We start from the raw sequence: 57,703 nt of genomic DNA on the forward strand, positions 1-57,703 counted from the left end.
AATCTAGTCGTGGACTTGATAGGAGGATTTCATCGAAGAAAGTTCGTAGGGAATCAACAAGAGCTAATCCGTTAATACCGGATCAGTTGGTGTCCAGTGATTTATTCACCAAAGGTATAACGATTCTAACATCCTATGTATATTTTTGTTAAAATCATACGAGCGTCCAAACATATTTTGATTGTCAAAATAAACAAAAAAAATTTAAAACTTCCGCTGCGTTTGGGCGTGTAGAAAACCCAAATCCAACAAATTACTGATAGCCCGAATCCATCCACTTCAAAACAAAAATCAATTAATGTACTTTATATCAAGTGATCAGATTTTAAATTTTAATATTCATTTGATTTTATAAGAGAAATAAAATTGATTGAGAAAACATAAATAAAAAATGTATTTTTTGTTTGAAACGTCTTTAGATCTACCCATATTCATTTGTTTCTCTGTTTGCAATCCGGTCTTAATTGGCTAAATTCTTCTTGTACATCAAGGTCTTGTACATCAAGGTCGTATCAAAGTCATCACTATCGGTGCAAACTTGCTGTGAGGCTCAGGACCGAAGAGGGCGATGGGTAATCGTCGGCGCCATGAGTTGCACGGACAATGAGTGACTTTTGGCAGATTTCTAGGCGAAGAGACCATGAATTGTGTAGATTTTCACTACTTGGACTTGTCTTCGCATTAAGTTTTCAGTCATATATGTGCTGAAAACATTTTCTGAATTATGGCTCTTTCTAGTTTGGGTAATCCGAGCATCTTCTTTCTGACAATCTTCCCTCGTGAGCCATATTGCAGAATTTCCGGCGAGTTTATTTACTCCCCGGTAGCTCGTTATTCCACATAAGATTTTTTTTCTTTGCAAACATATCTTCTGGAAAGCTTGTAGTTTTTCTTGTTGTGGTATTTAACATAAAAGATCCATTTACATTATTTTGATAAAAATTTAAAAGAAAACATGACTTTGTCTGTCACTATGAGACAGGCCCACGATTCCAATGTTCGTCGAGTGGAGATGTCGTCTTCAATGAGTGATGAAACAAGATGAGTGTCATTATCCTAAGGATCCTTGATGAACTTCTGAATGTTCATGTCTGGTCTTCTCAATTTGAAGTGAAAGGCTTCGTGTGAAGCTTTCCCGGTTGGTTCTGCTGCTGAACTAAAAAAGTAAAGCTCCATAATATCTCCTCTTGATAAATAATCATTATTTGTATATGTTTCATGAACAGCTTCTTGAATCCATTTTGGTAGTGCTGAGATTTCTGGGAAACTAGGTCATAAATTGAGGCAAGAGCTCCAAATTCATACCATGCTTCTACCTCCTTGGAATAAGAATTTGGTTTTATCCATATCCTATGATACTTTCCTGCTATATCAACTCAGATTGTGGTTGGGTTGATACCTATGCTTGTTTTCAATTTCTCTCAGTTAGATTGATATACCTAAAATGAAGAAACTATGGTCTTCTTGATTCTAGTCTAGGGCTCTGATTCCTTTCTAGAATCAGTTTGTCTTGAATCTGAATATATATTTTTTGTATTAAAGGAAACTCAATTCTTTCTAGACATATTTCTTGGGAAAAATTTTCAAATATTTTTGGTATTTCAATAAACACATTTATGATAAATGATTTTGTGCTATGTGTATTGGATAGAACATATGAAATTTGATAGGCAATATAATATGATCTATTACCATCTTTTATCAACTTATTTTATTTGAAATTATGATGTAGTATTAAAGCTCGACTGAAAACTCGATCTGTCATATCGTAGGCAATTCTTGGGTAAATTACTCATACAATTTTTTCTGCGCATAGATTCCATGAGATTGTTTCCGGTATTGAATCTTGAAGATTACCCATTCGTTTATCACATATAGTAATGCCAATAGGTGAATCTAAAAGTAGCTTTTACGTTAATTTGCATTGCTCTGATATGAATCCAGGATATGGCTCATGCTACTTCTATCTTGAGTTTTTGTAGTTCCTCTTTAATTTCTTTAGAAGAATTAATTGCATCTTCATCCGGTTTTCCGTAAATTCTATTGGGATTGTCATTCTTTTATTGAGACTTTATAGATTAGAGGATGTTTTCTATTTCTTAGGCCAAGATTTCCTAAGAATTTTTCTACTCGTCATGTAGAGAATCTTTGATATCTCTCTAGGCTAGGGTTTTTTCTCATGATCTTTTGGACCATGTTATGAAATATTGTTGTCTGACTAAAGAAACCAGACAAGTCTTCACGTATTTTTTGTCGAAACATCTCATCTTCAGCCAGATTCTGATAATGTTCCTTTAGATACTTGAACTATATCTTGGTAATAAACCATTTTTTCAATATCCGGAGTTGGTTCGAAGCATTTTTTTTCCTTTTATGTCATTTTCTGGACAATTGGTTGAAATATGATATCTTGCTCCACATGTCCATCAATTACAATCTTTAAAACTTTTACTAGCTCGGGTTGCAGCTCTTCTGAAAGTTTTCTTTGTTTGTATATGCCACGTGCTTCGAGATGAGTTCGATGTTTGGGATGACATCCTACTTTTTGACGGTCCACTTCTTTGTCCTAATTTGTAAGATATGGTTTTTTGTCTGGATTATATTGTTTTTAATTTCCAATAATTATTTCCATATCTGACATAAGGATGAGATCTAAAGATCTTCTTTTTCTTTCTTTGTGACTTACTTCTAATAATTGCTGGAAGATCGTTTTCTTTACAACATAAATGAGTACATTAATTAATACCCCATAGTCGTTTGTAATTATTTTGTAATGCCGCCATATGACACTATTCTGCAAATTTTTCTTTGAGAAAAGAGGACTTCCATGCCAAAGTATCAGGATTGCTAGGGACATATTCCCTAATTAGCAATTTCATCGAGAGACTTGGCGTTTTGGCGAAGAAAAGTTATATTGCTATATTTTCTTCTACCCTGAAATTTCATCTATATTTAACAAATAACATAATATATTCATCATCTAAAACATTTTCATGTAATTTAGGTGAAACGTCCTGCCCTTTTTATTGCTTTAAAAGTACTAGAAAATTTTTTTTTCCTAAATAATTCGGCCATCTCCAGTCACACATTAAAATATTTTCATAAAATATTTTGCCCTTTTTAAAATAAACAACCAACTAACATTTTTCTAAATCTAAAAATGACATTTGAAAAGTATAGCCCATACTATAACCTCTCAAAAACCACTCATACTCATGATAAAAGTCATAAAATCTTTTAACATAAATCATAACATATATGCGGAAACTAGCGTCGGTCCTCGGGTCATGTGCACCTTCAGTCCAGTCGGATCAATCATCAAGACCTCCATTAGCATTATCATGATAACCTGCATCCATCACACCTAGTGAGTCTAAAGACTCAACACACCATAATCTTTATAACGAGTAATACGTAATACAGTCAACATATAACGGTGAAAAATATTTATACTTAAAATATCGTTTTCATGAAGATGCATAAACATAAACATTTTCGTAAACATTTTCATGATGCATAAAACTTAAACATAAACATTTTCATAACATGCAAACATGAATTTCCTTTTCCTCAACATGACATGACATAAAACCTTAAACATAATCATGAACATTTCATTCTTTTTTCTTTGTTGAATTCAGATCGTTAATTGTGACTTTCCTGACATGACATGACATGACGATGGATCCATCTACATAAAACCACAGTACTGGGCGGCGGGGACATCAGCGACACTCTCACCGGTCAACTGAGCCTTGGCCTAACATGATCGAATAGAAATACGATCGTCGGGGCTCCCTCTGGGGCCTTTTCCCATAAATGGGCTTCCTCTGGGGCCTTCTCCCTTCACGATATTCCCATTCTTACCTCAAACCTCATAACCTCATATTCGTAATAATGGAAACACGATCGTCGGGCTCCCACTGGGACCATCACCCTCACGACATCGCCATCATTAACGAATTAGTCACAATCACTTCACTTCCTTCAACGTTTTACATTCTCATCACTTTATAAAATCGTGCATAACATATATTTTTTATTTTTGAAACCAAGCATGCAACATGTCTTTTAAATGTCAACCTTAAATCATAAAAATCCCATAGACATCTAAAAATCATAATTTAATCATGAACTTTTCATAAACATTTAAAATGACATTTTAACCTCAAAACATTTACAATAACATTTTGACATATTAAATCATAAACATATAAAATTCCCTAAACATTTAAAATATCATTTTAACATATAAAATCCCATAAACATTTAAAATATCATTTTAACATAAAAAAATTTCCATAAACATCCATAACTATAGAAAATAATCATATTATCACATAAAACAGCATTCAGGGCACTGCCATGACGTTTACTAATTTCTAAGTGTAAAATGACCGTTTTACCCCTGGACGTATAATTTTCCGTTTTTGACTTTTTCTTAACTTCTTTGACTCTAACATGTCCCAAATAATTATTTAAGCCTACATGAATTTTCTTATATTTTTACTTAGCTTAAATCGAGGACTTTTGATTTAATTTTTAAATATGACGTATTAACGCGCTTTAATCCCGAATTAAACCAAACCTTAATATAAAATTCCCAAATTAAAAACTTAGACTTCTAATAATTATTTAAGCTTAACTCTAATTTTTCATAATTTTATAAGGCCTAAAACTAGACGTTTCAATTAACTCGTTAATTAGCGTTTCGTGCGGCGATTAAATTCTGAATAAATCCAAAACTCAATATTTTGATCCCAAATTTTAAACACAGCATTTTTAATATTTATTCTACCCTTCCAAATCATGATCCACCCCCGTGGACCCATGGATTCATTTTTAGCCTTTTAATTTTCGTTTTTGACACCCTACCGAACGCACCGAGCCATCTCCTAATTTACATGAGCCACGCCCAAGCCACCTTGAACCAAAACCTAACCAACTCACCTAGGGACCCTACTGAAAAAGCCCAGCCCGTAAAACCACCCATGGCCCGCTCAAAAACCTCCTAGAACTTGACCCAAAAACCTGCATGTTTTGTGTGTGAGTCTCCTAGGATATCTAGGACTCCTAGCCCAACTAGGACACTCCCAGCCCCTAACCACTTGACCTCCCTTGACCCTTACTGTCCCTAGACCAGTCCCAGACCCGAGCCACCCCAGCCCGAGCCTCTAAGCCACGCAGAAACCCACCTGTTTGTGAAACCAGTAGCCACGCATGGAATTGTCCCTCACGCCTAAGACTCCTAGTTAGCTTAGGTCACCTCCAGCCGAGCCACCCCCGAGCCCAGCCGACCCTGACCACCCATGGACCACGCCCAGCCCTGCCCAGACCAGCCCAAGCCCTGGACCCAAGCAGCGAACCTCCTCGATCAGAAACAGCCTGCGCGTCCCTCCCCTGCGCTCCCACGCTTTTTGTTCTGCCCTCGCTGGCCCAAGTCACTCCCTTGAACCCAGCCCTTCCTAAACCTCACTGGACCATCCTAAGCCATCGTCCAGACCACCTATCTCATCCCCCAACCGAGCCCCTCCCTTGAAAATCTCGGCTGATCACCCTCACCTTACGGGAAGAGTCCTATGCAGCGTGGACTCTTCCCTAGCCTGGTACACGAGTCCTAGCCATGCTAGGACTCTTCCTATGACCTAGCTACGTCCCAAGCTAGCCCTCCTTAAGACCTGGTCGAGCCACCTGCCCCCATGCATAACAAACGAGCCACTTGAATTGGATAAACCAACCAACCCACGTTCCTTCTTTCTCTGTTTCATCCTACGGTTTCATCTTCTGTTATTGTGTGTGTGCAGCATATTGTGCATGATTCTAGGCCCTTAAACGCGGATAAAACCAACCCATATTACTTCCTAATCATGGCAGCCCCTTGGATACATGAATTTCATGATTTTTGGATCAACAACATGCTTTGAAAATTCACCTTTGGTGCACAAACGAATTTATTTGAAAGTTTTACTTGTATTTCATGCAAAACATAATAAAATAAATACTATGGTGTGATAGATGAGTAAAAGAAGAATTATGGCGTGCCTTTGCATATTTACGCACGAAAAACCGTTGACCGAAAAACTATGAGGAGGAGGGCTTAGGCTTGTGATCCCTCGAAAGCTTCGAATTTCCTCCCAAGCTTTGTTGGTGTGAGTTGTCGTGCATAAGGGAGAGGTTTTCAGAAAAAGTGGCGTGAAGTAGGATGGTTTAGGGTGGGGTTTAACACTTTAAATAGCTAATTAATCACTAATTAGACTTAGGCCCATTAACTATGATAATTAAGCCCATTAAGCCTATTAGTGCTTAAATTAAAATATTAAAAATAATTTTGTTTAATAAAATTTGTGAATTTATTAGTCGGGTCGCCAAAACGTTCGAGTTTTTGTTAAAAATCCAACACCGATAAAAATTACGCCCTAGCGTATAAAATCACATCGAAACCCATTATTTTCAAAAATATGAAAAACCATCAACCTTATTTTAAATAATTAAAATAATTATAAAAACATTTACATTTACAGCCCTCGGTCCCCGTTCCTCGATCGTCACTTGAACATTCCTTAAAAATACCATTTTAATGCAACATGTAGAAAAATATATTTTAAACATGTAAATATGCACAACATAATTAATTAATGCAATTAAACATTTTAGTCAAAATACAAAGAATTTAATAATTTATATGCATGTGGTTCGCGTGATCCCTTTAAATTTTCGGGGCATTACAATAGGATTATACAAAGCTTCAATATATTTATTTTTTTCTTCGTGTCTTGACTATTAAAATAGTCTATCCCTATAAAGTGCACTTTAAATATGATATTCATTCTCCGAGTTAGGGTGAGCATTCGATCGGTTCGGTAGGTGACCGAACCGAATTAACCATAACCGAACCGAAATATTTAGCCATAACCAAACCGACCGAATTAATTTTCATAACCGATGAAAACCGAACCGAATTAAAATCGGTTAATTCGATTGGCCGATTAGTTTAAAAAAAATTGTGATTTAACTTTAACTATATATGTAATTTTTCTTAAACACTACAATCTATAAAAATGCATAAAAACATAAAATCACACACATCACAAATGAATAAGTTTTGTTTGAACACGATTAATACATATTATATCGATTTTAAAATTTAAAATTAAAAAATATATAAAAATTGATAAATAATAAAAATTTATTAAATAATAATATTTATTATATCGGTAAATTCAGTTAACCGATTTCAAAATTTTGAAAACCGTAACCGAACCGAATTAACCGATATAACCGAATTTTTTAATTTGAAAACCGAATTTCCGAAATAACCGAACCGAATTTTCGAATTGGCTCAGTTCGGTCGGTTAATTCGGTTTAACCGAAATCTTGCTCACCCCTACTCCCAGCTATCTGACTAAGAGATTCTTCGGCTATGCCTGAATCTTTGGTTTATGCCGAAGTCATGTGCCAGATGTTTAACCGATCATGTTAGACTCATTTCTAAAAGTTTAATGAATCTATCTTTATTGAGATCAACTCTGCTTGCTGTGATAATCAAAGGTGATGTCCAATCATCTGTGAAATCTTCTATGTTTTTGAAATCTAGTACATCAAAGTTAAGCATAACCACATAAAGATTTATTTGTTATAAAACAGATTTTTTATAAGGTGTTTGATGTAAGAGAATTTGATTTTTTCTTGACCTTGTTCCCACTGGGTGTGCTTCTTTGGCTACTTGGAAATATGTTTGAGGTCATCTCATATTTGTATCACGAGATCACACACTTTCCTTGATGGTTCATGAGAAGATGTACAAGTTATCGGGGAAGTTTTGCCCCATGTTATATTCATCTCAAGATCTATGACCTTGAGATTTACAAAAGACTCTGCAAGATCTTGAAGATCCTCTAGACCAATCATTTACATTGTTTTCATGCTTTTTTGAAAAAAATTTAATCAGATTGATCATTTTTTCTTCGTTGGTTAAAGATTTCGGCATTATCTTGTTTTCTCTATTTAATGTAATAAAAATTCAGTACCAAGTAATGGTGGTAACCTTCCTTCCGATATCCTTTTACTAGAATTTGGTTGTTATTTTAGAGTTTGGATTCTTGTTTGAATATGCTTTAATATTCCAAGAATTTCCTCAATTTTATGTGGTACATCATATAACTGACTGTCATAGTTTTGTACCATCTTTTGTATTTTTCTAAGATCTCCAAAGAGTATAGAGAATTCGTGACTATTTATAAGAACATATTACTTGAATCCTTAGTTTACCTTATGATTTTTATGTGTTTCTCTTTGCACATGATATCTAACATTGATCAGCTTTTCTTGCAAATATTCCAAAATATTAAAATAATTATTGTAAATATTTAATTTCGAACATATGTTTGAATCGACAATTTTTTAGAAAATCTATTCCTCAAATATTTTTAATTACATAGTAATAAATAACATTGTATGTTTGGAATATTTTATATCGGCTCTAATATCACTTACGACCCAATTATAATATAAGGATATTTTTAATTATTTTGTCAAAATTAGAGAGTTGAAACTAAAATTTAAATCTTAAAAATAAACCCGAAGTTAAAAATTTGAATCGCTGATTTTTCATATAGTATGTCTCTTGTGAAACAGTCTCACAAATCTTTATCTGTGAGACGGGTCAACCCTACCGATATTCACAATAAAAAATAATACTCTTAGCATAAAAAATAATATTTTTTCGTAGATGACCCAAATAAGAGATTTGTATCACAAAATAAGATCCGTGAGACATAAATTTTTGCCTTTTTCATAACGTACTCTTAATCAAACATGATTTATAGTGTTATTTCGATTTAATTGAAATTTTATTTGGGCAATGATGTTTTCGGGCTACTGTCTTCATGGATCGAGCCGTCTCGGCCCGATCTCATCTTATAAATAGTCGAATGTCTCCAGTGGAACAAATCAGAAACAGAGGTTACTATGGAAATTGATCAGGACGCCCAAGCATTGAAGCGGAAAAGAATCTCTATCCCGAAGAAGAAAATCTGTGAACCGCTGGTCAACCAGCCAAATATGGTGGCGCAAAACCTGCCGCCTCCCGTCCTATTGCCTGAACCCGCTCCACATGCAAACATAGAGGCGACGGCGAAAATATCAGTTTCTGAGTTTGATTATTCGGTCGAGAATCACTTTAAAGCAGTCGACTCAATCGTCAAACTGTGCGGGCAATCCGGAACAGTGGATTCCGATCAGTCTGAAATCGAGAGGTTCTCCAATTCCATCACTTTCTTAAGGTAGTTTTTTTTAACGCTCAGATGGGGAGATGTTTTGGTCTTGAAGCGTGCAAAGTTATGTGTGAAATATTCGTTGCAGAGAGTGGAGGGATTTTAATTACTCTTCCCGAGTTGTGCGGTTTGCTTTCCAGCATAATTCTGAGAAAAAAGACATTGTAGGCGAGGTTACATTACCCCAATTTTCAGCTGCAAGTGTTCCGAAGGTATTCTGCAGAAGAAAATTTCACACCTACCTCTATCCTGCACGAATTATCTACGCACACGTGCAGAATAGGCCCTCCCAAATAAAGTTTTTTTTTCTGAATTTGGGTTTTGCTTGTATGCAGCTTCAAAATCCGCAGATTCAGAGCAAAATTACTGATACAAAATCTAGGTGGGCTGAATAATTAGATTTTTGGTATGTACATATAAGATTTCTGTTGCTACTCATCAGTGATACCTTACCTTGTTGCAGCAAAGACTTTGTAATGCATGTTGGGGGTGCTGTCTGGGCATTGGATTGGTGTCCTAGAGTTGATAATAATTCGGAGAATGACATTGAGCCTGAGGTAATTGATATGATGCCTGCATCCAAGTAGGAATCTCTATTCCTTTAACGAGGGGTGCCACTTGGAAAAGGAATTATGCCGAATAACTGCACTGGAAATTGCTTTGTACGAATAGGTGAATACATTTAGAAATCTTTGGTAGTGTACATAACTCACAGAAAATGATTTTGTGCAGTAAGTGTAACCAAAGGAAAAAGAACAGAAATAATAATAACTTGTCCAGATTGCTGATTTGAAATGTTTCTTCTAGGTTGGAGGTGAAAGAATTGTCTTTACTAATAGTATTGGAGAGCATTGTTCCGCATGCATGATGGCAATTTACTGTGATAACCATTTGTTTTGATTTATTGAATGTATCTATTTTCTTGAAATAATATGGTACATATTCTTTCCCTTGTTATCTATCCTATTATTGTATAAAGGCTAAGTTTCTTGCAATTGGTTTGTTTCTGCAATCAAGATCAAGTATTTCTCAAATCTTACTTTACATCCAGTCATCCACGTTTTGCTTCAGTTTTAGGTACTAAAAGATCATGTATCTTCTTAATTTCTTGTGTGTAGTACCTTCTATGCATGTTATACTGCCATATTAACTCTATGTTCACCTTTGAAAATTGATCTAGCAGTTCGTTGCTATTGCTGCTCATCCTCCCGAATCTTCATATCACAAGATTGGCTCCCCCTTAACTGGCAGAGGTGTCATTCAAATTTGGTGTGTGTTAGCCTTTTGTGAGGAGAAAGATGTACCATCTCAGTGTAATAAAAAGCCAAGACCAACCCAGAAAAAGGTGACGGTCATGGCTAATGAGGCAACTAAAATGCATAGGCCAAGAGGAAGGCCAAGGAAGAAGCCTATTATTGACCCTTTAGAAGAGGCAGACACCGAAAATCAATATGTGGAACCTCTTGCAGTTGAATACCCTGAGGGTTCTTCTAGTTTCCACCCGTCAGATAAGACTTCTGTAAGTACCAGCAAAAGTTTTGAAGGCCCTGGGAGAACACAAAAAGAATGTAACCAGACAAAACATGCAAATGCGTTAACATTGATTTCTGTAGGAGGCAGAGGAAATCAAGCAAAGGCACAAAATCAAACCCAGGTTCACAATAATGATTTGCGCATTCTCAGACAAGATGAACACCAAGAACCTTCCCTTTTAAATCCATCATCATCTGCAAGTTATCACATGAATTCCTCCTTGAGGCCCCACAATAAGATAAATTGTTTAGGTTCTTGTGATACTTCTAGATACTTTGTTCCCAAGGACATTGCATTGCCTAGAATGATGCTGTGTTTAGCTCATAATGGGAAAGTTGCATGGGATGTAAAGTGGCGGCCATATAATGGTTGCGACCCTCAATCCATGAAGAGAATGGGTTATCTTGCTGTCTTGCTGGGAAATGGTGCACTAGAAGTGTAAGATCCTCTTAAGCTATCCACTCTTTGGTTGGCTGAACTTTCCACAGGCTCTGGAATTTGAATCCTATTTAACATTTTTTGGTTTCTTTATACATGTACGATATCCTAGAGGAATAATAAGTTATTTGTGACTTGAGCTTCTCATTGAATTGGGTAGAGGTCAATCTGTGTTGAGATTCTATATTGCGCACTATCTGTGTCGGAAGATATGATATTATGTTCATAATATTTTATAATATTGTGTGTATCAGTAGAAATTTATTATCGATTGATTTGGTTTCCTAGAATTGTTCTCTTGTGTTGTATTATAATCGTACATTGTGTTCTTTCTTTCATATAGAATAAAATCACCATTCTTATATTCTCTAATAATCTGTTACATTGCTTATTTGAAATCTCTGAAGAAATGAAATATGGTGGATAGGTGACGTTAATATAGAGTTTTAAAAATTGTCTGTTGGATTATGAGTTCTTGGATGATTGTCTCCAAAAATATGAGGCTTAAAGCTGAATGCAGCTATGTTTGAAGGCTCTAGTAGTAATTCTTAAATATTCAATCAACTCACTTCAACAAATATTTTTTCTCATAATCATCTGGGTTACAAGAATGTCTTCATGTTTAGCATCAATTGCCCATAATTTGTTATTACTTTATTCTCGTGGTTTTTAAACATTTTCTTCCTTTGGGCTTCCTTTCTTTTTAAGTTCCATCTTTTACTTACCTCAGGTGCAATGTCCAGTCAAATACCTTTACAACATTTTTTTAATAAGAGAAGTTAATAACTTCATGGCCCCCGACTCATTTTAATAGGACTGCACCATGAGGTAGAACTTAGAAGCAACACAACCTGCAACTTTACAAATATCTAAAATTCATGATGTGTGACAAGGACCCTTGTACACCAGTATTTGCTCGCAAAATCTGATGATTATACTGGCACAAGCTTTTTTCTTTATCTGAGATATGCCCAACCTGAGTATGATTGCATTAATTGTGATAGTTCTTTGTTCAGCACATTGAATATGAAATATGCCCAACCCGATTATGATTGCGTAAATTGCAATAGCTCTTTATTCAGCACATTTCCCTGCATTCAGTCATCCTCCATCTGGTATTTCTCTTCATTGAGTTTCTCAGCGTGCCATGTGTCAAATGCAGGTGGGAGGTTCCCCTTCCTCAGACTGTAAAACTCGTATATCCTGATTGCCAAGAGTGTGTCGATCCTCGGTTCATTAAATTGCAACCAGTATTCAGATGTTCAATTTTGAAATGCGGTGATAGACAAAGGTAATTTGGAACTAGAGATATTTATTCTCTGCACACTCTTCTCTATGACATGGCAATAACTGGTTTTATGCAATACTATATTCCAATTCCAAACTTTTGGCTGAATCATACTCTAAGGAAATATATGCTTACATTTTATGTGATGTTTGCCTTTCGATGCTTTTAGTGCATTGAACTATCAGAGACTTGAGACCTTTTTTTTATACACTCAATATTTTTTCTCCCTATGACCTCAAATTTTGAAGTGTGGTAGAGAGGGAGAGCTTGGGGTGAAGTTGACTTAAGTCTTAAGCTGGATTAGGGAATAAAATTTACATTATTTTTTTGCATGAAGGCTGAAGCAGTGTCGTGCTTTGACCAAACAGACTCAGAAGGGATTCTTGAATGATCAATTACCTTTTACACTTCAAGTTGTAACTCTATGTGGTGAAACATAAGGGTGTGGAACTAGTGCACATTTTCTTTTCTTTTTCAGTTGGCATTGGTTGCTTGATGAATCGGCACCAAGGACAGTATAGTTCAAATTGATTTTGGGGTTCATAAATCCATGGCTTATTTTACAGTCAACAGTTAAAGAACTGTGTTTTGTTTGCTTTTCATGACAAGATTAAATAACTTTTTTCCCTTGGTAGCATGCTGATATTACTTTATTCACCTTATAATCAGATTCTGCAATTTCATGCCTAACTTATGGTTTGCCACCTTTTGTATCACAGCATTCCACTAACACTCGAATGGTCTGTATCTGATAGGATTTTGGTTGGATGTCATGATGGAGCGGTAACTTTTTCTTTCTGTTTTTCCCTTCTTGTACTTGTCGAGCACATACTTGCTGTTCACAAAGAACAGTTTTTTAGCTTAATTTTCTCGCCCATGACAATTAGAAGACTCATGAAAGTGAAAACTCTTTGATTTGCTACTTATTTGACACAATTCCTTTAAATGCTTCCTTATTAAATATTAAATGGCTGTTGCACTGCTTTTTAACTCATAAGTTATTACGTTTTCCACTCAGGCTCGTTTTAAAATTGTAACCCATTTTCCACTTCTCAGGTTGCATTATGGCAGTTTTCGGTTACTGATCCATCAACAGGTGGTGACATTAAGGGCTCCATGTTGACCTTAATATAATATTTTCTTGCTGTTTGGATATTAAAAGCATATATTTCTGTGAAATATTTTTTTCTATGATAGTTTGGCAATGAAAATGACAGCTTTCTATGGCATTTCGTTTCTTTTCTCTGCAGAAACCAGGCCTTTGCTTTCCTTCAGCGCAGATACAGGTCCTATTAGAGCCCTGGCATGGGCACCAAATCAAAGGTCAGTGATACAGTAACGATCTCTGTCATATTTATTTCCACCCATAAAATAAATGTTATTCTAGTCTTCTCACCCAAAGTTGGCTGGTTTTCTGATTGGACATTACCACATGTCTAGTTTCTGATTATTTTTTCTTTAGTTGCACATATTTTTTCTTTTATATTTAAAATGTTTTCTTATATTTGGATGGCTACTGTAACTTATTATATATGTGCATAAATTTCACTCACCTAATGAGGCTCTTGGTTGAAAGTTGCCTGCGCGCCTGCGCTTTTGGGAATGAGCTTGTCTGTGTGCTTTAGCACCACTGAGACCGATTTCATACAACAGTGATGTGCCGATAATGTGTGCTCTGGGAAGCCTTCCGTTGAGAGAAGTAAATTCATATATTCATTTCTATATGCATATGAGAAAATCAAAAGTGAACTCGATGGCCGTGTAACTGTATAAAAGTGCAAAATTCATCGTAAAGATACCTGGTGTTCTTAAAGCATGGGTGAAAGTCTTGTTGAGTTTGTTTATTCTCCACCAATTAATGACAACAAAATGTCGAGGCATAGTTGCAATTGGAGTTTCTGTCTATCAAATTCTCTTCATCTTTGGCTGAAATTTTGGTTGATCATTTCTGTTTAATCAAACTATTCTAATGCTTGCAGTGATGTCGAGAGCGCAAATGTAATCGTCACTGGTGGACATAGAAGCTTTAAATTTTGGGATATAAGGTAGGTAGGCACGTGATTTTTGTCTAGTTTGAAACTTCGAAAAAAATGTAAACTATGGTTTCAGGCTGAAATCCACGTTCAAAGTTGGGCGAACTTTTGGTTGAGAGTTGAAACAAATACAATTTTCTTTTGACATTTAAAGCTAACCTGGAAAATGGTTGTGAGTTTGTGAAATTAATTGTTGGTTTAGGTAAGTGCACTAACCATATGACTTACTGTATAAGGAAACAGTGTAACAAAATTCAAAGCAGAGTATTTAAGTTTTGCCACAAAATGATGAAAAGTATGTTTCAACAATCAACCCGATGGCAGTGCAGACCTTGATGCTCATAATGCTAGTTTTTGCTCAATATATCCTGTTTCTTCCAGGGATCCGTTTCGTCCCTCGTGGGAACATCCAATTCAAGGGTTAGCTTATAGTTTGAGTTGGCTGCAAGAACCACGGTATATCCTAATTATTCTTGTAAATATATTTTTTCACCCTTTTTCTCATCTCATAGTTGTCATTTTTGGGTTATAGATGTGTTTTTGGATCCATTGATGATGGAACGTTGTGGATGGTCAACTTAGTGAAAACGGCATCTGATTTTCCAATTGCTGGAAAGTCTCATGCGGCCACGAAATGGGGGACCCACAATTTTGACTGTTCCTCATTCTCCATATGGAGTGTTCACGCTTCTCAACTGACAGGTTCCTTGTGATAAAAGATATTTTTTTTCTTTTTCCATCGATCTTATTATAGTTTAAATCCAGTCCATGATCTATGATGGCTACTTTATGTACAAACTTCATTTAGGTTTGTTCAAATTGTTGTATTGTACTTGAATCTATGGGAAACTACCTATTATTTTGCATGTGTTATTTTCTGATTCCATCTCCACCTCATGACACATTCACTAATACATATTTTTCTCTTGAAGCATTTGCCATTATGGTATCATTTCTTTGAATTAGAACTTCTGATCTACTACCGCGCTGTTGTCGCCAATCTACATTATTTAGACCATAGCCTCTGATTCTCTTTTAACTTTTAGGCATGGTGGCATATTGTGGTGAGGATGGAACAGCTTTTTGCTTCCAGGTGAATAGTTGGGTGAATTTATACGTATCCGTTATTTTAATGTTCATTTCCAGCAATATTAATAACTGCAAACCTTATGTTATAAAACTCATATAATCTACTAAAGATCTAGCTTATGAATAACTGCCTATTTTGCATGCCCTAAATTTTACATTTAGTTTCATTATTTTAATGTTCATTTCCTAAAGCCGATCTTTTTAAAAAGTTCTAGCTCGCAACCTTTCAGAACTCTAGAATTTCCTTGTCTGTCTTGGGTGGTTCATTTGAAAATTCAACTTCTCAACGTGACAACATCTACATTATTCCCTCTCCCAAGTTCTTACTAATGAAATCTTATCTTGTTTGCTCAGCCGACATCTAGATCAGTGAATGATCCTTCTCGAAATCGTATTCATCATCATCTCTGTGGATCACTGCTGGAAGAGGGATCTGATCTAATTGTAGTCAGCCTGTTGACTAATTCTCCATTCATAAAACGATGTCCAAGCATGAAACGTGGGTCTACAGCTGCAAGATATCAAGAGACAAAAACGAATGAACCGGTGCCTAAAGGTGTTTATCATGCACTTTTCATCACTTGATTTATATGTTTTTCGCATTTTGTCCCACAGTTGACGGTGGCATTGAACCAAGAAGTATCAGACAAAATCTGAGAAAGTGCAATGTTCCGTGCCACGGCCTTTTTGAAATCTCCTGTTGCAGATGGTAACACTTCCATGTATTGAGTGGAGTGACACACTGATATGTGTTATTCACCAGTATATAGGGAAAAACGTTTGACATCCAAACTTGATATATAGGTGGTGCTGTTTCTTTATGGCGTGTGCTTGATTAACTTGTCTCTTTGCAGAAACATGTGGCGGCAGCGATGCAGCGCATGAACTTGGATGTGATGACTCATCCTTAACAATCAAGAAACAAAGCAGCAAGAATACGCCGGAAGATGATCAAGAAGTTAAAAGTAAAGAAAAAAGCGTGAATGAAATCCAAGTTCTCCCTCCCAAGATAGTGTCAATGCACCGGGTCAGATGGAATGCGAACAAAAAGTGTAAGAAGTGGCTGTGCTACGGCGGAGCTGCTGGCTTGGTACGCTGTCAGGAGGTTGATATTTCTGGTTTTGAATAATGTATATGCCTGAGATGCCAATGTTTTATTAATATAATTTTTTCGATGATATGGTTGTCATTTTTTTTAAAAGTTGGTGGAAAATGAGGGTATTAATTTTTGTATGTATGAGCCAAGAAAATGAAGCATTAGTTTGGATGTTGAGCAGTTTCATCTCCTAATTTATATTTACATCTATCAATATATAAAAACTCAGTTTTTGCAAAGTTCTGCCAAAATAAAATAGCTAAAAATAAATAAAATATGTAATTCGTTTATGGCAAAAACTTATGTGAGACGGTATCACGAGTCGTATTTTATAAGACAGATCTCTTATTTGGGTTATCCATAAAAAATATTACTTTTTATATTAAGAGTGTTATTTTTTATTGTGAATATCAGAATGATTGATCTGTCTCACAGATAAATATTCGTGAGATCGTCTCAGTAGAGATCTATTCTTCGTTTATTAAATATTTCTTGCAAAATAATTTATTGATTGAATATGAGGCTATACAATTGACATTTAATTACCTTAAATGATCAGAATCGTTTGTCCCAAATTGCATGCTGTATTCGGATTACAATTAGTGACATATTTCTAACAAATAAATGGTAGCCGTATACATTAAGTTTCTTGGGCTACTTTTTAAAAATTAAAATGAGGCAGCCCAAGATATTTTAGCACAAATATATTAAATTACAGTCAGTAATTTATATCTATATCTATATATCTATCTATATATACATATAAAAGTGTGGATAATAGAGAAATTTTTCATTGTGAACGGACATTATTACCCTTCATATGTTTACTTATTTCATTATTAGATAACATATGTGTTAATTTCACATTAGTCTATTAATTAATAATTAATACTAATTAACCACATTTTATGGTTATGATTTTGTACTTTTGACTTTTTTCTCCACGTTCTTAAATGTTTGAGCTAATTTAAAAAAAAAACATACTATTAAATTTACTTAATATTAATATCAATTATTTTTTTCATTTTAATAATTTTCTTGGATTTTCATTTAAATTCTAAATTAAATTAATTACGTTATTTATTGTTCTATTTCACTATCATTTGAATACATTCAATGAATTATTAAAAATAAATTTTAATATAATTAGATTTTTAAAAAAACTTCAAAAAATTATATGTACGAAGGACTCATGATAAAGTATCCGAGTGCTTTGAATGAAGAGTCATTCAAATAAATTCTAAATTAAATATCTATATACCTATAAAAGTTTGGATAATAGAAAAGTTTTCTCAATGTGAACGGACATTATTACCTTTCATATGTTTACTAATTTTCATTATTATGTAACATATGTGATAATTTCACATTTCATGTATCAATTAATAATCTATATCTATATTATACCTATAAAATTGTGGATAAATGGCATTGTTTTTCAATTGTGCAATGACAAAATTAACCTGCTATACACACGTCAAGAATATAATGTAACTCCTATATTAATTTTATCAAATAACTTATCTTTATATTGCATTTAAATGTTTTATCCTTTTAATTTTCTCTCTACATTTTTTTTCAATGATTTTACTGTAATTTTGTAACTATATTTTTAGTGTAATTTCTAATTAAGTAATAAATTATAGTATCACAAAACGATATATGAAAAATTTATAACTATATAACTCATCTATATACTACATTTAAATGTTTTATCCTTTTAATTTTCTCTCTACATTTTTTTCCAATGATTTTATTGTAATTTTGTAATTATATTTTTAATGCAATTTTAAATTAACTAATAAATTATAGTATCACAAAAAGATATATGAAAAATTTATAACTATATGTGCAATAGTAGAATAACTAACATATTTTATGAGTTTTTTAACAAAGAATTGAAAGTAAAGAGTTTAATTTTGATTTTAAAAGATAGTACGATTTCAAAAAAATATGAAAAAATCATATATAACGAATATATATGTTATAAGCATAATTAATTTATTAAATTGTATAACTAAAAAATTACATGTATTGCTTCTAAAATCAATCATCAATCAAAATTTTGAATATGTAATTCATGAAAAGAGATTTAATGAGCAATAAAAAGACTTTAAGTTATTTTCTACTGTAAAAAGAATATATGATATAACCTTTATAATAAATATAATTATAATGATAATTGATTAACATTTGTCAAAGTATCAGAATTTTTACATATGATATTTATTATCTTTATTTGAAATCAAACTAATTAATTCAATAGATACAAAAATAATATTTTTTTATGAAAATTTATTTCTTTGGTTATATTTCAAATTTTAATGGTGAAAATCATACCAATAGTTTAAAATCTATATTTAATAATTATTATATGAGTTTATTTGATATTTACCATATAATCTTATTTGAATGTGCATTTTTTTACATATGTTGATTTATTTATTATTTTAAAATTTATTTAACAAGAAATTAATAGTCATCAATGTTAGTATACGAAATATCGATATATAAAATTTATTATCCATGATATAGAATTGTAAAAATAAAAAGAAAAAAATTATTTAGGAGATTAAATTAAATATTAGAGTTATATTTTACTATCAATATTGCTATTTCATTTGTTCTAATATTGTTTTTATGAGTTAGTCCCAGTGATTTTAAATTGATAATTATTTGTCTTTAGTATGCTTCGATTTTGTAGATTATGATTCATATATTGATAAAATCCATAATTTGGTTGATTTTTAGGTTATTATGCTTTATACGTGGTATTTGAATATATAATTTTTTTTAAAAATTTGTTTCAGTTCATTTTGTTCTATATATTATGTTCATTATAATTTATTATATAATATAAAATCAACTGCTTGAATTTTAATTTGGGAAATAATTTTGAAACTAAGTTATATAAGTTTTTATAAATCGTCTAATATGATAAGATATTAAACCCAAATAAATAACAAAATGATTCAAATTATTTTTTAGAAAATCAATTTTTTTTAATTTTTATAATATAATTGATATTACGTGCAACACACGTGCATCATACTAGTACCTATAAAAGTGTGGATACTTGAAATGTTTTCCAATTGTGAAAGGACGTAATTACCCTGCACTTTTTACTTATTTTAATTATCAAGTAACATATGTAGTAATTTCACACTTAGTCTATTAATTAATAATTAATACTAATTAAACTAATTAACCACATTTTATAGTTATGATTTTTTGTATTTGAATTTTTCTCATATCTTTTTTCATTATAATATTTAATTATGTCATAATTCATTTTTTTAAAAAAATATTTCATTCTATATACATATAAATGTGTGGATTTGTTTACTTATTTTCATTATCAAGTAAAATATGTGGTAATTTCACACTTAGTTTATTAATTAATAATTAAATACTAATTAACCACATTTTATGGTTATAGTTTTATGCTTTTGACTTTTTCCCTTATTTATTTTTCATTATAATATTTAATTATATCTTATTTCATTCTATTTCATTTAAAAAAAATTATTTCATCCTATATACATATAAATGTGTGGATGATAGAAAAGTTTTCCAATCGTAAACGACCGTGAGAGAAATAAAATTGAGTTATATCATAATGAAATATTATTTTCTACTATAAAAATAATATATGACATAATCCTTATAATAAATATAAATTATAATGATAATTGATTAACATCTGTTAGACTTAAATTTGTTGTATAGATGCTAGTAAAAGTGGAGATGCTAGTAAAACCAGTAGATGCTGGCTTAGTACAAAACCAGTAGATGTAAAATAGCAGAAAACCAGAAGCACTTGTATCGAGCTAAAGACCAGTAGCAGCACTTGTCAAGTATTGCTTCTTAGCTAAAATCATAACTAGAAGGGATACAAAACTCGAAATATACACTAACAGAATTTTGCGTATCTCAAAGTCTTTAAATATGACCGTTGATCTATTAACGTGATACTAGCATTTATTGCTTCATTAAATGCCATTAAATGTTGTACGAAAACATTTAAGACGGTTTACCATTTTTAGTATGAACTGAGACTGATTGATTTAATGTATTCTGCAGGGTCCATTTTCGGCAATAAAGCTGAACCACTGAAAAGTCAAAAGAGCCGTTCAGATTTTAACGTTGAATAAAGTCTATATATATGGAGACGAAGCACTTTTCAAGAGAGAGAAGTGGAACGAATCTAAATCAAAGAATATCATTTGAGCATCGCTAGAACTTTCAGTCATCCCAAAAGCTCAACACTAAAAAAGCAGCACACGCTTCATTGCATACTCTTGATCATTGAGATCATATTGTGCTAGCTATTTTCGTTATATCTTCTCAAGCTATTCACTTCACTATTTCATTGATAGAAGAATTTGTAACTGGAAAAGAGTCTTTTCCAGAACTTAAGATCATTCAAGAAGTTGAGTTGTAAAACTAAGAGTTTTGATAGGCGAAGGGTAAGTCCTGTTGAAGTGGGTGTGTACAACTGTTGTATTGTATTCACCAAAGTCTTTTAGTGATACCTTCTGGAAACAGAAGAAGGGAAAACGTAAAAGATTCATCTTCGAACTTCCAGAAACAAACCTTGTGCCATCTACTGTTTTTCTGTTTCATTATTTTTCACCTACTAACCAACAGATCGTTTCCGCACATTATCTTGTGATCTGCTGGTCTTTAAACTTGAACAAGAATATGCTAGTATCTTTAACAGGACTCTAGCATATCATTCCGAAAAATCGGTTAAGTTTGCCGTTGAGTTTATTCAACCCCCCTTTCTAAACTCAACCCGATCCTCAACAAGTGGTATTAGAGCAGTGTTCTCAAAAGAAGACTTTGATGATTGGAAAATCAGAATGCAAGCCCATCTTGCAGCTCAAGATGATGAAATGTGATATGTCATCACAGATGGTCCATTAAAGATCTTAAAGCCAAATCCAGCTATTGCTATCACCGAAGGCGCACCTCAGATGCTGGAAAAACCAAGATATGAATGGACAAGTGAGGACAAGAAGAAAGCCAATCTTGACAACATTGCGAAGGACATTCTGTACAAGACACTCGACAAAAATACCTTCAGCAAAATCAAGATGTGTCCTACTGCAAAGGAAATCTGGGAAAAATTGATTCAGATCTGTGAAGGAAACGAAGAAACTAAGGAAAACAAACTTTCTGTAGCCATGCAAAAGTTTGAGAATATGAAGATGAAGGCTGGAGAAACTATGAATGAGTTTGATGAACGCTTCAGCAGCCTTGTCAATGAACTCACAGCTCTTGGGAAAGATTTTGGCAACAGGGAAGTTGCATTAAAGGTAATGAGAGCCCTACCCAGAGAATGGGACGTCAAAACGATGGCAATGAGAGCTTCCAGGGATCTAAACAAGTTGGAACTACATGACTTGTTGTCAGATCTGAAGGCATATGAGTTTGAACTTGAAGTTCGAAGTGGAGAAGAGCCCTTAGCAATTCCACCAACCAAAGCTCTCGCAGCTACTACTGCTACAGTTGTCCCAAGTTCATCATCTGCTACTGCTATAGAGAATACTTCTGAGAGAAGTGCTGAACAGATAAGCAATGACGCAATGTCATTATTTGTTAAGAAGTTTTCCAGATTCATGAAAAAGAATCACAGAACATTTCAAAGTCCCAACCGCAATTTCAAAAAGGAATCACTCTCTGGTGATATGGCATGCTTTAACTGTGGAAAAGTTGGACATTTTATTGCTGATTGTCCAAAACCAAAGAAGGATGACCAGAAGAAGAAGGGTGTCAAACGCAATGATAAAAAGACCAGAAGAGACAGAAAGACAATGATTGCAGAAGAAAGTAAGTCCAAATGGGCAGACTCAAGTTCTGAATCTTCTGATTCTGAAAGCCATTCAAGTGAAAGTGATGAAGATGAGGTCAAATGTTTGATGGCAAATACTGAGTCAACCTCGACATCCGGAGAGGTATTTGACTTTGACTCTGATGAATTTACACGCACAGATTTAGTCAATACATTACACGACATGGTCGAAGAGCATTCTAGACTTTCTCAATCATTTGAAGAAGTTAAAATTGAAAATCAGAACTTAAGAGATCAGAACAATAAGTTAACTTGCTTGCAAGTAAACAGCTGTAATGATCTACAAGTTGAGATGAGTAAATTAAAAACTGAGAATGAAAGAGTAATAGCAGATTACCAGACGATGCTTTCAGAAAATCAGAAGCTATCGCTACTGGTGAATGCTTGGAACAAGTCCTCTATTTCACTCGAAAAGATGCAAGAGTTACAAAAACAATCTGGAGACATGAGTGGTCTCGGATTTTGTAATAATGAAGGCACTTCTGAAACGAATACTAAGCCAAAATTGGATATGTGCAAAGGGAAGTACATTCACTTTGTGAAATCCAGTGTGGTACAGAAACCAGAAGTACCTACTGCTTCAATTGAGAGGAATGTAAATCAGATGAACAACAGGATGCATTATGGTCTGGGTTATGTTAAACCTAAGGAAAGAGTTGACTAGAGTTCTGGATCCAGTAGATGATTCAACTCAGGAAGACAATTTTCTATGAAGGTTAACAGCTACCAGTACTACAATTCTAGACCTGTTCAAAAGAGATACAGGACAGACAATAGAAACAGAAGGGAAGAACAACTTTTTAAGATGCATAATGTGAGAAATAACAGACCCTTCGTTGCACACACCTCCATGGATACCCGAAGTACAAGAATTGTACAAATGTGGGTTCCAAAGGGACTAATAAGGCTTGGACCCAAATAGATTGGGTACCAGATAATAAAATTTGTGTTTGCAGGTACAGGTAAAGAAAATCAAGATCAGTAGCTCAACATGGTATTTGGACAGTGGATGTTCCAGACATATGACTGGACAGAAAAGTCTACTATCAGAAATAGTGAGTTGTGCTGGTCCAGAAATAACCTTTGGGGACAACTCAAAAGGTAGAACCGTGGGTAAGGGTAAGATTATTCATGGTAACATCACTATTAAGGATGTGCTCTTAGTTGAAAATCTTTGTTATAACTTGATCAGTATTAGTCAATTATGTGATAGTGGTTTTTCAGTAGCATTCCAGAAGCACACTTGCACAGTCAAAAATGCTGATGACTTTACTGTTCTAACCGGAGTTAGAAAAGGCAACACCTATAAAATTTAATGGAACATAGATCATATCATTGCTCCTACATGTTTAGTTGCATCTCTAAGTGATAAACACTGGCTGTGGCACAAGAGATTGAATCATCTGAATTTCAAGTCTATCAAGAATCTCAAAAAGCAGAACTTAGTCGACGGATTGCCAGACATAAAATTTGTTAAGAATCATGTATGTTCTGCATGTCAACTTGGTAAGCAAGATCTAGTTTCAAAAATAAAGGCAACAAATCATCCTCAAGATGTTTAGAATTATTGCATATGGACTTATTTGGTTCAATTTCTATCATGAGCTTAAGGGGAATGAAATACACCCTTGTTGTTGTTGATGATTTCTCTAGATTTACTTGGGTAATCTTTCTTGCTGGAAAAGATCAAACCATTAGCCTCCTGATCAAACTTCTGAAAAAGATTCAAAATGAGAAATCACTCTCTGTCATTAGAATCAGAAGTGAACGAGGTTCTGAATTTACTAACAAGGCTCTTGAGATATATCTAGACGAACAGGGCATTCATCATGAATATTCAGCTGCCAGGACGCCTCAACAAAATGGAGTAGCTGAGAGGAGAAACATAACACTTAAAGAAACTGCTAGAACAATGCTAGCAGATGCAGACATCTCTCAGCGCTTCTGGGCAGAAGCTATTAATACTGCTTGCTACACACAAAACAGAACAATGATCAACAAGAGAAACAATCAGAATCCTTACGAAATATGGAAAGGAAGTAAACCGAATGTATCTTACTTTCATGTTTTCGGTTGTAGATGTTTTGTGCACAATAATGGTAAAAACCATTTAGCTGCATTTGATTCAAAATCTGACACTGGTTTATTTCTTGGATATTCAGCAGTTAGTAAGGCATTTAGAATTTTCAATAATAAAACACTCAATGTTGAAGAATCTATTCATGTTGTCTTTGATGAAGACAGCAGTGCTCCCGAGCTTACTAACATATCTAATCTAAGTAACAGGTTAGACAGGGTTCATCTGGAACTAGACAGTGAAGATGATGCAGAAGCAAGTGTTAAGGATATTCAAAATCCAGAACCAGACATTCATATAGCAGAACCAGCAGCTGGCACTCCAGAACCAGCAGCTGACACTTCAGAACCAGCAGCTGACATTCCAGAACCAGCAGCTGACATTCCAGAACCAGCAACTGAACTTCGAGAACCAGCAGCTGATATTCCAAAACAATCTAATGCTTTGTATGAAAATAATCTAAATCCTTTTATTTGGAGAAAATCTCATCCTCCATCTTTGGTGATTGGAAATCCAACAGCTCCGCTAAGGACCAGAAGACAGATGATGAATGAATACATGCATACTGCTTTTATTTCTCAAGATGAACCAAAGAAGATTGAAGAAGCTCTTCTGGATCCCAGTTGGATAGAAACTATGCAAGAAGAGCTGAATCAATTTGAGAGGAATAAAGTTTGGTTTCTAGTACCTAGACCATCTCACCAAGCTGTCATTGGAACCCGGTGGGTATTCAGAAACAAACTAAATGAGGAAGGAACAGTTGTAAGGAACAAAGCAAGACTGGTTGCACAAGGATTCAGACAAGAAGAAGGAATACACTATGATGAAACCTTTGCACCAGTAGCTAGGCTCGAAGCTATTAGAATATTTTTAGCCTTTGCTGCTTTCAAAAATTTCAAAGTATATTAGATGGATGTGAAGAGTGCGTTCCTCAATGGTTTACTACAAGAGGAAGTCTATGTTGAACAGCTTCCAGGTTTTTCTGATCATCTGTTACCGAATCATGTTTTTAAATTACACAAAGCATTGTATGGTCTGAAACAAGCACCTAGGGCTTGGTACGACACACTTTCACAATTTCTTATTAATCATGATTTCACCGTTGGTACCGTAGATAAGACTTTGTTTACCCTAGTCAAAAACAAGCACATATTATTAGTTCAGATTTATGTTGATGATATCATATTTGGGTCAATTAACCCCAAATTATGTGCAAAGTTTGCTAAGTTAATGCAGGAACAGTTCGAGATGAACATGATGGGAAAATTAACATTTTTCTTAGGACTTCAAATCAAGCAACTTGATACTGAAATCTTCATAAATCAAGCTAAGTATACAAAGAAACTACTGAAAAAGTTTGGGATGGAAGCATGTTCTGCTGCTTCCATTCCTATGAGTTCGTCTACCAAACTTGATAAAGATGAAGGGGGAACTCCAGTAGAGGTAACTCAGTATCGAGGTCTTATTGGCTCATTGTTATATCTTACTGCCAGTAGACCCGATATTATGTTTGCTGTTTGTATTAGTGCGAGATTTCAATCTAACCCCAAACAATCTCATTATATTGCTGCTAAACGTATTTTGAAGTACTTGAAAGAAACTCAAAATGTAGGCCTCTGGTATCCCAAGGACTCGTCATTTAATCTTATTGGATTCTCAGATGCTGATTATGCAGGATGTAAACTGGATAGGAAAAGCACAAGTGGTTTTTGTCAATTTCTTGGTGATAGGTTGATCTCCTGGTTTAGCAAAAAGCAGACTTCCATAGCCACGTCTACTGCAGAAGCAGAATATCTTGCTGCTGTAAGCTGTTGTTCTCAAATACTTTGGATACAACAACAACTTAAAGACTATGGAGTTCAAGCCTCTGAATCACCTATATTTTGTGACAATACCAGTGCAATTGCTATATCGCATAATCCAGTACTCCATTCCAGAACTAAGCACATTGATATCAGACATCATTTCATTAGAGATCATGTGCAAAAGAAGAACATTCGTCTGGAATACGTTCCTACTGATCAGCAAGCAGCAGACATATTTACAAAACCTCCGCCTGAGAATAAGTTTTCTTATTTTCGAAATACACTTGGATTGATAGACTTAACTTAATTATTTGTTATCTTCATCTCAGTTATATATATTGTGGCTTAATTTTGTTTGGTTGTTCAGTCTTAGTTTGCAGAAAATAAAAGCTGAGCGAAAGAGACAATCAGTAGACAAAATATAAAATTTCATAAATAATAAAAGCGGGGGCGTACATTCTTTACTTCTTTTTTAACGTACTCCCTCTAGAATGCCAACCAAGTGGTCAGCTCTCCGGTGGAGGTACGTAGAAACTCCTCTGAAAAAGCAATCTTTTTCAGAGTCCTCTGCTCCTTTAGGAGCATGAGGAGGTAGACGCCATCATCAGAGAAGACGTCTTCGCTGTCAGCACTATGGAGACGTCGATAATACTTCTCCATTGCTACCAGCTATTTGGTAGTACACAACAACCCATCTTCAAAGGCGAACTGAAGCTCCTGACCTTAGTCCAGGTGGCAAGTACTTTTTCCAGCACCTTGTCTTCAATCGCTTGCTTCCTTGCAGCGGTCACCTCTTTCATGAACTGCTCGGCCAAATCAAGACTATTCTCTCTTGCCATTTTGTTTAAAAGTGACTGTATGGCTAACCTCTATGCCTGTATTTATAGATGATAAACCAGGTTCCAGAGATCGAGGTAATCATAACTTTAGCGTGAAATGCGAAGCGTTCTGAATCAAGCCATCGACGGTTCACTTACCAAGATGTGACATTTAATAATTACATTAATTTAGGGGGAACTTTATTCCGATTATATGTGATTTTTGTCAGATGCAGAAGGTTATTTGTCTTTTTAACAAAACACGGCATTCTTTATCTTCCAGTAGAAGCTATCATAGAACGACCAACTTCCTTCTGAATTTATCTCATTATCTATCAGTTATTTATTTTATTCAGTTAACATTGAGTTATTTGCAGAAAGGAATAAAGGAACACCAAGTAGTTCAACTGAAATTTTATTAGAAACCATTCCAGTACATTGAACGATGCAGAAGTGAAAAATCTCAAGTCTACAGAACCGTCTTCTGATTGAAACAGACTAAGTTTTTCTTATCCTTTATTATTTTCATTATTATTGTCTAACATTCATTAAAAGCAGTAGATAAAAAAAATATGTCAAAAACAAGAACATTCTTTCATAAAACCAGAAGCATTACATTGAGTTTATCTAATACATTTGTGGATATCAGCAGCTTGAAGTACTTTTCTTGTTGCAAAGTACTTCAGCAGAAACCTATCTAAAGAGTATAAGGATTTCTAAACTGAGGATTTTCTTCCTAATCTTTATAACTTGGAAAATGATGGTCTTCTTCGAAAAGAATCCAGCAAGCTTGGGTCTTGCCAGCACCAATGTATTAGAAAAAGATGTCTTCAAACATCTGCTTACAAAAGACTTCAAGTTGTCTTGGAATTCCTCTGCTGATTCTGACTATGGAGAAGACTCCGAGAGATCATCCACACCTATCATTTGAATTGATTTAGTAAATGAATGACTTAGTTTGTGAATGTGCAGGCATTTATATAGAGTTTCGAGGAAACTAAAGAGACGACAATTCAGATATCATATCCCTGCACTTATTAGTTGCATTTATCGAGGGGGAATAGTATCTGAGTCAGACTAAGATTTTCTTATCCTTTTTAGAAAACAGATAGAATGTCTGTCTTTTTGATAAAACAACAAGTCTACTGGTTTTAGCAGTAGACGTTACCATAAAACGACAAACTCTCTTCTGTTTTTCTTTTAGCAACCGCCTCGGACAGCCCGCCATTTTTTTTAAAAAAAAAATTTGAAATGAGTAGAGTAACTGACACACCTGTTTCTCTCTCTATATCAACCTTAAACATATCGACACGTGTCCCTATGTTTACTGACGGATGTACATTTTGTTTTTAACCGTTCATTTTCTTTCATTGCCCTTTACGAACTCAGATTATTTCCTTGCATCTACTGCTTTCTCGCATCTACTGCAAATATACCTCTAATCTCTTTCAAACTTAGAAATGGCCGCAGCTTATACTTTGAATGCTTATCAGGTGAATTTTGCATATGTTCTCACCATTAAGGATGAGAACCTTGTTAAGATGTTCAAATCATTGGAAAAATCTGGACTTCGCCAATTCTTGGAATCGCCTGCTATTATCTACAAGTCTGCTCTTCTAGATTTCTATGCCAAAGCATAAGTTGTCGAAGGAAAGAACTATACACAGGGAGATGCATCAATCTCCATTGATGCTGCATTTCTCGGTTCCATCTTCTTTCTACCGATTTCTGGACCTTCCGAGCTTTCAGATATCACAAAGGAAGAAATGTCTACTGTTTTAACCATCTTTTCAGCTACTGGTGAAGAGCTCTCACCTTCCTGCTTCAAGAAGCTACTGAAAATTGAGTACCAGGTACTCGCTGATATCATGGCAAAAGCCTTGTTGGTTAAGGCTGGAACATTCGACAAACTGACCAAAGAAAAGGTTCAAGTGATGGTGGCCATCACTTCAGAAAAGAAAGTGGATTGGGGTCGCTTTCTGTTTCGAATTATGAAGGATATGATTCTAAGGAAAGGTACTGGATTTGCTGTGCAAATCAGTAAGATGTTGAAAGATGCTGGCTTTCCTGGCACATTAGAAGAGGATGGCTCTTCGGTCACCATGACTTATGCTGATAATGTGCTTGCCTTAAGGCCAAAGCCAATAGTTGGTGAATTTGTGGCCATAAAGAAGGAGATTGGGGAATCTCAGACTGAGGGGCAGAAGAAAATCAAAAGAAAAAGAGCTGTGGTTTTTCTGATTCTGACAAAACCGAATCTGGAGAATCAGCAGCACCCACTCAACAAGCTTCACTGCCTCCCACCCCATCCAAGAAGAAGCCTCACACCACCATCCGCATCAAGAAAACAGCAGCTCTTGCTGAATTAGAGAATGTTCCTCTTCGACAAGTTTTTCCACCAGTTGTCCCATCCACCAAAGCTAAAGCTGTTGAATCAGGGCCTTCAACTGCTCCAAGTTTCAGACCAACTTCTGGTGTGGTCATTAGAGAATCTGCTACTGGTTCTTCTGCTTTTAAACCAGTAGTCCCTGCTACTTTTGAAAAAGGGAAAGAAAAGATTACTGAGTTGTCTCAGTCACCGGTGGCAACATCAACCATTCAAACAACAATTGATCTTCATCTGGAAGAAATTGATAATTCAACCAGAGAAGACACGAAATTCTTTGATGATTGGCTCAAGGTAAGAGTCTACCATCCAATCACTTTTTTGAAAACTACTGGTGTTTATACTCAAACTGTGGAAAATGAGAAAAAGGTTTTTGCTGCTGCCAACACACAAAATGTGATAGAAGCCATCAATCGCCGAAGCTACATTCTGGATAAAATCAAACAGCAGAAGATAGACACTATTCTAACAACGTTGAAGTCAAATTTTGACTCTACTGGTCCTACTGCTTTTCATGATCAGAATGTCATTCAAATTTTGTCGGAGCAGCTGACAATTCTGTCTGAGCAAATTGTTACTAAGGAAAAGGCTTTTTCTCAGCCTCCAAAATTCAGTGTCACCACTGTCCCCACCATTTTGAAGACTCAGTCAGTTGAGGAACCGGCCAAAGCTTCTTCTGAAGTCAAGGTCTCTAATACTCCTAGCACCTCAAGAAGTTCCTACTCAATCATCCTCTCTGATTTATGTTCATGATCTGGCATCGGTTGATGAGGTGATCGAATCGATTGTGCAGACTCAAGCAGCACAGGATGACACAATGCCCGTTACTTCTACCTCTGCTGATCATCCTCCAGTCCAATCCATTTCAGAATCTGCAACTGCTACTACCACTGCTACTGTTACGGCTACTGCTTCTTCATCTCTTCTAGAGCTTGAGCATTTTTCAGAAGCTCATCAAACTGAAATGGCAACTTTGTTGCATACTTCACCGTCTACTGTTGAGCCACAAGCCATACCTGAACCTGCTGCTGATTTGCAGCAACCAGAAGAAAGGCCAACAGATCAATCTACTGCTTCAGAAGGACCTTCTGTTGAACCAGAACCAGCTGTTATCACTCAAGCAGAAGTTGCACACTCTACTGCTCTTATTATTCCTTCTCTGCAGTCTCCTGAGCGCATCGCCAGAATGAGAAAAAGGTTTTTGCTGCTGCCAACACACAAAATGTGATAGAAGCCATCAATCGCCGAAGCTACATTCTGGATAAAATCAAACAGCAGAAGATAGACACTATTCTAACAACGTTGAAGTCAAATTTTGACTCTACTGGTCCTACTGCTTTTCATGATCAGAATTTCATTCAAATTTTGTCGGAGCAGCTGACAATTCTATCTGAGCAAATTGTTACTAAGGAAAAGGCTTTTTCTCAGCCTCCAAAATTCAGTGTCACCACTGTCCCCACCATTTTGAAGACTCAGTCAGTTGAGGAACCGGCCAAAGCTTCTTCTGAAGTCAAGGTCTCTAGTACTCCTGCACCTCAAGAAGTTCCTACTCAATCATCCTCTCTGATTTCTGTTCATGATCTGGCATCGGTTGATGAGGTGATCGAATCGATTGTGCAGACTCAAGCAGCACAGGGTGACACAATGCCCGGTACTTCTACCTCTGCTGATCATCCTCCAGTCCAATCCATTTCAGAATCTGCAACTGCTACTGCCACTGCTACTGTTACGGCTACTGCTTCTTCATCTCTTCTAGAGCTTGAGCAATTTTCAGAAGCTCATCAAGCTGAAATGGCAACTTTTTTGCATACTTCACCGTCTACTGTTGAGCCACAAGCCATACCTGAACCTGCTGCTGATTTGCAGCAACCAGAAGAAAGGCCAACAGATCAATCTACTGCTTCAGAAGGACCTTCTGTTGAACCAGAACCAGCTGTTATCACTCAAGCAGAAGTTGCACACTCTACTGCTCTTATTATTCCTTCTCTGCAGTCTCCTGAGCGCATCGCCAGAATGAGAAAAAGGTTTTTGCTGCTGCCAACACACAAAATGTGATAGAAGCCATCAATCGCCGAAGCTACATTCTGGATAAAATCAAACAGCAGAAGATAGACACTATTCTAACAACGTTGAAGTCAAATTTTGACTCTACTGGTCCTACTGCTTTTCATGATCAGAATGTCATTCAAATTTTGTCGGAGCAGCTGACAATTCTATATGAGCAAATTGTTACTAAGGAAAAGGCTTTTTCTCAGCCTCCAAAATTCAGTGTCACCACTGTCCCCACCATTTTGAAGACTCAGTCAGTTGAGGAACCGGCCAAAGCTTCTTCTGAAGTCAAGGTCTCTAGTACTCCTGCACCTCAAGAAGTTCCTACTCAATCATCCTCTCTGATTTCTGTTCATGATCTGGCATCGGTTGATGAGGTGATCGAATCGATTGTGCAGACTCAAGCAGCACAGGATGACACAATGCCCGTTACTTCTACCTCTGCTGATCATCCTCCAGTCCAATCCATTTCAGAATCTGCAACTGCTACTGCCACTGCCACTGCCACTGCTACTGTTACGGCTACTGCTTCTTCATCTCTTCTAGAGCTTGAGCATTTTTCAGAAGCTCATCAAGCTGAAATGACAACTTTGTTGCATACTTCACCGTCTACTGTTGAGCCACAAGCCATACCTGAACCTGCTGCTGATTTGCAGCAACCAGAAGAAAGGCCAACAGATCAATCTACTGCTTCAGAAGGACCTTCTGCTGAACCAGAACCAGCTGTTATCACTCAAGCAGAAGTTGCACACTCTACTGCTCTTATTATTCCTTCTCTGCAGTCTCCTGAGCGCATCGCCAGAATGGAAGACATTAAACAACGATTGCTTGCAAGAACCCCTTCACCAGTTGTGGAACCATTTGATTTAGAGTTTCAGATTGATAATCTATAAAAGGAGCTACAGAATCTTTCTGATATATTCAAGCGGCTATCTCGTGAGAATGCCGTAGAAATCAGTGGTGCTCAGTTTTTCCGAGACCGTATGTCCAAGGAAATACATAAAACGGCGGAATCTGTGCATAAAATGAATGCTGAAACCATTGTTTTTCGACAAGCTATATCCAGAAGTTCCAGTCAGCTCATGATTGCTCAATCTGACATACTTACCCGGTTCACCGAGCATGATGGCCTTTTTCGCTCAATCTCCACCACCAAGGACCTAATGGATGCCAAGATCGATTCTCAATCTCAATCTCTCACCGCTCTAAATGATCGAGTTTCTAATCAGGCTCCATATCTGGAGATGTTGACTAATGGCATTCACAACTTATCTGGGCGAATGGATGACTTAATTGCTAGGGTCATTGCCGATGATGCCAAAAAAGGGGAAGAAGATAGAACTGGAGATAGAACTGGAGCGAGTAGCAGCAGACCTCATTCTTCTGGAAGGGATCAAAATCCAGATGAAGCTACTTTCAGAGATATTGGAACAAATTAGTTTTATTTTCTTGTCTTAACTAATTTGTGCTTTACGTGATTTTTCTGGATAATAACTGTTTTTATCTGCTTCGTAATCTGTTTTATCTATTCATATTAACATCTAAGGAACATCTAGGTTTTGGCATCACCACAAAGGGGGAAATTGTTAGACTTAAATTTGTTGTGGAGATGCTAGTAAAAGTGGAGATGCTAGTAAAAACCAGTAGATGCTGGCTTAGTACAAAACCAGTAGATGTAAAATAGCAGAAAACCAGAAGCACTTGTATCGAGCTAAAGACCAGTAGCAGCACTTGTCAAGTATTGCTTCTTAGCTAAAATCATAACTAGAAGGGATACAAAACTCGAAATATACACTAACAGAATTTTGCGTATCTCAAAGTCTTTAAATATCACCGTTGATCTATTAACGTGATACTAGCATTTATTGCTTCATTAAATGCCATTAAATGTTGTACGAAAACATTTAAGACGGTTTACCATTTTTAGTATGAACTGAGACTGATTGCTTTAATGTATTCTGCAGGGTCCATTTTCGGCAATAAAGCTGAACCACTGAAAAGTCAAAAGAGCCGTTCAGATTTTAACGTTGGATAAAGTCTATATATATGGAGACGAAGCACTTTTCAAGAGAGAGAAGTGGAACGAATCTAAATCAAAGAATATCATTTGAGTATCGCTAGAACTTTCAGTCATCCCAAAAGCTCAACACTGAAAAAGCAGCACATGTTTCATTGCATACTCTTGATCATTGAGATCATATTGTGCTAGCTATTTTCGTTATATCTTCTCAAGCTATTCACTTCACTATTTCATTGATAGAAGAATTTGTAACTGGAAAAGAGTCTTTTCCAGAACTTAAGATCATTCAAGAAGTTGAGTTGTAAAACTAAGAGTTTCGATAGGCGAAGGGTAAGTCCTGTTGAAGTGGGTGTGTACAACTGTTGTATTGTATTCACCAAAGTCTTTTAGTGATACCTTCTGAAAACAGAAGAAGGGGAGACGTAGAAGATTCATCTTCGAACTTCCAGAAACAAACATTGTGTCATCTACTGTTTTTCTGTTTCACTATTTTTCACCTATTAACCAACAGATCGTTTCCGCACATTATCTTGTGATCTGCTGGTCTTTAAACTTGAACAAGAATCTGCTAGTATCTTTAACAGGACTCTAGCACATCATTCCGAAAAATCGGTTAAGTTTGCCGTTGAGTTTATTCAACCCCCCTTCTAAACTCAACCCGATCCTCAACAACATCTGTCAAAGTATTAGAGTTTTTACATATGATATATTAACTTATTTATTTATTTATTTATTTTAATCAAACCAACTATTCAACAAATACAAAAAATAATATTTTTTATTGAAGTTTATGTATTTGGTTATATTTCTATTTTTTATGTGAAAATCATACCGATAGTTTAAATTTTATATTTAATAATTATTTTATGAGTTTATTAGATTTTATTTGATATTTACCATATAATCTTATTTAAATGTGTATTTTTTACATATGTTGATTGATTTATTATTTTAAAATTATATTTAATAAGAAATTAATAAACATCGATGTAGTTTATAAAAGATCGATTATGATATAAATTAATTATCTATGATATAAAATTTTAAAAACAAAATGTTTAAAAATTATTTAGGTGTTTAAATATTATTTAAATGGAATATTATGACTTATATTTTACTATCAATATTATTATTTCATTAGATATTGTTTTGATGAGTTAGTCACGATATTTTAAATTGATAATTATGTATCGTTAGTGTGCTTATTTTATGTAAATTATGATTATGCATTGATAAAGTACATAATTTGATTGATTTTTAGTTTATTATGTTTTATACGTGGTGTTTGGATATATATTTTTTCAAAATTTGTTTCAGTTCATTTGTTTCTATATATTGTGCTAATTATAATTTATTACATAACATAAAATTAACAACTTGAATTTTAATTTTACAAAAAATTCGAAAGTAAATTATATAAGTTCTTAAATAATTTATTCGTCTAAAATAACAAGAGATTAAACTCAAATTAATAACAAAATGATTCAAATTATTTTTTAAAAAAATCAAAATTTTAATTTTTATCATATAATTGGTATTTACGTGCATCGCACGTGTTTCATGCTAGTCTATATATACCTATAAAAGTGTGGATAAATGTCATTGTTTTCCAATTGTGCAATGACAAAATTAACCTTCTATACATACTTCAAGAATTGAATGTAACTCTTATATTAATTTTATCAAATAACTCATCTTTATACTACATTTAAATATTTTATTCTTTTAATTTTCTCTCTACATTTTTTTTCCATTGATTTTATTGTAATTTTGTAATTATATTTTTAGTGCAATTTTTAATTAAGTAATAAATTATAGTATCACACAAAGATATATGAAAAATTTATAACTATATGTGCAATAGTAGAATAACTAATATATTTTATGAGTTTTTTAACAAAGAAGCGGTTGTGCCGCTTGCTGGCGACAAGAAGCGGTAGCGAACGTTTTTTTCAATAGATTCTCTGTAGTCAAGATATTTCATACGACTAGTAGTGTTTGTGCATGAGGATTGCTCAAGTTAAAAAATAGAGTCAAAAATATTTTGTCTACTAATTAAACATTGAGTAGGCAGAGCAATTTTTTTCTTTTATGCGGGTTAAGACTTAAGAAATACTAGTTACTCTGCATATACGATGTATGTGTACAATCTTTTTAATCATTATCGATTGACTAAAGTGAAATTTGACAAATTATGGATAGACTAAATTGATATTTGAATTGTTGAAATAAAAAAAAATAAAAGTGTGTTGAAATCTAAAAAAAAAAACAAAAAAAAGTGTAATATAATTATCATATAAAAGTAAAGTTGGAAGAAAAAGTTGGTGTCTTTCTTAGGTGATTACTATCATGTCCTCAACTTTAATAAAATAGAATAGATACATGAAATATTAAATTGAAATTAACAAAAAGAATGATTGTTATTTTTGTAATAAAAATATGGAGATACCAACCTACAAAGGTAGTTATTATAATATTCATATTTTTAATGATATAATTGTAAGAAATATTGAATATTGGAATGTGTGGAATAAAGTTTGAGGAAGACAATGATTTTGTTATGAAAAAACTTAAAATAATATATTTATGTTGGAAAAACATATACTAATATATAATAAAATTTTCAAAAAATTATAGGTCCTATAAAATAAATGGGCTTGAGTCAATGAATCCTTATATCTCTACATAGACACGGCCCTGAGTATTACCTGCCCGAGGCATGCACACATATGAATTTCAAATTGCCAACTTTGTGTTGTGTTTTTTTCTTCCCCATCGCGCACACAATTTCGTCCATACATTTATACTTACACGTACGCAAATGATAGAATCTATATATCCAAAAGCCAAACACATTTAGTAAACACATTTAGCATAGAGATGATAATTTCTTCCGAAAGCTAGTGGAGGAAGACATTTAGAGAATTTTTTTATTCGATTAAATAAATAACTAGCCGAGTAAGAAAATTTTCGGATGTAAGGATGGAAACAGATTTTAAAAAATCGTACTCATACGCGAATCGAATATCCGATTAAATTAAATTAATACCCCACACCCGAAAATTTTCTTACTCGACTATTTATTTATTTAATCGAGTAAAAAATTCTCTAAATGTCTTCCTCCATTAGGTTTCGGAATATAAATATATATATATATATATATATATATATTTATATATATATATATATATATAAAATATGATTTTCTGACTATAATGTTAATTTTAATATGCTTTTGTTGAATAATATTAGTTGGATGAAATGAAGAAATTATTATTATAAGTGATGTTATTTTTATTGGATAATGACATTAAATAAATCATTTCAAATATTTTATAATTTCTATAATGTTTAATTCGTTAATTTTTATATTTAATTTATTCTTTAGTGTCCTCAACAATTTAGTAAATATCAATATCTTCATTGAAATAATTTAAATTTGAGAAATGAGTAATATGATATTTGAGTAAGATATGAATATTCAATCATTAAAAGGATACGAGGATGAAACTGAATACCCGACGAGGATGATAATGAATATAATAAATGAAGACGAAGACGGATGATATAAAATCCTACCCAAACCGACTCATTGTCATCCTTATTTAGTATCCCACCCAGCTCATACCATATGGTAACAGATAATCGTTTGTAATTTATTTTCGGTATGTGATCCTAATAAATCATATTATCTTTCATGACCAATTACAAGTTACAGAGAAAAGGACAAAGCCCATAGCAACTTACAATTTGGTTTGTCCACTCGTCAAACTTTGTTAGTCATGGCCGTCGAAAAACTAATTTTTTCCATCAACAGAGCCTCAACGTGTATACCAGCTACCAGAGAGCTGAAGGAATAGGACTTATTTTACATCAATTTCCACATTGACGGGTGGAATGATAAAGAATCAGGTTCTCAACAAGCTTGAAGGAACCTGGGAGGAAATAATCATACTTGATTAGAAAACACAGGCAACAATGAGAATAAGATCTGACAAGCTTATTTTGCAAAAACTGAAAATCATAAGCAGAATATATCAAACGTACGTCACCAAATAATGCCAACTACAGCAGGAATTTGTCTTGCTCTAGATTTGCTTCGTTAGTCAAAAGGATTTTAAACAAGCATAATTTTTTTTTAAATGCTGCTATCAAATAATAATAGAACATCAGAACATGCTTCAATGAATTGAAATGCTTAACCCTGCAAATTTATCTGTTCTGCTGTTACATTCAAATTAACAAGAAAGCAGGGGTGCGGTGAAGAATGAGTATTGCTACAAAAGATTCAACAAGATGCTAATGTAAAGAACCAATATCAGCAAAACTCCTTCCTATTACTCCATGTTTGACCTGAATAGAGAATCATGAAACAATGTAGTCACTGAAACCAATGCGGCATCCTACCATTTGTGTTGGTGTACACGATAACTTCTTATTAATTTGTGTCAAAAAACAAATGTTGTATACGACAGCGGAAATCACACTTCTGTTTGACATGAAAATAACAAAAGAATAATTGAAAAAGATTGTATGCAGTTTACTCTTTCTTTTTGTATCTTTGGTATAAAAAATCTACCTTCACATGGTGTGGCATGATTTTTATGTCAAAAGGTGCATGAAGCCATGCTTCAGGCGGATAGAACAGGAAGTTCTCAGGTTTGCTTGTATAAACATCGGCATATTGATGGATATGATATGCAAATGAAGACTCTTGGCCTGTGTCAGTCAGAAATGTAGCTCCAAATGATTTATTAAACATGGCTTTCATAATGTTGCGTGCTTTCCGTCTCTCTTCATTTAGCTCCTCAAGAAGAGATGCATATGCTTGACTTTTTCCACTCTTGGCTACCGTAGCATGTAGTTTGCCGAGAAGCTCTTGTATTATATGAAACTTGGCCTGTTGGAGAAGAGGATGCGTGTTCGTTTCAGAATAATATAGAGAGCAAACACAAGAAAGTCAAGATTTCCCATTTGAAAGGGTGGTTACCTGTTCAAAAAGGTAACTATCCTCATTCTGGATTTGTATTTCACTCTGTAAATAAGTAAAAAAGAGATATTATTGATTTTTCACGCATCAAACATGACCATCAGACAAATACAAGTGAGTATTTAACAAAAGGAATTTTTTCTTCCTTGTATGAACTTCATAACAGAGAATTTGGTTCAGTGTGAAGCTTCAGTCACGTGCACAACAGATTTTTGGGATACACTAGTGAAATCTAAAACGGCTCAAGGAGAGTCTGCTAGAGTCCTAGAATATGAAGCTAGCCCAGATGCATAGACTTCACTTGGCAATTTTTTTAATCTAGATTTATTCTTATTGAAAAAGTATAAGTCTGCTTTTCACTCTCTAGCTCACTCAGGCGTGATTGACAAAATCTGGCAACAGGATGAACATGAAAACCAGTACTACAAAGACAAAAGGTTCAAGGAGTTCTCACAAATTCAATCACAGTGGACAATGAACAAAATCTTTTGGGATACAGAACATTCACATCTACTGGCTTGCATATCTCAAAAGAAGCACCACAGCCAGGAAGAAATAGCACAATCGTGTAATATTTAGACTGCAAAATCTTATCCTTTTTTAGAAAAAAAAATTGTCCCTCTCCGGTTTAGCAGTTAGCAACTATTTTGCTGTTAAATGGGATCGATTTAAGCAGGATGCCTTCCTACATTGGAGAAAAAGTCTCCCAAGGTATCAAAATTTAGCAGGGAAAATGTTGGATTTGGCAATTGTACATTTCTGGAGATAATAATTCTTACATGGTTCAAGATTACAATATCCTTTTTTTTATTTATTTGAAACAATAATTTTATTAGAATAGTAGAAAAAATTACAAAAAGGCGGATGAGAAATCTGCAAAACACCCCTCAACGACTACTACACTATCGTCAACTGTAAATAAATTACCAATCCCTGAGTAGATCTGATATAAAAAAGTGATTAAACTCTGGCAACTTTGTCGTCCAAATGACAACTCTGAATTTGATCTTCTCTTAGACCTCGTCCCTAGACTCTAGTGTGTCCATGAAAATTCTTTTGTTTCGTTCCAGCCAATTGACGAAAAGAAGCACTGAACTACCAAATACCAAAAGCTCCTAGTTCTTCTCCTAGAAAGTAAGCTTGGCTCCAAAAGAAACAAGTCTTGCACCTTTGTTGGAAATGTCCACTCGAAACCCAACTCTTGCAACACTTTTATCCATACTCCCCTCGTGAAGGAACAATGCAACAGTAGGTGGTCTTGGTCCTCCTCTTGTTTCCGGCATAAACTACACCAACGCGCGCATAAAGCACAGACAGGCCGTCTTTTTTGCAGCGCACCGCAAGTCTGCGGTTTTCCCACAGCCATGATCCACGAGAAACCTTGAACCTTAAGGGGGATAGGTACTTTCCAGACATTATTGTAATACATGAATAAAGGAAAATTGCTAATCGGGAAAAAAGAGTCATAGAAAAACCTAACAAAAAAAACAAGAAGGATCCCCCTGCCAAACCGGAAAATCCTCCGTGCCCAACTCTAGATTAACTGTATCTAAGATCCCTAGTAACGTGCTAAACTCTCCCAATCCGACTTCATTTAAATCTCTTCTAAAATGCACATCCCTGTCAAAGTTTGAGTTAACCGAGAGAATGACGACACTGATGAAGTTACTAAATATCCTCCCAAAACCGAATGAGATTCCCCCTTTTGAGCACCACCATAATTATTAACCGATGAAAAGCCGGGTACGAACGAGAGATAAATTTCCAAGGATTTCTAAATGTCGAGTTCCTAGCCAACCCCACGTCCCAAACCGATGAAAACCAGGGTACGAACGAGATAAATTTCCAAGGACTTCTAAATGTCGAGTTCCTAGCCAACCCCACGTCCCACCCATTATCTTGTAGACCATAAATGTTCTTGATGACTTTTTTCCACAAGGAGTCCCTTTTCACCGAACATCTCCACCACCCCTAGCAGTGCCTTATTCCTCAAACAAATATTCCCCAAGCCCAGCCCCCCCCATCTATTGGTTTACAAACTTGATCCCAGACTACTACATGACAATGCGCGTCCCCATCCCTCATTAATTTTTCCATCTTTTTTGCCACACGAATTGACACTTTAAATAAAGACATAAAATATGTTGTCATCGCACTTAACACTGACTTTATCAATGTAAGTCGACCCCCCTTTGAGAGAAACGCCTTTTCCCAACTTGACAGTTTCTGGGACATTTTAGATACCACGGGTTCCCAAAAATCAACGTTCTTAGGATTGCCACCCAACAGTACCCCGAGATACTTAATCGACCACTTTTCTTTTTTACACCCAATCGCTAACGCCAAACCTTTGACCTCCTCTTCCATAAAATTAATTCCCAACAAAACGCTTTTTTCCAAATTAATTTTCAGACCCGATTTGAGGCTGAAAGAATTGAGAATTACGACCAAAGCCAGCATATGCCTCTCAGATTGGATAAAGAACAAAGTATCATCCGCGAATTGGATATTAGAGATTTCTATCTTATCTCTCCCTACTTCCAGCCCTCTTACATTATTTGCTATCTTAGCCCCGTCTACCAAACGCCCCAGTCCATCGATCACTAGGTTAAAGAGGAAAAAAAGATAATGGGTCCCCTTGCCTTAGACCTCTCTCACCTTAAAATTTCACCACGTGGCCGTTCATTGATAAAAATCGAGACGGAGACATTGGATACACACCCCATCATCCACTTCCTCCGTCTAACACCAAAAGCTTTCTTTTGTAACACAAAGTCCAGAAATCTCCAGTCCACGTTATCATACGTCTTTTCCAAATCGACTTTAAGCACCCACCCTTTCACATATATTATGGTAAAAACATAATTACTTCAAAGTATGTAACAAAAAAATTTGAAAAGAAATAAGGGCATACTTCCAATTCATGGATGATAGCAGCCGTACGCCACCCAGATTTTGATGGCCCTCGTAGATCGCTGAAGAGGTGATCCCCAAAGTATATCACCTAATTTCCATTGGAAACCAATAACAAATGTTCCACTTTTTGCAAGTTCAAGTTGTTCAATAGTAAATAAAAATTTATAACAGAACTTCAAACAAGAGTTCATCCAAATAGCACACCTCAGGACCTTTCACTTTGTTATTTGTAAGAAAGTCTTCAGGCATCCATGGTAATAAATTTTATTGGGTGAAAAAGCATCTACCTTTGAAAACGCCAAAGTATCTTTCTCCTCATCGTAACAGCTACACAGAAGTTCCAGATGAGAAAAAAGAAAGATGAAACAAAAGGAATTTCATAGTAATGGCTTAACAGCTACAGGTATATGTGGGAAACTGAAAAATTGTTGTAACCAGTTAGTTGCACACTGATGTTATTATGGTTTCAACATAAAATAGATCAATGGAATGGCTTAACAACTACAGTTAACAATCAGACTTAGTTTATTTAGTATTAAAAGGATATGATGAATTCCAAGAAGTAACTGAAGGGTGGAGGAAAGAATCGAAATGGATGTTCTGATGTGTAGAACTCCGGTTTATTGGCTTTAGCAATCACTGCATCAAATAGTTCCCTCCAAGAGTCCTGGTGCCGCAACGAGTCCTAGTTCGTGAGGAACAAAAGACACCCATTACATTTTTCCAGCATTTTTATTTCTATACATAGAAGACAAACGAAAAACGTGGCAAACAAAACTACATGTATAGTAGCTAGGAACAATGCTTCCAAATACAAAAAGTAGATAAACCTAGTTTGATAGTCTAAATCAAATAAGCATCTGAACATAATGATGGTGAGATAGCCATTCTGTACAAAGTTCTGAAAAAATTGTCAATCGGATAAAACTTTTGCAGGTCTTATGGTGGAAAGTTTCATCAATGTGAACAGCAGAGGCACCGTAGACCCACCTCTCCAACATATTATAGTAAAATTGTTTCTCATTGAGATAAGCAGCAATCCAGAATCTAATTTGTTTCTAGTAGTCAATCCAAATATTATAGACACATCTACAAGTTAGATAGGATCAGTTGAGCACACAGATTGTTGCCCAAGAAAAAAGAAAAGGTCGTATCTGTTGCATATAAATTTTGAGTAAGTTTTAATAACTAACGGTATGAGAAAAAGGACATGGGATAAGTTGATTCGTAATAAAGCAGAAGGGTGGGGTTATACTTAAAGGTGCAGAGAAAAAGGACAGCCCTGTTTATTATGCCATTTGGATGAGATGCAACTTGCTGCAGTGGTTATAGGATTGGAAGGATTAGTGAAAACAAAAGGGGTAAAATACATGATGGACATCGAGATAATAGGACAAACAAAAATAGCAAACAGAATAGAAACAATGTGTCTGGCAAAGTAATTATGCATCACCACAAAGATAAAATTAGACAATAAGGCAAAAAAAATGGCAAGACCGTCTCCACAAATAGAAGAGTTCTCCACAGCACCATGTTCAACAAGAAACTGATATTGTTTGATACACAAAAATTCACTTTTCTCATCCTGAAAGAGAGTGCAGCCTCAAATTTTTCTAACCAGATTCTTCAAAATTTTAAACCACCTAATTTCCAAACCCTCCTATCAAAATTTTTTTATTACTCCATCACTCTCATCTCTCTACCTTGATCAATCAATCATTAAAAAATATATTAATTGGTTATCACATCAAGTTTCATAACATAATCTACAAACTAATTTTCAAACTTATCCTCTTCTACATATATCTTTTAACCAAAAAATTTGAGATGAGAGGAAATTAACCAGGAAGACTTATTCCTAGCAAGAACCTCGGACAACTAGTCAAACCATAGGATGAACTAACACTTGAACTCCGACACAAAAATCACTTTGCACGCAGGGAACAGATGAACACTTAGAAAAAATGAGTACAAAAGAAATGTAAAGAAGAAAAAAGAGCATCTCTTAATGTGGTAAAAATTAGTATTCATTTATGTGTCCGATGGTAGGCCATTGAAGGTCACATTTCAACCATCTCTCTTAATGTGGAAAAAATTAGTATTCATTTATGTGTCCGATGGTATGCCATTGAAGGTCACATTTCAACCATCATAGAGCCAAAAGTTTAACGGGGGAAATTCCAGCAGGGACAAATTTTACCCAACTCATTTGTCACGGACAAGTAAAAAAATGAAATCACATAGCAAATATTAGAGAAATATTGCATAAACCTTGATTGTTTATAATGCACAGGATACCTACCACCAGAAGTTTCCACCGGACAAACAAATTAAAATAGTTCTTTCACCATTATGCATCTTTTAATTAAATTAAATATTAGAAAAGTGAAAAAAAAATTGAGATATGAATTGATTGTTTCCAGGATTACTGCTGTCTACTGACATGACAATTACCTCCAACATAAACCGCATTCCTCCATCCACAAAGTAATATGGAGAGTTGGTCAACAAGAAAAGCTTCTTCCCTTTATCTCTAAGCATTCTTAGAAAGCGTAGCAGCTGACCCTGGAATTGAGCGGTAAATAATTTGAGCAAACAACTGCACAATCTTCCTTGATAATGAGAAAAAGTTTTCACAAACACTAATAAGACGACAGCAAATGCGAAAAACAAGATTGAAAAAACATACATTCTTCACAAGGTACTTCTTTGGATCAGAAAGAATTCCCCTATGAACTAACCCACTTTGATGTACATGCTGAATTGCTTGATTCACATCTTCATAGACATATGCAGCGTCAAATTCCAGCTTAGCGTTGACAAAATGTTGTACAATATCAGCAATAGACATGACTGCAAAACAGATTGTTCACACAAATAAGCTCGATTCTTCAATGAAATGACCCCTTACGAAAGGTTTAAACTTTCCAAAAGGCTCACAAGGTACCATAATGTAAGCATCACTCATATGATAATTATTTCCATAGGAGTAGTATTAATTATTTAACATTGACCTTTTGAAGCTTCTACTTTTTCGACGAAATCCTTAGTATGATTATTAACTAAATCTACATCATCCCATTGCTAAATACCCTTCGGTTTAAGAGCAACAGAGAAATAGATCCCAACCTCGCTGAAATCGCAGAATTAATGTTAAACCAGGGGAAGTAGTAAAGTACACTAACAAATATGCCTAAGCATTTAGAATTGAAAAGTAAAAGCAACGAAACTATCATAAAAAATCATCCTTATCACCTAAGAGAGTAGCTGCCTTTGACATCACCTCGTACTATTATCAGTATTCATTAGCCCAAAATGTGCTGAAAACATATTTTTCACTAATTTCAGCATTGAAAATAGACAATATAAACTTCAATATCTAAAAAGCTGTTGATATCGATTGCCTAAGTAGCTTATCGAGCTCGTAATGAACTGCAGGCTCTGACTTGTAACAAACTTGTTAGCCAGTGGGAACAATAATTCTCTTGCAAATCGCACAATGACAACCATGTAGAGAGTATTAAATCCTAAACTAAGACTAGAATATCCATGAGAATCATGCGTTCATTAATTATGACTACCTTAATCCTGGACAAATTGGGTTCAGAAATTTTTCATTGTTCAGATGCAACTGTTCATATTCCATGAGTCTGCATCCATTCTACTTGAACACTGCAGAGAGGCAAGTATAAATTATTTTATCACATGATTTAAGTTTCCACGAGAATGAGCTTTCCATCCAGATAATTCTAAACAATGTGCTCATAAACAAATGAGTGGCTTGCCTTTTATTTCTCCAATCTCATCAAGACATGATTTTTTTTATGTTTAGAAATCAAGCCCTGCACCCAGTTCAATTCAAGATAGGTGTTGACAACATCCTCGAATGTAGAATTGTTTGTTCTAAGTTCCCATAATCCTCACATTAGTCATAGACTGCCAACTGTCCGGGAAGAGAACTAAAAGAAACCAATCAGAAGCCACTGATGAAGCTAAAATAATGGTTTTGGGTACGATGAATTGATCTCTATATAATTTTACAGGGGTGATTAAGCAATGTTTCTTTTTTTGTTCAGATTAAGCAATGTTTCTTAAATATTACTCATTCATGATATAAATGATGGGTGAAAATGGGGGCAAATACATGATGTCCAAAAATGCTTAAACAAAAACGATGACATTAAATGCCTGCATGCATGTACCTTGAATACCGGCAAAGTACTGATATTATAGAAAAATGAAAAACCATCAAGTGGGGTTAATCTTGTTCAAAAGAATTTCAAACAAAATAGACTAAAAAAGCATTGAAGAACATCGAAAATTTCGGAAACAAATGTTTTTGAACGTCAGCTACCTGTAGCACAATAAGCTGAGAAGAGATCGATCCAAATTCTAAAACATAAAGATCAATCCTAAAAATGATAATGAGCTTCAAAACAAAGTAGAACTCGTAGAGCAATGGCACAATCAGTTGTTAAAAGAAAATGGAATTATAAAATACAAAGATATCGTTTGATTCATGTGATGGTATAAAAGTAAGATAAATAATTAGAGTGATAAGAAAATGAAAGTTGATCATAAATGATATAATGTGATGTATCATATAGTATTTGATATGATTTTAAAATGGTGGATAAATTTTGTGTATTTTCTTGAAATGACCAAAATACCCTCTCTATCAATTTTCTTTTTTCCTTTTTCTTTTTCAAGTTGATAAAGAATATAAATACATAATAATATTTATAAAAAATTTCTTCTACTAATCTATTATGCAAAAGATATTTTGTGTAAAAATACAAAGTTATCATCATTTTCCTTCTGAAACCATACACAAATAATTTTAAAATACATATTAAATGTTGTTAAAAAATTATATTATTTTAAATATTTAAAAAAAAAAAGATTGCAGCCAAACTTTCATCTTCTGCTCCTCCAGAAACCGGACATGTCGGCACTTCATAGCAGAAGACCTTGGAAATACAAACATGAAAATATGTTCCATTTATTACTTTCTAATATTGCTTCACCATTCGCTGCCACCACTGCTGTCGTCAACCATCGTCTTACCTCCAACACTTTTTTCCACCAAAGAAATAGCAATCGATTTTTTTTCTAGGGTTTTGATCTCTCAATATTAGAATATTCTTCACCGAGTAAAATAAAAAAAACTAAATAAGAAAAAACCCAAAATAATTCCACCCCTTCTAACCACAACCCTCTTTCGCTTCTACTATATATATATATATATAAATTTTAGATCTATTTGGATGAACGTTCTGCACCTGACAAAAAATTATTTTGAACGATGAAAACGGTTCCGTACTTTTGGAGAGAAGGATATTATAGTAAATGTAAACTTTAACCACGTCCATAAAACTTATCACACCTTGGTTCAGGGTTAATTTGTCACACAAATTATAACTACAACGTGGGATTTTTTATAATTTCATGGGCCAACAAGTTAACCAAAAAATCAATCGAACCGTGGGATAACTAAGGAATTATTAACTTATCACACTTTTATCCTATAAACCAAACAATGCCAAATATAAAGGGGCTATATAAAAGAATTGACTAATAACCAACCTCACTAAAGCAAAAGAAGTCCATCAAACCCACGAGTCCTCGAGCTTGAGAACGGCCAATGTGTCGTGTGCCATACAAGTCATTAATTTCTGATCGGCTCAACTGCAATATACATAGAGTTTATATCATTTTATTGGACAATGTGCACTTAAAAAAAGCTCCATTTTTCTTGAGCTATTCAAACATTGTTAGCTCACTAGGTAGCATATTTATGTCATCCTTTATGATACTCACTAGAAATACATTCGATTCTGGTAGATGAGACAAGCCTGAATTCAGACCTTGGACCTACTATGGGCCTAAAATCACAAAGGAGACCGTTAGAAGGGGGCCGAGAAATTGTCTCGACATAGCCCCTCCCGGTATTCATAGAAAAGTACATGGGGTCCATCATGGGCCACCTAACTTGGTTAGGAATGGGCCGGGGGTCCAAAACATGGTTTGGGCCTAATCATGATGGGCCCATTCATGGGGTATCACCAGTCTCTCCCTCCTAAGTCGAAATGAATCGCAGGTTCGAAGTTCGATTAATTGTGCTAACCTTGGCTTACAATATGTGAGCCATGCATTCTTCCTCCATTAGTCTCCAAACAATTTTGGAACAAGATGAAAAAATGTTAAAAGTTGAATTACCTTCCCATATCCCTAGACACGTCATCCCTCAATCACCCTTCATTTTTTGAACGGTCAGCTCTGCTTAGCGCCCCCCGATAAATAGCCATCCCCTCCTCACTTCATTCTCCTTTCCCCACACAATATTTCATCCTCCCTTCACTCACTAGCTCTCCTCTTCCGTTTCACCTCCGCCTCTCCCTCGAACCCGTTCGCCCACACCCACGCCCAGCACCCTCATCTCGCTCTCGCTCCACCCAGCGCATCGCCCTCACCTTCGCCCATATCCACGCCCACACATCGCCCCAACTCCTCGCCCACCACATGTTCGTCGGATCACCTCACCCTGCCACCATTGCCCTCGCCCTTCTCGCCTCTGCCTCGCCGCGCCTCCCCACTCCACTCTTAGCCTCGACTCGCCGCACCTCTCCCCTCTCTCCATGCCTCGCCCGCCTCGCATTGCCCTCGCCCTTCCTCGCATCCTCGCCCACAGCCGCCACTCGCCACCATCTCGCCTCATCTAACCGTCCTCTCGCCTTCACCCTAGCACCATCTCGCCTCGCCCTCGCCCTCGCTTTGCTCTCTGAAGGATCAGTTCTAACACCTGCGAGCGTGCTTCAAACACAATATTCTCCATGAGCTTCAATAGCTCGTGTTATAAGAATGTAAACACCGATGAATTATATCGAGTTTGGTTTTAACCCAAGCGGAAAATACTCGAAATAATCCTTCGTTAAGAAAGCTGACTAATTTGAAAGCCTTTTAACTTGTGTAAACTGAAAAACTGAAATAAGGGGGATCAGCTCTTGCATGTATCAGTTCAGTTACGGTGAGAACTGAACTGATAAGGTCGAACTGATCAAATCAGTTTGAAAACAATAGTTAAACAGTTAAGTACACAAGATATGTTTATGGATGTTCGGAGACTTCAATTGCTCCTACGTCACCCTTTCTACCACCTCGGGTAGGATCCACTAAAAGACTTTGATTTATACAACACCTTGTACAAACTCACTCAGCTTAGGACTTACATCAGTGCCTAACTGAACTCTTAGCCTAGACTGAAGGCAGCAACTTCCAGCCAACATTTGTTTAACTTCTATGTGTTAAAAACTACATACACAAGTTTAATGTCTTTGTACAAGACTCACTCAACTTATCAATAAGCTCTACTCTTTGTATATGCGAGTGATTGTGCGTGCGTGTGTGAGAACTAATCTTATGAATACAACACGAAAGTGTTCTCACACACTGAGAATTTTGCTTCTAGATTAAGCTGATGGCATGCCCTATTTTTCTTGTTTTATTATCTTCGTACGCACTTTTTTGTTGATGGTCTTGATCTTCTATTTATAGAGGCTTCATGACCGTACATCAAGACTCATCAAATATGTTCGTTGCAGTTGAATCCGTTCCACAATATTTGTGACTTGTCCTTTCTGATAGTCATTCTGGATCGTCTTGACTTTAAGCTCTGCTGCAACGTCCATTATTGTCCTTTAACTGGACAATTTCTTTCCTTAATGCGCACAGCTGAATTCCACTTAGATAAGCTTGTCGTGTTCTGCAAACTAGTTGGCTCCTAACTGATGTTCTGAACTGGTCAGCTGAACTGGTATTGAACTAGTGTGGTGAAATCAGTTGGCTCGTCAGCTGAACTGATTTCACTGATTCAGTTGAAATGGTCAGCTGGGCTCTTCATCAATTGAGCTTTTCATCAGCTGGCCGGGCTTCTGAAAGTCTTCTGCTGAACTACCTATCAGCTGGACAATCAGTTAAACTGGTCTTTGATATATCAGTTGAACTGGTTCAGTTTGGGCGATCAGTTGGTGCATTCAGTTTGCGTCTCGATAGCTTCAGTTTAGGCTTGGTAGCTTTCTGCGCACTTAGGTAACTTCATTAGAAACAAAATAACAAATTTTGTTAACATCAAAATCAAGATTGCGAACATGAAATGTTCTAACACTCTCACATATCTCGCCCACTTGTCTCCGCCCAGCGCCCTCTCTTCCCCCTCGCCCCACGCCTCCGCCTGCCATCTCGCCCTCGCCCGTTTCTTGTCAACAGGCTACCAACGCCGACGATACGAGTTGCTATCTTCCCAGGACAACATTCTATCCGACTTCAACGGTTCATTCGCTCATTCCCCTAGTCTTTTATTTCCACTATTTTCCTACGCTGCCGTCTCTCCCTCGCCCGTTCTTTGTTAACAGGCTGCCAACGCCAATGATACGAGTTGCTATCTTCCCGGGACAACATTCTATTCGACTTCAACGGTTCATTCGCTCATTCCCCTAGTCTTTTACCTCTAGTATTTTCCTACGCTTCTTCCGGGTAAGTTTTCTTCCCCTACTTGTTTAGTCACTCTTAAAATCCATGTCTTCCTCTGATTCCGAGTTCAATTCCTCGAGTGCAAACGAGAGGTATATTGAGCCTGATGAGACTAAGAATTCCTTTGAAGATTCCGAACTTCTCTCAACTCCCAAAAGAAGGAGATCGTAAACCATAGTCGTCCTGGTAAGGAAATCCGTCACGTGAATCAACAGATGAATATAGCCAATGCTGATACCTATAGTATAACCACCTATCATCCCACATATTTCCTATTAGTGAGTCAGACCTTAGGTATCCTGACACATTCTCTCTTAACACAAAATCATTATTCTTACCTCCAAAGACCGACCTTATCTAGCTCCCAAGGGTGGTTATACATTTTTCCAACTTCAGTTAGAAGCAGGTCTCCGCTTTCCTCTATCTGAATTACTCCAAGAGCTTAGCAGTTATTACCAAGTGCACCTAGGTTAATTCACTCTCAATGCCTTCCTTTCAATATGTAACTTCGTTGTATCACTACGGGCTCTAGGCCTTCTTCTAGATTGCACAACTTTCTCCAACTTTTTGGTCTTGGCCAAATTGAAGGAAGGGCCTTTCTACGTAACCTCTCGATCCAGCCGCATACTTTTTGGTGGGGCCCCTAGTCACGTAAAGGATTGGACAAAATATTTTTTCTTTATCCAACCTCCCAAAGAATGGACTTGCACCACAGATTGGTATCCCACTTTCACCAAACCTACCATTCCCAAAGGTTTCAAGAAAGATAAAACATACATGCACATAGCGAGTGTACTAGTGGACCAATGTTTTAGTATTCCCAAACTTTTATCTGAAGATATCATGTGCTATGCTGGGTTAAGTCCTGCAAAAATTAAACAGAAAGGGGAAGCTGGTAGATATTTATCTTCTTTTTACACTACCTTGTTTCATTTTTACTTCCTCTGCTCCTTGATAACATTCTCACATGGTTCATTGTTTTTATTCGCAGGTACTAGAGTCATGAATGCTATACTTCTCCGCGAGCTCGAGAAAAATGCGAAAGTGGAGGTTCATCATTGGCAACCAAGAAGCAAGTTACACCAGCCGTCACGACAAACACAAAGGTAAATTACTCCACTGCTGAAAATAAACATGCTGGCTCGCCTACTGCCGCGAAGAAAAAAGCAGGCTAATCTTCTTCAACCTAGAGGCAGGTTTCCTCTACGAATCCCCTAAGAAAATCTGATTAATCCCTGTCTCCTCATTCAAGTACCCTCATCACTCTGGCAAGAAGAAAACACCCACTGGTCCAAGCCCATCAATCCAACAGAAAGGTAAACAGAAACTTTCCGCGACCTCAATCACATCGGCCTCTTCTCAATAGGTGTCAGGATCAAACAATAAGCATCCTTCTGGACCAAAGATACACCCCTTGTATACCCCGGAATCGGTTATTGTTGGATGAGGTCCTACCAACATAGCCTAGAAGCTGTTATTTCATCTCTCTCCTCTAGTACACTCACTATGCGCAGATATGCTTTATCCTTCTTGAAACCCTTGGGGAGGGTAGACTAGGTGAAAATGAGATACCACTCTGTGGTGCAAGTCCATTCTTTGGGAGGTTGGATAAAAAAATATTTTCTCCAAACCTTTACGTGACTAGGAACCCCATCAAAAACTTTGCGGCTGGATCGATAGGTTATGTAGAAAGACCCTTCATTCGATTTGGCCAAGACCAAAAAGTGGGAGAAAGTGGTGCAATCTGGAGAAAAGCCTAGAGCTTGTAGTAATACCATGAAGCTACATGTTGAACGGAAGGCATTGGGGGTGAGTTGACCTAGGTGCACCTGGTAATGACTGCTCAGCTCTTGGAAGATTTCAGATACAGGAAAGCGGAGACCTGCTTCTAACTGATGTTGGAAAAGGTATAGCAACCCTTGGGAGCTAGATAGAGTCGGTCTTTGGAGGTCGGAATGATAATTTTGTGGGAAGAGGGAATGTGCCAGGAAGCCCTAAGGTCTGACTCACTAGTAGGAGAGATGTTGGATGATAGGTGGCCATACCATAGGATATCAGCATTGGCTATGTTCATTTGTTCATTCACGTGACGGATTTCCTTACTAGGACGACTATGGCTTACGAACTCCTCATCTTGGTGTCGTGGGAAAGTTCGGGATATTCAAAGAAAGTCCTAGTCTCATCAGACTCACTATACCTCTAGGAGGCACTCGAGGAATTGAACTAAAAATCAGAAGAAGACATGGATTTTAAGGATAACTAAACAAGTAGGTCAGGAAAACTTACCCGGAAAAATCGTAGGAAAATACTGGAGGTAAAAGACTAGGTAAATGAGCGAATGAACCGTTGAAGTCAGACAGAATGTTAGCCTGGGAAGAGAGCAACTCGTATCGTTTGCGTTGGCAGTCTGTTGACCAGAAACGTGCAAGGGCGAGACGACGGGCGGAGATGTGGGGCGAGGCGGGGGTGCTGGGCGGAGAGAAGCTTGCGAGATGTGAGACCGAGGCGAGGCTGAGGGCGAGGGCGAGGCTGGGGGTGAGAAGACGAGGCTGTGGCGAGGAGGCGAGGCTGAGGGGGAGAAGGCGAGGGTGCTGGGGCGAAGGGGAGATGGTGGTTAGATGAGGCGAGATGGTGGCGAGTTGAGGGTGCGGGCGAGAAGCAAGGGAGGAGGCGGGGTGAGAGGGCGAGGCACGAAAAGGCAAGGCGAGGCGAGGCGAGCGACGCTGTGGAAAGAGGGGCGAGACGAGAAGTGGCGAAGGGCGAGGGCGAGGTGTGGAGAGGGGAGGCGAGGCTGAGGGCGAGGGCGAGGGCGAAGGACAATGGTGGCTAGGTGAGGTGATCCGACGAACAGGTGGTGGGCGGGGCAATTGGGGCGGAGCGTGGGCGTGGATATGGGAGAAGGTGAGGGCGAGGCGCTGGGTGAAGCGAGAGCGAGACAAGGGTTGTGGGCGAGCGGGTTAGGGGATGAGACGAGGAGGAACTGAAGGGAAAAGCTATTGAGTGAAGGGATGAGGAAATAGTGTGGGGAGAGGAAAATAAAGTGAGAAGAGGATGGCTATTTATCGGGGGGCCCAAAGCATATCTGACCGATCAAAAAATGAAGGGTGATTGAGGGATGGCATGTATAGAGATATGGAAGGTGATTCAACTTATAACATTTTTTCATTTTGTTCCAAAATTTTGGAGACTAATGGACAACAGGGGAAGAATGGGCTTACATATTCTAAGCCAAGGTCAACACAATTAAACGAATTTCGAACATGCGATTCAGTTCGACTTGGGAGGGGGAGACTGGTGATACCCCATGAATGGGCCCATCAAGATCAGGTCCAAACCAGACTTTGGACCCCCGGCTTATTCCTAACCAAGGTAGGTGGCCCATGATCGACCTCATATGCTCTCCTATATATACCAAGTTTGAGACCCTAATTTATTCACTCACTATATTAATTTTTAGCAGCCCCTTTAAATGCTCTCTCATTTATCCTTAGTACCTGACTTGAGCGTCAGAGGGACTACGCCGGAACACCCTCCCGCACCCTTCTAACGGTCTCCTTTGTGATTTTAGGCCCAGAGTAGGTCCGAGATCTGAATCTGGGCTAATCTCATCTACCCGAATAAAACTATATATTTCTTATGAGTATCACCTTTAAATGATGTTGGATTAAACATATAGAACCTCCTGATTTTATAGGTCTTAGGTTTGTTAAGTCCAAAAGAAATCTATATCAGAGAGCATTTTTAGCGATGAACGGAGCAGAGAATGGAGATCAATAGAGGCTTTAAATGACATAAACCAGCAAACACAAAGAACTGCACTCCCAATAAAAATTGAATCTTTTTCCTGTAGGTTCAAATTTCAGCAATCAGAAGTTGAGAACACTTATCGATCAGATAGTCAAGTCATTCAAGATAAACTGACCAGAAATTTCAGCCTGTCAAATATTTCATGATACTTGAAATCCAAATAATTCAATCTTCATATTTCGTGAACAAATTACAAAATGACAACTACGATGAATAGATGTCAACCAAGAAAGTAGCTGACAAATGGTATAGATCAATAGGTGATCTTCTATGTAGAGACGAAAATCAAAGATGTTAGGGGCCGGCAGACTGCAGAGATAAATAAGTAATGATCCAGGGATGCAAATGCCTGTCAGCATATGCTCTCATGTGAGATAGACATTAAATACCTTGCGCCTTCCAAAATAGCACCCATCAGGCTCAATTGACCCAAAGAAATCAAGCTTCATGAGGCATCCTTTCAACTTGTCATAGTACAAACCTCTAATTGGAAATGAAGGATCATATTTAAACTCCAAGCAACAATCAGGATATCTAAACTGAAACAACCCACAGAAAGCCAAAGGCATTAGTTGCTTCCAAGAAATAAAGCACGCAAAAAGTGGATTTTGGCACATGTATTATGTTTTAAATTAACAACAGTAACAAACCTCATTAACTAAATACTGTTTGGCAAGATCGTATATTAGAGTTTGTAAATTGGCAGAGTAGTGTGCCAATGTGTAGTCATAGTCAAACCCGTATACTTTGATATCATTCAACCTCAAGTTCTTATTTACGTATATGCCTGAAAATTACAGACACAAAGTAGCATTGTTTCAGAAATTAAAGTGAATGCACTATCCCATCAACAGTAACTTTCAATACTTGAGCAGAGTAATCCTTGTAACCTTTAGGATCCACTTTGGGCATTTCCTTCAATGCATCCGGTATTCGAAGAAACCTCTCTCTTGCAGCATCAAATTCATGCCTGATGTTAACAATTTCATCCTCCAAAATCTGGTTTCCCTCCTGTTCTTCCGATTTCTGAACTCCTGGCTGTGAGGTGACAATTGAGCTGAATTTCTGGTTAAAGACTCCAACCACTACAAATACCCCACACAGAATTTATTTAAAATCAGACATACATTTATTTTTCGGGGTGGGGGGAAGAAAAAACCTTTCAAAAATCCAGGAGGACAACGATTCGAGCTCTGCATTACAAAAAAAGGGGAAAAAACACTGTCAGAAACAAATACCCTCCAAACTTCAACTGACATCCAAACGCAGTATATTTGAAATTGCAGTAAACCCACTTACAACTCAATGCCTTCAGTTCATTAAAAAACCACATACAATTATGAATACAGTCCAAAACATAAGATCTTTGCATGGATGGAGAAATTACCTGAAGAGAACTAAATGATACCAGCCTTCTGCGAAAATAGGCCATCAAAGGAATTTTACCTTTTTCCGCTGTTGATCACATTAACATATCAGGGTGTCGATTCCATGCGAAAAAAATATGATCTTTCGGAGCTGTATTTCTTGTATGATAGAACCCCGGCTCCTTCTATTTGATTTCAAGGGCCGCAAAGTGGGGGAAAATTTAGGCAAATGAAACTCTACAATCACATATTTACAAAACTAACCCTCATTTTGGAAATGTCTATTCTACCCCATTTTAAATATTTTCAAATCCTTATTTTTTTCTTTTATTTAACCCTATCGTTTTCTTTTGAAATCCCATTGTTGTCTTCTGCGTTTGGTGCCATCAGACACCGGGATTGACTTGCAACACTTGCAACAAGGAATTCCTCGACGATTCTGAGCAGAAGCTTCACTACAAATCTGAGTGGCACCGTTACAATCTTAAACGGAAGGTGAGCCGCCGTCGATTCCTTTTCATAATCTTATTGTATGTGTTTGATTTTGTTTATATTTATGGGATTCCTACCTCCTATCACCTATTTGGATCCTCGTCGTCTTCTTCTCGCTTCAGGTTTACTCTTCAGTTTTCATTTGATTGTTTTCATCGTTATCATGTTCGCTTTGGCTGCAGTTCAATTAAGGTGGCATTTCGAGCTCACAGAATTTCTTGCGATTGTTCATGCTTCGAGGTAAGCACCGGAGTTCCCTTTTCCTTCCTTTCTTTACCCTATTATCTCCTAAGGGATTATGCAGATTGTATTGTAATAATGGTACCAGTTTTGACTTTGGCAGCAATTAATTATGTTATATATTCTTATAAAAGATCGCCATCGAATGTTCCTTAATTTGTACTATGTGAAGTTAGATTTCCGTTTCAAATCTTGATACCATATTCCTTTGGTGGCCCAATCCTTTAATTGTTGATCCTTTAACTCTTCAAAATGAATGGCACAACAGTGAATTCATAATGATCCCCATGAGTCCGAAAAGCTGTCTTGTGAATGTCCCTGGAATCCATCCGGATTTGGTGATACCCAGCCCGCAAGTCCAGCTTAGAAAATTTTTCCATTGAATCAATCAATGGTCTAAAATTGATACCCAGCCCGCAAGTTCAACTAAACGATTTATTATTAATAAATTATTTGTGTTTGAGGTTAATTTATTTCTTTTTAGTAAATCATTTATAAAATTGTTTTTGCATGAGTTCAATTCTTAGTTTTGAATATTCTATTTGATATAAGTATTTTATGAGTGACGTTAAACTAACAATATCATTCCTTCTTCTCTTTAGGTGACCGACCGTTCTTCTCTTAGCTCCATTGAAATTTTCCATCAATCAATGATCTAATTCACTAATCAAGGACCATTTAAACAACCATACATTTAACATTTGTAATTAAAATGGCAGAAGAAGAAGTTTGGGTAAGTTTATCGTTTTATATTAATTTTATAGAGTTTTTACTTTTAGTTAGATTTGTGGAATTGAGTTTTTGCCTAAACTTTCTTACATATCTGTAACCGATACATGGAAGATTACACGCCCGCCGTCATTCCCTCAGAATATTCCTGGGTTTGTTTTACCAAATTCAATTTTATTTTATTTTACATTTATTCCATGATTAATTTTAATAATATTAATTTTGCAGAGGTGATTGTGGTGCATGGGTGATCAAGACCATCGAGGTGGAATTAGCTCGTCTCAATCCATATGAAATAAATGACAAGATAGTCGACTCATGTAGACCCTATTTAACAGCATGTACTTGGAATAAAGATTGGATTTTGTAGCGATACCATGGTGGTTGTCGGGATGTTTTGTAGCTTTTTTGATCATGTACAACTGCAAACAAAAACTAATGATTTGTAGTGTTTCTACTAGATATTATGCAATTGTGTGTTTTTTTTTTCTTTTTTGGATTCCATGGTTTAGTTATTTGTTCCATAGTTTAATTATTTGTTTTACATTCCATGGATTCCATGGTTTAGTTATTTGTTCCATGGATAAGAACTTACGAAATTAAACATAGTGAAATAAGGGAAAAATGACTGAGGGCGATCGAATGACGACTGGGAGCGATAATGATGATTGAGAGATATAACAAAAACAAATAAGCAAACTCGTGTTTTATATTTTATTTTCTATATTATGGTACGTTTTCATAGATAAGAAATTACGAAATTAAACATAGTGTGAAATAAGAAAAAAATGACTGAGGGCGACCGAATGGCGACTGAGAGCGACCGAATAACGACTGAGTTATATAGTAAAAAATAGTGAGCAAAATCATGT

At 36.0% G+C, this 57,703-nt stretch overlaps 1 protein-coding gene, 1 long non-coding RNA gene and 1 pseudogene across 4 annotated transcripts; 2 read left to right on the top strand and 1 right to left on the bottom strand.

Moving 5' to 3' along the window:
* Window positions 1-8,898: 8,898 nt before the first annotated feature.
* Window positions 8,899-16,829, top strand: LOC142549461 (uncharacterized). 2 transcript variants are annotated; one of them, XM_075658418.1, is made up of 15 exons: window positions 8,899-9,281; window positions 9,361-9,484; window positions 9,608-9,654; window positions 9,736-9,829; window positions 10,453-11,243; window positions 12,406-12,534; window positions 13,251-13,314; window positions 13,588-13,627; window positions 13,782-13,854; window positions 14,511-14,576; window positions 14,946-15,020; window positions 15,097-15,266; window positions 15,611-15,657; window positions 16,008-16,209; window positions 16,508-16,829. In XM_075658418.1, exons 1-15 carry the CDS (start codon window positions 8,968-8,970, stop codon window positions 16,780-16,782), a joined length of 2,511 nt encoding a protein of 836 aa, XP_075514533.1. In that variant the 5' UTR covers window positions 8,899-8,967; the 3' UTR covers window positions 16,783-16,829. The 2 variants fall into 2 exon arrangements, with proteins under 2 accessions (XP_075514533.1, XP_075514535.1); XM_075658420.1 differs by having other exon boundaries at window positions 8,900-9,281; window positions 10,456-11,243.
* Window positions 16,830-37,362: 20,533 nt separating this feature from the next.
* On the bottom strand, window positions 37,363-55,594 carry LOC142549462 (uncharacterized; annotated as a pseudogene).
* A 114-nt stretch (window positions 55,595-55,708) lies between these two features.
* Window positions 55,709-57,322, top strand: LOC142548205 (uncharacterized). 2 transcript variants are annotated; one of them, XR_012820942.1, is made up of 5 exons: window positions 55,709-55,865; window positions 56,045-56,102; window positions 56,705-56,835; window positions 56,946-56,983; window positions 57,060-57,322. It is a non-coding gene; the product is annotated as an uncharacterized LOC142548205 (long non-coding RNA). The 2 variants fall into 2 exon arrangements; XR_012820941.1 differs by lacking the exon at window positions 56,946-56,983.
* Window positions 57,323-57,703: the final 381 nt, after the last annotated feature.

This window comes from Primulina tabacum, chromosome 6, assembly GCF_025594145.1.
Source record: "Primulina tabacum isolate GXHZ01 chromosome 6, ASM2559414v2, whole genome shotgun sequence".
Lineage (NCBI taxonomy): Eukaryota > Viridiplantae > Streptophyta > Magnoliopsida > Lamiales > Gesneriaceae > Primulina > Primulina tabacum.

Bases quoted from the DNA above. Each gene is read 5' to 3' on its own strand.
- LOC142549461 (XM_075658418.1), top strand. From the start codon at position 8,968: ATGGAAATTGATCAGGACGCCCAAGCATTGAAGCGGAAAAGAATCTCT. The intron at 13,315-13,587 runs GTAACTTTTTCT...TCCACTTCTCAG, and splicing joins TTGGATGTCATGATGGAGCG to GTTGCATTATGGCAGTTTTC. The intron at 13,855-14,510 runs GTCAGTGATACA...TAATGCTTGCAG, and splicing joins GCATGGGCACCAAATCAAAG to TGATGTCGAGAGCGCAAATG.